This window comes from Entelurus aequoreus, linkage group LG02 (assembly GCF_033978785.1).
Source record: "Entelurus aequoreus isolate RoL-2023_Sb linkage group LG02, RoL_Eaeq_v1.1, whole genome shotgun sequence".
In the NCBI taxonomy this organism is placed as follows: domain Eukaryota; kingdom Metazoa; phylum Chordata; class Actinopteri; order Syngnathiformes; family Syngnathidae; genus Entelurus; species Entelurus aequoreus.
In genome coordinates, this window is record NC_084732.1 from 46,035,896 (window position 1) to 46,107,984 (window position 72,089).

General features: G+C 38.6%; 2 protein-coding genes across 3 annotated transcripts in view; both read left to right on the top strand.

Moving 5' to 3' along the window:
• Positions 1–17,301: 17,301 nt before the first annotated feature.
• Positions 17,302–37,594, top strand: aqp9b (aquaporin 9b). 2 transcript variants are annotated; one of them, XM_062027697.1, is made up of 6 exons: positions 17,302–17,420; positions 17,826–17,952; positions 23,427–23,564; positions 26,313–26,431; positions 31,345–31,562; positions 37,349–37,594. In XM_062027697.1, the coding sequence occupies exons 1-6, from the start codon at positions 17,319–17,321 to the stop codon at positions 37,509–37,511; spliced, it is 867 nt and encodes a 288-aa protein (XP_061883681.1). In that variant the 5' UTR covers positions 17,302–17,318; the 3' UTR covers positions 37,512–37,594. The 2 variants fall into 2 exon arrangements, with proteins under 2 accessions (XP_061883681.1, XP_061883692.1); XM_062027708.1 differs by lacking the exons at positions 17,302–17,420; positions 17,826–17,952 and adding an exon at positions 22,524–22,744.
• Positions 37,595–55,398: 17,804 nt separating this feature from the next.
• lipca (lipase, hepatic a) overlaps positions 55,399–72,089 on the top strand; it is a 31,536-nt gene continuing 14,845 nt past the window's right edge. Inside the window, 6 exon segments of the mRNA XM_062027749.1 lie at positions 55,399–55,702; positions 58,430–58,614; positions 68,226–68,405; positions 70,611–70,691; positions 70,694–70,727; positions 70,790–71,023. Of these exon segments, the coding sequence (XP_061883733.1) occupies positions 55,621–55,702; positions 58,430–58,614; positions 68,226–68,405; positions 70,611–70,691; positions 70,694–70,727; positions 70,790–71,023 (796 nt within the window). The 5' untranslated portion in view covers positions 55,399–55,620.

Genomic DNA, 72,089 nt, shown 5'->3' on the forward strand with positions numbered 1-72,089 from the left:
AGCCTTCGTGCTAAACCCAAGCGGGGGCAGGGCGGCGAAGAATAAAGCACAAGTCGGGAACATGTTCCTAAATGATGATTCTGCGTTACGAGTGGGACTATTAGGTAAAACGACAAACCTCAGTGGCCATAAGCTGCATTTTATCTGAGCGTTGATAGTGTATCAGCTTTATGCGGTGTATGTGTGTGTGTGTGTGTGTGTGTAGGGTCTCACACATGCGTTGTTTGTGCAATATCAAGGTGATGCAATGGCGCAAAATATTGTGAAAGAAAGTCAAAAGTTTCCCAGTCAGTGGGGTGGAGAACAGGACCATGGTGTGAGCAAGAGCGCCTGCGCTAGGGGTGCCCATAAATCAGGGCCCTTGTCCCCTGCGTCCCCCCCATGTGTCCCCCCATGTGTCCACCAAACGAACCGGGACTGCATGATCCAAATTCCTGGGGGTTAATTCACCAAGTCGCTGCTGCATTTCCCAAACACGACGGCGACAAGACAACATCCTCTTTGCGATGACCTTTGCACTTGTGACACGGAGGTATGTGTTCAGAGAACAATTATGGGATGGACTTACACTATCTATGGAAACTGCCCTTTAATCACGCATCATAAAAGAAAAACCTGCCAAAAGATCAGCACGGGAGCTGCAAGAGGCCTCCGCCATGTCCGCCATTTCCGCCATTTCCGCCATTTCCGCCACACACAAAATAGAAACGAGGCCTGTACAGCTGAGGTCAAAGGTCATGTGGAAATGGTCGCAGATTAAAACGGCTGAAATATACGAGATGCTTTCTGTTTCAAATAAAGTGTGTGACTCCTTTCTCCAGCTGTTTCTGCACCCCCCGCAGCAAAAACATTTGTGATATCGCCTTTGCTTGCTCTGACCAAGTTATATAATTATCGCATTTATCCAGATTTGTTATGACCATTAAGACGTGGACCACACATGCTAAATTAATAAAAACTTCACTGCACCCCCCCCCCTCCCCCCAACTGATGCTTAAAAGTGATTGACAGCAATCTTAGTTACAGTAAATGAACAACTTACAAGCCCACCACACACACACACACACACACGCACACACACACACACACACTCACACACACACACACACGCACTGCTGCGGTTAAAACACCATAATCAGTGTGGACTTAAGGCTTTTGTTGCTGCATGTGACGTTTAACGATGGCTTGTTATTGTTCAATTACAGCAACTAAAGTCTAATGTGTGCGTTTTTGAATAAATTATCTTCGACATCATCAAGTACATTAAACGTTGTCGCATCTGCACGCACGCTCCAATAATTTGGGCCTTTCAATAAAATAATCATATAGGTTTACAATATGTTTATTTTTGTGGTTGCATGCTCGGTGTGCTTTAAAAGCGCATTGTTGGACCCACAGCTGATTCTGTTTTGCTGAGTCAAATAAAGCAGCCCGAAATACTGAAAACAATTGTTAATAATAATAATTATACTTTATTTAATTTGTGTTACAGATTGAGCACAGGAAGTGCTATGCCACGGTAAAGCAGTATAGGATTGAAAAAGCTCTGCTTCTTCCTACTCCTTTTTGTAGTAATGAGAAATGGGAATTAGGTGTCGTATCATGCATATTGTAACTGTATGCATAGGCGAAATAAATAAAAAAAAGTTTTTTTAATAGATTTTTAATATGTGGTGTCATGCTCGTACCGATAAACGCATTTGATGCAGCTTATTGTTAAATCAATAATTCACATTATTAATGAAAAGTCACCTGTTTTTTGATCTTGCAAGAATGTGGTGTATACCTGTTTTTTTTGCCTTACATTACATATTTTTTATTCTAACTCATTTCAAATGATAGTCATTCAACTGCTTAAATGATCAGCTTTGCAGTGATCATTAAACTTGCAACATTTTTTAGACTTTTTTTTTTCCACTTCAAGACTAACTTTGGGGTTTTGAAGAAGAAGAAGAAGAAGAAGAAATGTGCAGTTTTGCTTGGAATGCATGAATGGATGTAAGTGTACTGACCTTAGTTGTACTTGATCTCAGGGTTGGGCACCGGCGAGGGCATCAGCTGGAGGGATGCCATGCGGGTCGGCGGGGTCGATCTTCACCTCCCCGGGATGTGGATCTCACGGAAGTCATCACGGAGCCTCTCTCTCTCTCTCTCTCTCTCTCTCTCTCTCTCTCTCTCTCTCTCTCTCTCTCTCTCTCTCTCTCTTCTCTCTCTCTCTCTCTCTCTCTTCTCTCTCTCTCTCTTCTCTCTCTCTCTCTCTCTAATCTCTCTCTCTCTCTCTCTCCTCTCTCTCTCACTCTCTCTTTGCGTGTCTTCGTCCCCCTACACGGCCGAGTTGTGAAGTGGACTTTGGGCTTCCTTTCTTGTGTTTATAGCCAGGTGTCAACCCAGGCGCGCTTCTCATTGGGCAACAGAAGGGCTGTCCTTTTTTTTTTTTTTTTTTTTTTTTTTTTTTGCAAAGTAACTCCACGCATTTACATAAAACCCACCCACAAACTTCCCAATTCTTTCCACTGTGAATCACTCTTCATCGATTCTTTTTTGTTTTAATAACACATTGTAAAGTTTATTTAGTGAGCATTTCTGTGCATTAAAAAAGTGCATGCAAATTGAATCCTGCAATTTCACGCACACTTCCTAACACCTTCATTGTGCAACTATTTCCTCAGTGGCACTGAGGTGCCAAACGACTCTATCAGCATGTAGCTTGTTTGGTACAAGAGCAGCTCATGCAAATGAGGACTACTTGCAGGTGATAATTCCTAATAAACATCCACGAATTAGCAGCATGTCTACTCAAATAAATAGCTTACATCTTATTTATCTATGGTCATGCCACTAGTGTTTGCAACACTTTTACGTTTGGCAACGGGACAGCACAAAGAAGTGATGATGGTGATGAAGAGGATCATTTGCAATCTCCCCCAGAGGATGCTTCTTGTCCATCAACACATCAGACCTCCTCCTTCTTCTTCTTGTTCCTCACACTCTGCAAGTGTGTGCCTGTGTACTTCAAAGTGACAAAGATGAATGGCTGTCGCCTCAACGCATACATACTGTAGATGTATGAATATGAATGTGTATGAATAATAGGGGGTGCAGGGTGACAAAGCCCAGCCGACGCTCCGAAATGTTTTCATGGAGCGCCCTCTGTCGGAGGAAATTGGAGAACTGCACCCTTAAAGCAGGGGTGCCCACACTTTTTCAGCAGGAGAGCTACTTTTCAAATGACCAAGTCGAGATGATCTACCTCAACTTCATTTATCCATCCATCCATTTTCTACCGCTTGTCCCTTTCGGGGTCGTGGGGGGTGCTGTAGCCTATCTCAGCTGCATTCGGGGGGAAGGCGGGGTACACCCTGGACAAGTCGTCAACTCACATCTTCATTTATATGATTAATTTATATGATATATATATATATATATATATATATATATATATATATATATATATATATATATATATATATATATATATATATATATATATATATATATATATATATATATATATACTGTCTATCTGTGTTGGCTCTGCGATGAGGTAGCGACTTGTCCAGGGTGTACCCCTCCTTCCGCCCGAATGCAGCTAGGATAGGCTCCAGCATATATATATATATATATATATATATATATATATATATATATATATATATATATATATATATATATATATATATATATATATATATATATATATATATATATATATATATATATATATATATATATATATATATATATATATATATATGTATATAGAGCATATATATAGTTGTGGTAAAAAGTTTACATACACTTGTAAAGAAAATAATGTCATGGCTGTCTTGAGTTTCCAATCATTTCTACAACTCTAATTTTTTTGTCATAGAGTGATTGGAGCACATACTTGTTGGTCACAAAAAACATTCATGAAGTTTGGTTCTTTTATGAATTTATTATGGGTCTACTGAAAATGTGACCAAATCTGCTGGGTCAAAAGTATATGTAAATATTTGGTTACATGTCCCTTGGCAAGTTTCACTGCAATAAGGCGCTTTTGGTAGCCATCCACAAGCTTCTGACAATGATAAATGGGTTATACTTGTTTAGCGCTTTTCTACCTTCAAGGTACTCAAAGCGCTTTGACAGTATTTCCACATTCACCCATTCACACACATTCACCCACTGATGACATGGACTTGTTTCTTCAGCATTCTTCAGCAGGACGGCGTGGCGAACTTGGTAGAGTGGCCGTGCCAGCAATCGGAGTGTTGCTGGTTTCTGGGGTTCAATCCCCACCTTCTACCATCCTAGTCATGTCTGTTGTGTCCTTGGGCAAGACACTTCACCCTTGCTCCTGATGGCTGCTGGTTAGCGCCTTGCATGTCAGCTCCCGCCATCAGTGTGTGAATGTGTGTGTGAATGGGTGAATGTGGAAATACTGTCAAAGCGCTTTGAGTACCTTGAAGGTAGAAAAGCGCTATACAAGTATAACCCATTTATCATTTATTATCATTGTCCACACGTTTAAGTCAGGACTTTGGGAAGGCCATTCTAAAACCTTAATTCCAGCCTGATTTAGCCATTCCTTTACCTTGTCCTGAAGAATTTGGAGGTAATCCTCCTTTTTCATTGTCCCATTTATTCTATGTAAAGCACCAGTTCCATTGGCAGCAATACAGGCCCAGAGCATAATACTACCACCACCATGCTTGACTGTAGGAATGGTGTTCCTGGGATTAAAGGCCTCAACTTTTCTCCTCCAAACATATTGCTGGGTATTGTGGCCTGACAACACATGGAATCCGCGTGGATGAGCGAGAATCCGCCATGGCAAGGCAAGGCAAGTGTATCTATAGAGTACAATTCATACACAAGGCAATTCAAATTGCTTTACAGAAAATTAAAAGAAAGCAAAAATAAAAGTATTTCAAATTAAAATCTTGAAAATACAATCATAAAAACAATCACAATTGATTGAAATTAAAATAAATCAAAGAGTGTAGATAAAATACTTTCAGCTGTCATAAGCACAATGAAATAAAAGTGTTTTCAGCCTGGATTTGAACATTGCCAACTTTGAGGCCTGTCTCACATCTTCAGTAAGACTATTCCACATTTTAAGAGCATAAAACTGAAACGCAGTTCCACCATGTTTGGTCCTGACTCTAGGCCAGTGGTTCTTAACTTTGTTGGAGGTACCGAACCCCACCAGCTTCATATGCGCATTCACCGAACCCTTCTTTAGTAAAAATTAAAATGTTTTTTTTTTCAAATTCAAGACAAAGTTATATGTTTTTTTTTACTGGTGCACAAAATGAACCATGCATGAGCATCACCTGGTTCAAAGAACAAAACCAATGTTCCCTCTAATTTTCCATCTGATTTGCAGGTGTGTAATTTGTTGTGAGTTCATGCACTGTGGTTAGAGGGAACATTGTTTGGGGGTATCCATAATACACCGATAGGGAGAAGTTTTTATTTTCACGATGAGTTTGGTTTGTTTTGATCTCTGCGGCAGAGGCTCCGCCGAACCCCTGAGGCTGACTCACCGAACCCCTAGGATTCGGTCGAACCCAGGTTAAGAACCACTGCTCTAGGCACCAGCAGGAGACCACTCCATGAAGTTCTCAGAGGCAGAGATGGTTCATATGGCTCTAACATGTCAGAGATGTACTTTGACACAAGACCATGAAAAGACTTATTAAGATTAAAGATTAAAGATACCACAACACAAGGAGAGCTGTTTTAAAGTATATTCTCTGAGCAACAGGAAGCCAGTGCAGTGACATAAGAACTGGACTAATATGGTCGTATTTCCTGGTTCTCATTAGGACTCGAGAAGCAGCAATTTGGATGTATTGCAGCTGCTTTACAGCTCGTTTAGAGAGCCCAGTGAGAAGGCCATTACAATAGTCTAACCTGCTGGAGACAAAGGCATGGATTTGTCTTTCTAAGGCTGATTTAGACATCATTCCTCTGATTTTGGCAATGTTTTTCAGGTGGTAAAAAGCTGCTGATGCTATTGACTTAATGTGGCTGTTAAAGGCCTACTGAAACTCACTACTACCGACCACGCAGTCTGATAGTTTATATATCAATGATGAAATCTTAACATTGCAACACATGCCAAAACTTATAAAGTGCAATTTTAAATTTCCCGCTAAACTTCCAGTTGAAAACGCCTTTGGATGATGACGTATGCGTGTGACGTAGCCAGTGAAACAGGAGTATCGGTAGCCCATTGAAGCAAATACAAAAAGCTCTGTTTTCATCTCAAAATTCCACAGTATTCTGGACATCTGTGTTGGTGAATCTTTTGCAATTTGTTTAATGAACAATGGAGACTGCAAAGAAGAAAGTTGTAGGTGGGATCGGTGTATTAGCGGCTGGCTGTAGCAACACAACAAGGAGGACTTACTTGGATAGCAGACGCGCTAGCCAACGCTAGCCGCCAACCGCATCTGTGATCGGGTGAAGTCCTTCGTCGCACCGTCGATCGCTGGAACGCAGGTGAGCACGGGGGTTGATGAGCAGATGAGGGCTGGCTGGCGTAGGTGGAGCACTAATGTTTTATTATAGCTCTGTGAGGTCCGGTTGCTAAGTTGCTAAGTTAGCTTCAGCGTCATTAGCAACAGCATTGTTAAGCTTTGCCAGGCTGAGAATTATTAACCGTGTAGTTACATGCACATGGTTTAATAGTATTGTTGATCTTCTGTCTATCCTTCCAGTCAGGGATTTATTTATTTTGTTTCTATCTGCATTTGAGCCAGATGCTATCACGTTAGCTCAGTAGCTAAAGAGCTTCGCCGATGTATTGTCGTGTAGATAAAAGTCACTGTGAATGTCCATTTCGCGTTCTCGACTCTCATTTTCAAGAGGATATAGTATCCGAGGTGGTTTAAAATACAAATCCGTGATCCACAATAGAAAAAGGAGAGAGTGTGGAATCCAATGAGCCAGCTTGTACCTAAATTACAGTCAGAGCGAAAAAAGATATGTTTTGCACTGCATTCTAGTCTGTCACTCTAACGTTCCTCATCCACGAATCTTTCATCCTCGCTCAAATTAATGAGGTAATCGTCGCTTTCTCGGTCCGAATCGCTCTAGCTGTGTTGAAAACAATAGGAAAATATGAGGAAGCGAACAACTGACTACGTCACGCTACGGCAAGGCTTTTTTTTATCAGAGACCAAAAGTTGCGAACTTTATCGTCGTTGTTGTATACTAAATCCTTTCAGCAAAAATATGGCAATATTGCGAAATGATCAAGTAAGACACATAGAATGGATCTGCTATCCCCGTTTAAATAAAAATTTAAAAATTCAGTAGGCCTTTAAAGTTCAAGTCTAGGTCCATTATTACTCCTAGATTTCTAACCTGATTATTAGGTTTCAGTGAGAGGGTCTCAGGGTGACTAATAATTGTTTCTCTTTGCTTCTATGGGCCAAAGACAATGACCGGTTACTGATTTGAGCAATATAAGAGTATTAGCCGACAACCTGTTCTGCACTGTTAGCTAGGAAAGAGAAGCATGCATTTGGTTCACATTGGTTCTTAGTGAACAACCAAGAACCAGCCTTGCTGCCCTATTCTGGACAATCTGGAGTTTACTGATCTCACCACTTACAGCAGACGCCCAGACTGTAGAACAATAGTCAATATGACACAAGACTAAACTCTTAACAATTTGACAAAGAAGAGGTGGATCAACAAAGGCAGCACATTTTCTGGAAATACCAACAGCCCTTCCCATCTTTGTAACTATATCACTGATATGATTTGACCAGGATAGAGTGCAGTCCAGCATCACTCCAAGGAGCTTGGCACTTCTGACCTGTTGAACTGTTGAAATACCTAGCCTCAAATCCAACTTTGGGTCACAAGATAACCCTTGCCTAGTCCCCAATATAATACTTTTTGTTTTTGAGGTGTTAAGGACAAGTCTGTTACATACTGTCCAGTCATGCACAGCTTTTAGTTCCTCACTCAATACTACATTAAGTACACTGCATGATGGTGCAGCATGATATAAGGTTGCATCATCAGCATAAAGAACCAATCTTGCACGCCCGGTAGCCCAAGGTAAATCATTGGTGAATATAGAAAAAAGTAAAGGTCCTAGGCAACTTCCCTGTGGAACACCACAATCCAAACTTCTACTATTAGACAGGCTCCCATTAAGATACACCTGTTGTGATCTTGAGGACAAATAACTCTGTATCCACATTAAACTTGAAGTATTAAAACCATAACATTTAAGTTTGTCAATTAAAAGAGAGTGGTCAATCACGTCAAATGCAGCACTAAAATCTAACAGCACAGCTCCAACCAACATAGAATTATCTATAGCATTAAGCCAATCGTTTGTAATAATCCTTTTTTTCAGTTTGTTTAACTTTGTGACCTGGTTTCTTAAGGAACAGTACTTATGCCTGTCATCAATTAAACCTGAGTTGACGGAGGCTTTTTTAGCCATGTCTCTTTCTGTCATTAAACTTCGAAGTCCATTATCAATCCATGGGGCAGACTTAGTTTTGACAGAAAACTTTTTCAAAGGGGCATGCTTGTCCACAACACTCATGTACATTAACATAAATAAGTCCAGTGCAGCCTCAGGGTCTTCCTCACTGCACACCTCGTTCCAATTTAAACAGGATATTTCATCAATAAAACATTCTTCATCAAATCTCTTATAAGACCTTGTAAAAATAATTTTCGCTTTAGGTTTAGGAACCCTTGTCTTTCTAGTGACAGCTATTATATTGTGGTCAGTAAAACCTACAGGAACCGAGACTGCTTTGGAGCATTGGTCCGGAACATTTGTATAAATATGATCAATGCATGTAGCTATAATAATACCATCACTATTACTACATATTCTCGTGGGAGGGGCAACAATTTGGGACAGATTTCAAGCATTTAAAATGGATAGTAACTTATTTTTGTTTGTACACCCCTGTCCCAGCCAGTCAACATTCATATCACCCAGTAAATAGATTTCTCTATTCTCATCTGATATCCTGTCAAACATCTCACATAACTCCTTCAGATACAGAGCATCAGCACTAGGAGGCCTATAGAAACAGCATACTATAATTCAGTGGCGTGCGGTGAGGTTAATGTCTGGTGAGGCACTGCATCATCACAGTCAGATTTACAAACATATGAACCCTAAATAGTATCTTATTCACCATGTGATTGGCAGCAGTTAACGGGTTATGTTTAAAAGCTCATACCAGCATTCTTTACACAACTGTAGCACACAAAAAAGCACATTTAATTAAAAAAAGCATTATTATGGTCTTACCTTTCTTGCTGGACATCCACACAGCCAGCCTTTGCGTGTGTACCACGCCGTTTGAAAAGAACGGGTCTTCTGTCCCGAAGTCAAAAGCAAACCTTTTAGCTCCGGCGTTGGTCTACCTTTAATTATTACCTCCTGCTTCGATTGAAAGTCCAGTTTAGAAAACTGTTTTATTTTACATATGTAATCCTACCCACCAGAAAATGAATCATCAAGGTGGGTCTCAAAAATGGGAAAGATATTAATAAAATTATTTTTGATAATACACTCTACTTCCTGATACTTATTACGCAGGCTGCATACATTCACGTGAGCTAATACCAGGCCCCTATGAAGGCCCAGCTTAGTGCAGGACATAACAGTACTGGAAGTAGTCATGACACAGGCCAAACCAAGATACTAAAAACACCCATGAATGCCCATTCTAAAAAAGCCAGGGGGTAACCTTTGGGTCCCGATACAGCTATCCATTTATGTACAGCCTATCCACTGTTAGTGCCACTCTCTTGTTCTGGGCTCGGTTCTCTCTCATGATCGGTGACAGTTTCTTTCTCCTATCGTTGATCTCAGCCGGAAAGTGGTCATTTAACCAGAAAGAGGTCCCTTTCAGCTCCTTTCCTCTGCTTTTCACCAACTCTTTGTGCTTAAAATGCTCAAAACGAGCTATTATGGGACGGACTTTATTGTCCACAGGTCTGCCCATTCTGTGCACTCTGGAAAAAGTTATGTCTCTTACCACCTCCGGGGAGAGCTTGAGCTTATCCGACATGAACTCTCTTACAGTTTTTTCCGGATCAGTGTTGCCCTCTCGGATCCCCGAGAAAATGAGATTGTCTCTCATGTCCCTGCACTGTACATCCAACAGCGTGTCTTTAATGCGCCTATAGTCCGCGGTAAGAAAGTCGGTAGATCTCTGCATGTCAGTCATCGCGCCTCTCAGAAAGACATTATCCTTTCTTAGATCCTCAATCTCCTTCTGACTGAATTCCAGGCTACTTCTCAAGTCACGGATGTCCTGCTGTAGTGCATCCAGAATATCCAGCTTGCTCAGTCTCGCGTTGATCGATTCCAATACGGATGCGTCCACCTCCATGCTACCACCCGGCTACCACCCGGCTCACCTCCTATTTAGTAGGTATATTTAGTGTACTCATGTAGTGTAGATTTGTGTTTTAATCTAAACTTTGAATTATTGAATACACATTTGATTCTTATAAAAATATCACGTTAATACGACAGAAAAAAGTTTTTATCCCCCCAAAAAAGTGCTATTATATTTTTATAGGTGACAGAGCAGAAATTATTTTACACGTACCTCTTTACAGATCACATAATACAATAGTACTAGTACTAGTACTACTGCTTTCATTACTATGGCTGATACTACTACAACTATCACCAACATCACTAAACCTACTGCTACTATTACTATATTATTACCAATACTACAAATACTACTTTAACTACCTAAAACAACTACTAATACAAGTACACATACACTCATTAGTTCTACTACTTTTACTACTACAATGACACCACTACCACATCTTCTACCACTACTACTGCTTACACTACTAAAACTACTTCTACTACCACTTTGACTACTATTACTAGTTTTATTGCTATGGCCAATACTTATACTACTAAAATGATCACCAACAACTACTACTACTACTACTACTACTACTACTAGTACTATAATCCACACTCCTTCTATTACTATCACCGCTGTCACCAACACTAGCACTACTTTCATTACTATGGCCAAAACGTATACTTATACTAGTACTACAACTAGTACTTTCATTAATACTACAACATTCATTGTTATGGCCAATACCTACACTGTAGTACTACAACTACTACTTAAATTACAAATACTAATACTTTTACTGTAGTATTACAACTAAACTTTCATTACTATGGACGATACTTATTCTATCGTACTACAACTACTACTTTTATTACTATGTCCAATACTTATACTGTAGTACTACAACTACTACTTTATTACTTTGGCTAATACTTATACAGTATTAATACATATACTATTTTCATTACCATGGCCGATACTTATACTGTAGTACTACAACTACTATTTTCATTACTATAGTCAATACTGATACTGTAGTACTACAACAACTATTTTCATTACTATGGTACTACAACTGCTACTTTCATTACTATGTTTAATACCTACACTGTAATATTAAAACTACTACTTTCATTACTATGGCCGATACTTACACTGTAGTACTACAACTACTACTTTCATTACTATGTCCGATATCTACACTGTAGTATTAAAACTACAACTTTCATTACAGTGGCCGATAATGTAGTATTACAATTACTACTTTCACTAATACTACGACTTTCATTAATGTGGCCGATACCTACACATTAGTACTACAGCTACTACCTTCAGTACTATGGCCGATACTTATACCATGTATTACAACCAGTGTTGGGTTAGTTACTGAAAACCAGTAACTAGTTACAGTTACTAGTTACTTTATTTCAAAAGTAACTCAGTTACTAACTCAGATACTTACACCAAAAAGTAATGCGTTACTGTGAAAAGTAACTATTTAGTTACTTATTTTTTTCATATTTTTTTTTTACGGCTCCCTTTAATGCCTTTTTAGCATTCATTTCAGTACTGTTATTGCACTGGAGAATAATACAATCTGTTGATCAACTTGGCATGCATTTGCATCACTGAACTCTGCTAAGCAATGTTGTCTACATACAACACACAAAAACAAAGATATGTTTCAAAGGGCCAATTTATTTCAGGCCAGAACAAATTGACAAAACTATTTTATATAGCTGCAATATAACATACATAAGTAACAAACAACATAATAACAACATAGCTGTAAACATGGCTTCACCCAAGGAAAGTACACATGACATACACAAAGCCTAACCAGGCATGTTTTTCTCTCAAGGAATTCGGAAATAAAATCATGTATTCAGGATATCAACACTGTACTGAAGCCCAGAACACTCTACACATTTCCCCAGTTTTAGTTTAGAGATAAGGAAAGATTGACCTGGCCCACTAGGATCCCTCTTTATGTTTGTGAACTTTATTGTCTATACATTTAGAGTGATGTGATAATCAAACACTCTAGAAATCTAGAATGAAAGAGTATATAAGAGAATTGACAGTGTGTGTACCTTCAGTCAGTGTTGAATGATGAGCAGAGGCAGAGTTTGGAGTGTCTTCTTTAGCTTGCTACTCACTGTCCACTGTGTCCAGTGACCTGAAATCGGGTGACTCCACTGTAGAAATAGCCTGCATGTCTTCTAGCACATACGCTGCAATGGCTCTATCAATGTTGTCCTGGCTAGCAGTCCCTCCGTTAAAATCCAGCCGCTGTTGGAGGTGGAGGTGAAGTGTCTCTCTTTACTAGCTTCGTCAAAGCATGTTGCTTTTGTAGCTGTTTCAGCAGATTTTAATTGCTGTTTTGGGCAGTAGATAGGATTTTTGATCCAAGACACAACTTACATTTGACGAAAATGTTCTTTACTTTGTGCTCGACAAAAGAAAAGTAGTGGGAATATCTTCATGTTAAGAAACTCGGCTTCTGGCTACGCCACGATGTTTTGTTAGTAAACACAGACACGCCCCCTACCCACACCCACCCACACACAGCGCCTCTTCTTTTCCTTGTCACACAGAAGGACGACACCGCAGCGCTCCAATAAAACACACTCAGATATTCTGTTTCTAACCGATACTACATAAAAAATAACGTAAAATAACCCAGTAACGTATCATGTAGTAACGGTAACTGAGTTACTAAATATAAAAAATTACGCGTTAGACTACTAGTACTAGTAAAATAACGGTGTTACAGTAGTGAAGTGAAGTGAAGTGAATTATATTTATATAGCGCTTTTCTCTAGTGACTCAAAGCGCTTTACATAGTGAAACCCAATATCTAAGTTACATTTAAATCAGTGTGGGTGGCACTGGGAGCAGGTGGGTAAAGTGTCTTGCCCAAGGACACAACGGCAGTGACTAGGATGGAAGAGGCTGGGATCGAACCTGGAACCCTGAAGTTGCTGGCACGGCCACTCTACCAACCGAGCTATACCGCCCCACGTTACTTTGTAACGCGTTAGTCCCAACACTGATTACAACTCCTACTTTCGTTACTATGGCCGATACTTATACCATGTATTACAACTACTACGTTTATTACTATGACAGATGCTTATATGCTTATACTGTAGTACTACAATTGCTATTTCATTAGTGTGGCCGGTACTATACAACTATCACCAACATAACTCAATCAATCAAATATTACTTACAGTATATAGCCCTAAATCACAAGTGTCTCAAAGGGCTGCACAAGCCACAACGACATCCTTGGCTCAGATCCCACAACAGGGCAAGAAAAAACTCAATCCAACAGGATGTCGATGAGAAACCTTGGAGGGGACCGCAGATGTAGGGACGTTGCAATGCAATGGACGTTGAGTGGATCTAGCATAATATTGTGAGAGTCTAGTCCATAGTGGATCTAGCATAATAGTGTGAAAGTCCAGTCCATAGTGGAGCCAGCAGGAGATCATCTTGAGTGGAGACATGTCATCAGCGCAGACACGTCCCCAACTGATGCACAGACGAGCGGTCCACCCCGGGTCCCGACTTTGGACAGCCAGCGCTTCATCCGTGGCCACCGAACCTGAGCCCGAAACGTAAATGCAACTTAATGGATGATTTGTGGAAAAGGTATCCGTGTTTTTGTCCTGGCCGTGACACATGGGAAGCAGAATGCACTGTGTGCAAAGCAGGAAGGTATATATCTGTGGCAAATAAAGATCTATATTGACACTACAAAGCACAAAACAGCTGTGCAGGGCGAGAGCTCGTCTGCTGTTTTTTGTTTGAATTTAAATAACTTGTTTTGAGGCATTATTTATGTTTACATTATATACAAGAGGTTATTTTGAATATTTCTACCTCTGCACTTTTTTCCAAAACTGTGAATGTTACAGTATATAAGTGTGACTTATTGATTGATTGATTGAAACTGTTATTAGTAGTTTGCACAGTGAAGTACATATTCCGTACAATTGACCACTAAATGGTAACACCCGAATAAGTTTTTCAACTTTGTGGGAAGGCGGGGCCGGAGGACCGACGGCGAGGCGTGCTGCGCCGAAGCCCGCTCCAAGATGGCGGCGAGGAGGCGGGGACGGCGAGCAAGCGGCGAGGCAATCGTGACCAGGTGTGGGGATCGCGCACCTGGTCACAATCAGCTGACGATCCCCTCATGGTGTTTAAGAAGGCGGCAGCCGAGGACGACGGGGTGAAAGGAGGTGGAGAGCCCGGAGTGCTGGAGGAGCAAGAGAGACGGAGCAAAAGACGCAAAAGACGCGGCCAGCTGAAAAGCTGAAGAGACGGCGGAACGAGCAGCAGAGGGAGGCAAGTGCTGAAAAGCACAAAAGACTTGATATTGAAAAATAAACAAAGTCACAACCCTGCTCGAAGCGAAGATGTCTCTATTTGATGGTCCATGGAACCCGCAAGACGGGACGAGTCTGTCACAAACTTGTTTAAGTCGGGGTCCATTTTGTTATACTGTTAAGCAGTGTTGGCGTTAACGCTCTTTTTGTGTCTTTTTAACGCATTGAAATCAGAAAGGACGCAGATTTTTTTTTTTTTTACCATTGGCCCACAGCTAATGTTTTAAAGGCCCACGGCACATTCTAAAAATACAATTAAAATAAAAAAAAACATAACAAAAGTGAAATAAAAAAGCTTAAAGGTTAAATGTAATTTAGAAAAAGTTGCAATATTGACTAATAAAACAAAGCTGTTTTTTTTTCTTTCAAACTGTCATTGCTCAAAACATAATATTGAATCAAAATCAACGTTATTATGAATTATTGACCTATCCAAGGTTCCGATTACTTCACATCAAATATTCCACTTAGAAAAATATTTTTGGTGGAAGATTTTGCATATTTTGTGTGTTTGCCATAAAAAAACATAGTTTTGTTTGGCAAAAAATGGCGGAAAACAAACAAACAAAAAAACAACAAAAAAAACTGAAACATTTTGAAATGAGGAATAGATCTGAAGTTGATGTAGACTCCAGAGATTTAAGCGTTAAATATAAAATGTATATATGCCCTGGCACACCATTATCATCATTTCATGACCGAAGCAAAACACTTTTTACACTTTTATACTGAAATAAGTACACCTACAACTTATTAAATAAAAACATAGAAAAAAACTACCAGAAGCGGTAAAGTTTAGATCCATGAAGGAAAGAAGAAAGTGAATGAATGTTTATAACTGAATACATTTACATTTGCATACAAATTTGTCGTTATAACGTTTATGACAACCTTTTTCCAAAACACAATATAGAGTGTGAGATATAACAGGATAATGCATACGTTTATCATTTGTTTTCAAAATGCTTACAAAAAAGTGGGTCCCCAAAAATGTACTGTGGGACCCCATTTTTATGACTTGATGGGGTCCCTGGGACCCCATTTTGAAAATTCCTAGCGCCAACACTGCTGTCAACAGAGGAGAAAAACTGCTTTATTTAAGTAAATATATTATTTATAAAGCAAGTTCGAGTATCATTGGTAAATTTTCACCTAGGCAAGGCAAGGCAACTTTATTTGTACAGCACTTTTCATACACAAGGCAGACTCAAAGTGCTTCACAGACAACAAAGTGAAATGAAAGAAAATAAAAGCAGACAATAAAAATAAAAACAGTGCGGACGTTAAAAGTTAAAAGATTAAAAGATTAAAAGATTTAGCTGAAAGCTAAGGTGAACATAAAAGTTTTCAGTCAAGTAGTCAGAGTTGGGGAAAGACTGACATCTTCAGGAAGTTTATTCCAGCTATTTGTTGCATTGTGACTGAATGATGCGCTCCCTTGATTTGAGTTTACTCTGGGAACCGCTAACAGATTGGTCTCAGAAGATCTTAGTGATCTAGAGGGCGTATATAGTGGGAGCATATCAGTGATATACTTCGGCCCTAGACCATGTAGTGATTTATATGTGAGCAGGAGGATTTTGAAATCAATTCTCTGATGTACAGGGAGCCAATGTAAGGATTTAAGAATTGGTGTAATGTGCTCACATTTTTTGGTCTTTGTTAGAACTCTAGCAGCAGCGTTCTGAACAAGCTGTAGCTGCCTGACAGTTTTTTTGGGGAAGACCTGCAAGGAGACCATTACAATAGTCTAGCCTACTGGTATAAAGGCATGCACACGTTTTTCTAAGTCTTGAGCTGACATGAGCCCTCTAAGTCTTGTTAAATTTTTGAGGTGATAGTAGGCCGAATTTGTTACTGATTTGATGTGACTGTCGAAATGTAAATCAGAATCTAAAATAACCCCAAGATTTCTGGCTTTATTTGAGGTTTTCAGGGACAGTGATTGAAGGTGTTGGATGACTTTAAACCTTTCTTTTTTAGCACCAAAAACAATTATCTCAGTTTTATCTATTTAGTTGTAGGAAATGTTGGCACATCCAGTGTTTGACTTTGCTCAATGCACTGGCACAGAAGATCTAGACCCGGCCTTGGCGTGCTGCCCGCCTTGGCACGCATATATGTGTCCTTTTTTTGCCATTTCAGAATGTGGTCAGCCTAGGATACACATTACTTCTACTATAGCTAAATCAACTAATACTAGGTTTCTTATTGCTCTACTACTACTCTCATAACTTCTACTAATAGTAATATTAGTATGGACAAAAAAAGACTCAGGTTATTATGAGCAAAAGTAACCTACCAGTACTGACTGCAGTTGACATGTTTCTTGTGGCATTTGGATGTGTTTCTGTCGAAGTGTGGGACCTATTATTACCCTGGGACGCGCGTACAGGCACAGTAAGGCCACTAGCGGTGACAAGCGGGAGTGCACGCAGCGAGTGGGAGGCGACCATCAGCGCTCGACTTCTTCTCTCCTTCTTCTTCTTGTTGTGTGTTTATTGTGAGGCGGCGGCACTAACCTGCAGCAGGGAGCAAGATGGACAGTGAGTGCCGCAGGAGGTGGAAGGCCAGGCTTGCCCTGAGGCGGGACATCTTCAAGGAGTTCCTGGCGGAGTTTGTGGGGATATTTGTCCTGATAGTGAGTACTGTCTCCCTGCACCTGTCATTCAGCTTAAACAGCCGCTTTAAGGCTAGTGCAGCTAATGACGTGTCTGCTGCTCCACTCACTCTTTAATGCAACACGCTGCTTCTCATATGTCTCTCCATCTCAGTTAGTTCTACATGTTTGTGGGTGTCTTTCACCTCCACCTGTCACCGCCTAAGTTCAATGACTGTGACCTTTTAGTGCAGCCTTCTTATTTGTGGATGACTGCTCTCGCTTTGTTTTTTCTCCAAACTAAGTGGGGGGATTCTTTATTTTTCTTGAGCTGCCTTTTGGACAAATTGTGCTTGGCAGTTGGACGCGGTTGTCAGAGAAGGGGGCGAGTGTTAAAGGTGCCTTTAATTGGACTTGTTGAAAAGCAGCGTGTTCTGTGTCTCGCAGCTCTTTGGATGCGGTTCAGTGGCCCAGGCCGTCCTCAGTAAGGGGGCACTGGGGGAGCCCCTGTCCATCCACCTCGGCTTCACTCTGGGACTCATGATGGCCGCCTACATTGCAGGAGGGGTGTCAGGTAAACGCACCATCACCTGGGAACACATTGTGCAGCATTATGTCTCATAAGCAGGGAGTTGTATAGCGTTTTTTCTGCCCATTATTGGTCTGAGTGATGTTATTGATGTGGTTATCAATAAAGATGCAATCAATGTGACTGGGAAAGGTTTTAAAGTTAAAGTTAAAGTACCAATGATTGTCACACACACACGAGGTGTGGTGAAATTACCCTCTGCATTTGACCCATTCCCTTGTTCACCCCCTGGGAGGTGAGGGGAGCAGTGAGCAGCAGCGGTGGTCACGCCCGGGAATCATTTTTGGTGATTTAAAGGCCTACTGAAACCCACTACTACCGACCACGCAGTCTGATAGTTTATACATCAATGATGAAATCTTAACATTGCAACACATGCCAATACGGCCGGGTTAACTTATAAAGTGCAATTTTAAATTTCCCGGGAAACTTCCGGCTGAAAACGTCTAGGTATGATGACGTTTGCGCGTGACGTCAAGGGTTGAAGCGGAAGTATTGGGACACCATTGTATCTCAATACAAACAGCTCTGTTTTCATCGCTAAATTCCACAGTATTCTGGACATCTGTGTTGGTGAATCTTTTGCAATGTGTTCAAATAACAATGGAGACTGCAAAGAAGAAAGCTGTAGGTGGGATCGGTTTATTAACGGCTGGCTACAGCAACACAACCAGGAGGACTTTGAGTTGGATATCAGACGCGCTACCGTGAGTACAGCTTTGGCTTCCAAACATTTGATCGCTTGCCCGTACGTGTGTGGCGCTATGTGCATGTCACGTACGTAACTTTGGGGAAATATATGTTTCTTGCCGACTCTGATGGCAGCCGGGGTGTCGTCGAAAGCTACAACGCCCGCCGCCGCGCCACTGTCCTCACCTTGACTTCCTCCGTCTCCGGGCCGCCGACCGCACCAATCATCGTGGTGAAGTCCTTCGTGGTGAAGTCCTTCATCGCGCCGTCGATCGCTGGAACGCAGGTGAGCACGGGTCGTGATGAGCAGATGAGAGCTGGCGTAGGTGCAGAGCTAATGTTTTTAGCATAGCTCTGTCGAGGTCCCGTAGCTAAGTTAGCTTCAATGGCGTCGTTAGCAACAGCATTGCTAGGCTTCGCCAGGCTGGAAAGCATTAACCGTGTGGTTACAGGTCCAGGTTTTGGTAGGAATGTTGATCTTCTGTCTATCCTTCCAATCAGGGGCTTATTTCTTCTGTTTATATATGCAGTTAAGCACGATGCTATCACGTTAGCTCCGTAGCTAAAGTGCTTCGCCGATGTATTGTCGTGGAGATAAAAGTCACTGTGAATGTCCATTTCGCGTTCTCGACTCTCATTTTCAAGAGGATATAGTATCCGAGGTGGTTTAAAATACAAATCCGTGATCCACAATAGAAAAAGGAGAGAGTGTGGAATCCGATGAGCCCTTGTACCTAAGTTACGGTCAGAGCGAAAAAAGATACGTCCTGCATTGCACTCTAATCCTTCACTCTCACGTTCCTCATCCACGAATCTTTCATCCTGGCTCAAATTAATGGGGTCATCGTCGCTTTCTCGGTCCGAATCGCTCTCGCTGCTGGTGTAAACAATGTGCAAATGTAAAGGGGGGCCTTCAACCTGTGACGTCACGCTACTTCCGGTACAGGCAAGGCTTTTTTATCAGCGACCAAAACTTTATCGTCGATGTTCTCTACTAAATCCTTTCAGCAAAAATATGGCAATATCACGAAATGATCAAGTATGACACATAGAATGGATCTGCTATCCCGGTTTAAATAAGAACATTTCATTTCAGTAGGCCTTTAACCCCCAATTCCAACCCTTGATGCTGAGTGCCAAGCAGAGAGGTAATGGGTCCCTTTTTTTTTTTGTAGTCTTTGTCAAGTCTATTTTTTTTATATCGCGCTTTTCTATTATTAGAAACTCAAAGCGCTCACATAGAAGTGGGAACCCATCATTCATTCACACCTGGTGGTGGTAAGCTACATTTGTAGCCACAGCTGCCCTGGGGTAGACTGACGGAAGCGAGGCTGCCAGTTTGCGCCTACGGCCCCTCCGACCACCACCTATCATTCATTCATCATTCATTCACCAGTGTGAGCGGCACCGGGGGCAAGGGTGAAGTGTCCTGCCCAAGGACACAACGGCAGCAATTTGGATGTCAAGATGTGGGGAGCGAACCAGCAACCCTCAGGTTTCTGCCACGGCCACTATACCCACTACGCCATACCGCAGTCATCCACAAGTCTTGGGGCGGTATAGCTCGGTTGGTAAAGTGGCCGTGCCAGCAACTTGAGGGTTAGAGGTTCGATCCCCGCTTCCGCCATCCTAGTCGCAAGACACTTTACCCACCTGCTCCCAGTGCCACCCACATTGGTTTAAATGTAACTTAGATATTGGGTTTCACTATGTAAAAAAGCTTTGAATCTCTAGAGAAAAGCACTATATAAATATAATTCAAATCAATTCAAAAGTAGTCTTTGGTATGACTCGGCCGGGGTTTGAACACACAACCTACCAGTCTCAGGGAGGACACTCTAACCGCAAGGCCACTGAGCAGGTGGTTTGGTTTGATCACTGCTTGTATTTAGGGGGGGGTCTCCATGCGATTGTTTTACTTCCAATACCAATATTGGAGCCTTGAGTGTTGGCGGGTACCGATATAAATCCGATACGATATCAGCACAAATCATACTACATATTTTTATTATTTTGTAGTGTGGAAGGTATTAGAAAAGGTTAAATCAAGTGAAATTACACTAACATAAACATTAACCTTATGACAGATTTATGCTTTAAAAGTGGAGTGCTAATTTGGGTTTTGGCGATATCTAGAGGTCATAATAATTAATTAAATTAAGGGCATGATGGAGTAAATTCAATGATGCGGACACGTTTTGTTACTGAATACTTTCTAATACGCCTCTGCCTTGGAGACTTTGTATATGTCAGTAATATACAACTATAATTATTTGAAACTTGTTTCTATTGACAAATGGCATGTTTTAGACCGCAATATTGTTCAATTAAGGACACTTATTTTGTACGTCTAGCTTGTGTGATATTGTGTGTTAAGCTGTTGTGTAGCTGCTAGCTGTAATAGCTTATCCGTGTTTACCATTTTTTTATATGACTTCACTAAAATACAAAAAAAAAAATCAACCCCGTGTGCTTGTTGTAGGAAATTCAGATGTTGACTGGCTGTCCATCTTTGCACAAGTACACATACTCATGCAGGACTGCTTGCATCAGAGATTTTAGATGCACGCCGATACCATCCGATTGTTTTTGCTGATATCCGACCGATATCTGATACCAATATCGGATCGAGACACCCCTACTTATAATTTCCTTTAGTGTAAAACATGATGGATACATTGTTATGGCTTTATTAAACTTATACTTAGACCTCCTTTTATTTTCATTCAAATTTGAACTTTACAGTACAGATAAGCACAACATTTTGTTGTATTAGCTCGTTGTAGTGCAGGATAAAAGAGCAATAAGGTGCAGATATAAATAAATAGATTACTGTACAATACGGATTCAAAGCCAACACACACAAATATTGAACGTGCTATACAAAAACTTTGACACATCTGCACAAAGATGATATTGGTTAAATGTAAATATGTTAAAAAAAAACATCCATGGGTGTTCTTAAGTGTCATGCATTATTGATGATTGATGATTATTAGGAATTGTTTGTCAATATAGTAGTGCAGTCGTGTACTTCACTGCAAACAAGAATGGTAATCATTCAATCAATCAAAGTTTACTTACATAGCCCTAAATCACGAGTGTCTCAAAGGGCTGCACGAGCCACAAAAATAATAATAAATAATAAACCTATGGATAGAAAATTACATAATATGAGAATGTTTGTTAAGGCAGGATGAATGATACATCTCATGTATTAATAATGCCATGAGATTATGCAGGTGTTCCTAAAAAAAAAAGCTTAGTTTTTTAGTATATTCTACAACATTTTTGCCTCTAATTAAGCCTTTTCAAGCATAAAAATTGCTAAATGAACCAAAAAGATTGATAGTACAATAGTATTAGCCACTAGATGAGTCCAAACCAATCACTGCGCACTGTTCAGTATTGTGGCCACTGATTGGCTCAGCCTCAGACAGCATTACTATTTTGGATTGAAAGAATGTAAAGGTGACTAAAGTTAAAGTTAAAGTTACACTGACAGTCACACACACACTAGGTGTGGTGAAATTACTCTCTGCATTTGACCCATACCCTTGTTCCACCCCCTGGGAGGTAAGGGGAGCAGTGAGCAGAAGCGGCCGCGCTCGGGAATAATTTTTGGTGATTTAACCCCCAATTCCAACCCTTGATGCTGAGTGCCAAGCAGGGAGGTAATGGGTCCCATTTTTATAGTCTTGGGTATGACTCGGCCGGGGTTTGAACTCACGATCTACCGATCTCAGGTCGGACACTCCAGGGTGTACACCGCCTTCCGCCCGAATGCAGCTGAGATAGGCTCCAGCACCCCCCGCGACTGCAAGCGGTAGAAAATGGATGGATGAATTTCTACTTTGCAGAAATTCATTTATTGCGGCCATGCCTGGAACCAATTAACAGCGATAAACGAGGGATTATTGTATCTAGTTGCTCTCTTTGCGGCTAACGAGAGGGCGATTGCAAGGCTTGAGAGGACAAGGAGGTTAATATATGGAGGGATTCTGCTGCATGACTGGGCCATTGGGCCGTGGGGTCCACAGCACAGTGGGAAGCTTGTATGGGACGACATCTCTGAAGATGATCATAGGTATTGGACTAATGAGCTTTACTGGGGCATGGGTCTCCAGAGAGGTAAGTAGTGGGGTGCGGGGGGTCAGGTGTGACGAGCCCGCCCTTTCAGGCTTCCCTGGCGGGGAGTTTCCCGGTCAAAGAAGAAAACACAATTGTCTTCCCTTTGTAGGCTCCCATTTTGGCCGACAGTGTAGCGCAAGTGTGACACATCCTGGTCACTCTAATGACCCGCGCTCTACGTGTGCCTTAAGCCGCTTCAGACAGATTATGTCAGATGCAATTGGGCCCGCTGCTTCTGGCTGGTTTGTGGCGCTAGGTGTTTGTGAACAGGATGGGGAGCGGAACAATGGCTGCATGCTTGATACCCCCCCCAGTGGTGTCACCACAGCGAGGTCAAAGCTGAGATCCCAGAGTGTTAAATAAATGAGCCCACACTGTCAGCACAGGATGGGAACTTCTGGGTGGAATTTACAAATATATATTTTTGGGGGAAAAACATGTTGAGCCGTCATTATGAATATTTGATCATTAGACTCAGACTTAGACTTAGACAAACTTCAATGATCCACAAGGGAAATTGTTCCACACAGTAGCTCAGTTACAATGATGGAAAGTGTAAGGATGGAAAGGACAATGCAGGTATCATTTTACCCACTTCAATGATTCTCTCCAAACACTTTGTTGTTGTGTTGCTGCAGGTGCACATGTAAACCCGGCAGTCTCTCTTGCCATGGTGTTGCTCGGCAAGATGTCCTGGAAGAAGTTTCCTGTGTACGTGGCCGCACAGTTTTTGGGAGCCTTTGTTGGAGCCTGTTGTGTCTATTTTTTAAATTATGGTGAGTTTAAAGACCCTCTACATCAGGGCTGTCCAAACTTTTTCCAGCGAGGACGACATACAGAAAAATCAAAGAATGTGAGCAGCCACTTCGATATTGCTTATATTAAAAAAAAAAAATTCTAAAAGGCAAAAAATACATGTGTAAACATACATACACATATATATACTTATATGAATATATATATATATATATATATATATATATATATATATATATATATATATATATATATATATATATATATATATATATATATATATATATATATATATATATATATATATATATATATATATATATATATGTATATATATATATATATGTATGTATGAATACATATATATATGTACGTATACATATACTTATATATACATATATATATATATATATATATATATATATATATATATATATATATATATATATATATATATATATATATATATACACGTATATATACATATATATATATATATATATATATATATATATATATATATATATATATATATATATATATATATATATATATATATATATATATATATATACATATATATATATATATATATATATATATATATATATATATATATATATATATATATATATATATATATATATATATATATATATATACGTATTTATACACTACCGTTCAAAAGTTTGGGGTCACCCAAACAATTTTGTGGAATAGCCTTCATTTGTAAGAACAAGAATAGACTGTCGAGTTTCAGATGAAAGTTCTCTTTTTCTGGCCATTTTGAGCGTTTAATTGACCCCACAAATGTGATGCTCCAGAAACTCAATCTGCTCAAAGGAAGGTCAGTTTTGTAGCTTCTGTAACGAGCTAAACTGTTTTCAGATGTGTGAACATGATTGCACAAGGGTTTTCTAATCATCAATTAGCCTTCTGAGCCAATGAGCAAACACATTGTACCATTAGAACACTGGAGTGATAGTTGCTGGAAATGGGCCTCGATACACCTATGTAGATATTGCACCAAAAACCAGACATTTGCAGCTAAAATAGTCATTTACCACATTAGCAATGTATAGAGTGTATTTCTTTAAAGTTAAGACTAGTTTAAAGTTATCTTCATTGAAAAGTACAGTGCTTTTCCTTCAAAAATAAGGACATTTCAATGTGACCCCAAACTTTTGAATGGTAGTATATATATATACATATATATATATATATATATATATATATATATATATATATATATATATATATATATATATATATATATATATATATATATATATATATATATATATATATATATATATATATATATATATACGTATTTATATTTATATATATATATACATACATATATATATATATATATATGTATATATATATATTAGGGCTGTCAAAGTAATGCGATAATGCCACGTAAACTATAATTTCCTTTAACGGTGCTTATTGTTTTGACGCGCAATTTGGTAACTGTTGAGCCACAAGCGCGGAAAATATAGCGTGCAGAAACGGACAAAGTAAAAGTAATTATGGAAGTCGTTCTCCCGACAACAAAGACTATTTTCATCCATGACATCATCAGTGGAGCGAATGCGTGCTGCATTGAGCGCTTGCATTCAGAGAGGTGGAGCTTCACTTCCGTGTTTAATGATAGTTTACTGCATTGATAACATAAATTGTAGATTGATACTGAAAATGGTTAAGTAAGATGGGATAAAAGCTCAGCAGAAAGGAAAGCCGGTAGGCAGGAAGTCTATCCATCCATCCATTTTCTACCGCTTGTCCCTTTTGGAGTCGCGGGGGGGTGCTGGAGCCTGTCTCAGCTGCACCCGGGCGGAAAGCGGGGTACACCCTGGACAAGTCGCCACCTCATCGCAGGGCCAGGCGGGAAGTCGAGAGGCACTTTTTCAATGTCTGTCATAGAGATGTCACAATATGAACATTTCTTATCACGGATATTGTGACCAAAATTATCATGGTTATCATTATTATCTCTGTATTTTTAAATGCTCTCAAAATTTTCAAAAAGTATTTAAACTGAAATCTTGGAACTAAGTTTTATAAAAAATTTAAAAAAACACATTAAAAATTATTTCCTTGTAGAAGAAACATTATTGGAGATAAAAACACAGTTTCATGGACCTCAAGTAGAAATTGAATGTGCATATGAAATCAACACAAGCATTATAAACAAAGTAATATGGCATAAAAATAAAAATAAATAGATAAAATAAATGTGAACATTGTGCAAGATAGCACTTTATGGACATATATATATATATTTATATATATATATATATATATTGGCAAAACACTAAATTGGCCCTAGTGTGTGAATGTGAGTGTGAATGTTGTCTGTCTATCTGTGTTGGTCCTGCGATGAGTTGGTGACTTGTCCAGGGTGTACCCTGCCTTCCGCTCTAATGCAGCTGAGATAGGCTCCAGCACCCCCCGCGACCCCGAAAGGGACAAGCGGTAGAAAAATTATATATATATATATATATATATATATATATATATATATATATATATATATATATACTGTATATGTATATATGTATCCATCCATCCATCCATTTTCTACCGCTTATTCCCTATATATGTATATATATATATTTATATATGTATATATATATATATATATATATATATATATATATATATATATATATATATATATATATATATATATATATATATATATATATATATATATATGGTAATATAACCTCATTTTTTTATGTGTTTTCTTCTGGCAGATGCTTTAATGGACTACAGTAAGGGAGAATTTCTCGTTACTGGAGACAACGCCACAGCTGGCATATTTGCATCTTACCCTGCTAAACATCTCTCCATCCTCAATGGATTTATGGACCAGGTAATAATAATAATATAATTATAATACACCTTACATGCCATACGCATCTACATGTCATATTATTGTTGTACAGTTTATTACACAAAAACTACTGAACTAGGTAGCACATTGCCACAAAATCTGTGTAGGAGAATTTGGCCAAAGTCTGAATGCTCATGTATTCCATATGATGTGGTGTGCAAACAACATTATGCAACAATGAGCGTACAGTGTGTAGAAACTACTAGAGCATGTGAGCATATACTGTAGTCTGTGCACTCAAGGGCACATGTGTAATGTTTGCTGATGAATGAACAATTGTGCACAATGATGAAAACAACTATTTGTCCTCGATTCGTACGTTAGAATCTGTGTTTTAAGACATTCAAAACCGTATAGGGCAGGGGTGTCAAACTCAAATACAGAGTAGGCTAAAATTTAAAACTGAACAAAGGGCGGGCCAAGGTTGAACAAATTAACCTTTTAATAGGGACCCAAACACGTTTTGCATTGAATATTGAACAAGCAAAGCTTATATGACTTTATAGTGACATGCAAAATCGAGTTTCAAATAATAATAATAATAATAAAAAAATATTAATGGCATATCAAATACAATTTAAATAAAAATTGAATGCCTCTTTTCTATTTGCAGCCTTCTGATGTAAATATCAACATAACTTTTTCCACAGCCTAATAAATTTGAAAATAAAATAACAATGAATAAACCAACCATTCAGGACTTTAAACTGGGGCGGTATAGCTCGGTTGTTAGAGTGGCCGTGCCAGCAACTTGAGGGTTCCAGGTTCGATTCCCGCTTCCGCCATCCTAGTCACTGCCGTTGTGTCCTTGGGCAAGACACTTTACCTACCTGCTCCCAGTGCCACCCACACTGGTTTAAATGTAACTTAGATATTGGGTTTCACTATGTAAAGTGCTTTGAGTCACTAGAGAAAAGCGCTATATAAATATAATTCACTTCACTTCACTAAACTGCTCAGTTTGCAACACACTGATCTAATCTGATGTGCCCAAGCCAGATGCCTGGCATCTTTTCTCGGATGCTAGTTCATTAATGTCAGGGCTCAGGCTTTGAGCTGAGGCAACCTTCATTATCGAACGAAGGTGTTCATCAGTCTTTATATCTCGTAGTCCACCCGGACCACAGTCTTGGGGGCGTGCCTTAAAGGCACTGCCTTTAACGTCCTCTACGAGCTGTCGTCACGTCCGCTGTTCATCCATTCTAACAACGTGCCAGCCCAGTCACAAGATATGTGCGGCTTCTGTACGCACACACACGTGAATGCAACGCATATTTGATCAAAAGCGATACAGGTTGCACTGAGGGTGATTTTGACATCCATGGTATAAGGGGAATTTTTTTAACCATTCTTTTTAGGAGATTGTGAGAATATGTGTTCACAAACTCCACTTTGGCAAGATATGGAACATCTGCACTTGCTTTGCATTCTCTCACACGTACAAATCAGCAGCAAAACATCTAATATTCTCAACACACGTTCTGTGCTTTTAGAACGTTGTACAAAGTATAAAGCCTTGTAATGTCAAATACACCAAACACGAAAAATGCTCTGTCATTTCTGGTCAATCAAATTGTAGCTAAGTACATCAAGTCAGACATCAAACTAAAGATTTCAATGAGGGCTTTCCAGATTATTTTGCCATTAAACTCTGATATGATGACAGTAGCCACAAATTCCCAAAGGGTGACCAATTTTCCATAAACAAACAACATGAACTCATTCTTAATACTATATTGACCCGAATAGAAGATGACCCTGAATATCAGTCGATCTCTCTTTTTCAAAACTCCTTTGGGTGGGAGCAGCTTCACTCTTTTGTTTACAAACTAACCCACCTTAAAGGAGACCTACAGTGAATTTTAAAGCTGAGCTCCACCCCTCTGCTACGGGCTATAAGGAAAAACAAAAAAGGTAGGATACAGTATTATTTTTAGCTAATCTTGGCATGGGAATAATAATCCTGACGTGCGACATGCAGCGACACAAATGCTGATAAAAATATCTTCTTTATGCAGAGTCTGAACCGATCCGAGAGTGTGCATGTGTAACTATTGTTGTGACCGGGTGAATCTATTTAATGTTAAGAAGTTTATTTTCGACTTTCTGGGAAAAAAAATAGTGGTGACAAATTCAAGCTATATATTTAAACAGTGTACAAACCCCCTTTCCATATGAGTTGGGAAATTGTGTTAGATGTAAATATAAACGGAATACAATGATTTGCAAATCCTTTTCAACCCATATTCAATTGAATGCACTACAAAGACAAGATATTTGATGTTCAAACTTTTTTTTTTTGCAAATAATAATTGCTGCCACACGTGCCAAAGTAGTTGGGAAAGGGCATGTTCACCACTGTGTTACATGGCCTTTCCTTTTAACAACACTCAGTAAACGTTTGGGAACTGAGGAGACACATTTTTTAAGCTTCTCAGGTGGAATTCTTTCCCATTCTTGCTTGATGTACAGCTTAAGTTGTTCAACAGTCCGGGGGTCTCCGTTGTGGTATTTTAGGCTTCATAATGCGCCACACATTTTCAATGGGAGACAGGTCTGGACTACAGGCAGGCCAGTCTAGTACCCGCACTCTTTTACTATGAAGCCACATTGATGTAACACGTGGCTTGGCATTGTCTTGCTGAAATAATAATAATAATAATAATGGATTAGATTTATATAGCGCTTTTTTAGACACTTAAAGCGCTTCACAGAGAAGTGAGAACCCATCATTCACTTTTACAACTCATTCATTCATCATTCATTCTCCGGTGTGAGCGGCACCGGGGGCAAGGGTGAAGTGTCCTGCCCAAGGACACAACGGCAGCGATTTTGGACGGTGAGAGGCGGGGAGCGAACCTGCAACCCTCAGGTTTCTGGCACGGCCGCTCTACCCACTACGCCATACCGCCCCAAAATAAGCAGTGGCATTCATGGTAACGTTGCTTGGATGGCAACATATGTTGCTCCAAAACCTGTATGTACCTTTCAGCATTAATGGTGCCTTCACAGATGTGTAAGTTACCCATGCCTTGGGCACTAATACACCCCCATACCATCACAGATGCTGGCTTTTCAACTTTGCGCCTATAACAATCCGGATGGTTCTTTTCCTCTTTGGTCCGGAGGACACGACGTCCACAGTTTCCAAAAACAATTTGAAATGTGGACTCGTCAGACCACAGAACACTTTTCCACTTTGTATCAGTCCATCTTAGATGAGCTCAGGCCCAGCAAAGCCGACGGCGTTTTTGGGTGTTGTTGATAAACGGTTTTCGCCTTGCATAGGAGAGTTTTAACTTGCACTTACAGATGTAGCGACCAACTGTAGTTACTGACAGTGGGTTTCTTAAGTGTTCCTGAGCCCATGTGGTGATATCCTTTACACACTGATGTCGCTTGTTGATGCAGTACAGCCTGAGGGATCGAAGGTCACGGGCTTAGCTGCTTACGTGCAGTGATTTCTCCAGATTCTCTGAACCCTTTGATGATATTACGGACCGTAGATGGTGAAATCCCTAAATTCTTTGCAATAGCTGTTTGAGAAAGGTTTTTCTTAAACTGTTCAACAATTTGCTCACGCATTTGTTGACAAAGTGGTGACCCTCGCCCCATCCTTGTTTGTGAATGACTGAGCATTTCATGGAATCTACTTTTATACCCAATCATGGCACCCACCTGTTCCCAATTAGCCTGTTCACCTGTGGGATGTTCCAAATAAGTGTTTGATGAGCATTCCTCAACTTTATCAGTATTTATTGCCACCTTTCCCAACTTCTTTGTCACGTGTTGCTGGCATCAAATTCTAAATGATTATTTGCAAAAAAAAAAAAAAAGTTTATCAGTTTGAACATCAAATATGTTGTCTTTGTAGCATATTCAACTGAATATGGGTTGAAAATGATTTGCAAATCATTGTATTCCGTTTATATTTACATCTAACACAATTTCCCAACTCATATGGAAACGGGGTTTGTACATTTTCAAGGGATAAACTATGATACTATCGGAGAGGGTGGGGCATTTTTTCATTTGCAATCTGTGAACCCCTCCACAAACAATCATCTTGCAGACAGGCTAAAAAAACAGGTTATAAATGTCACCGTGGAGCAAACTGTACACCCAAGCATATCCAATACATATAGGCCCCTTTTAAATACACTTTTAACTAAATGAATTTTTTGTGCTTATCCATGATTAAAAGTAGACATGCATGCTTTTTACCAAAAAGGTATACGTTGTTTGTAGCCCACAGCTAGTTTGGCTAATGTTAACAGCCTACTTAATGCTATATATGAAACAGAATAACAGGCTTTTATTCTAATTTACCAGTCTGAAAATGCTGTAAACACTTGCCGGGTGATGGTGTTAAAAGTGATATTTGGTCGTCTCTTTGTTAGCTCGCTAATCTGAGTTCCTTAGTTTTGCTTCTGTGCTGGAAATGAGAAAAATCTCAATTTTTTTTTCCTGAAGCAGTCATGTGAATGATTTTGGCAGTTACTGATGCAGCAGGTGTGTGCCATGTTATGAACTTGTGAAAGAAAACAACTATACTTAAGGACAGAGTCTTCCATTCAGCCATGTAAATAAGCTATACAGATGCCCATAAAACTCACAATGCATTGCGTTTACTACGCCACCCTTTCAAGCCCTATAGTATTCTGTGAGTCAGTATTCATTGTTCATATTGGGCCAGCATAGAGCAGCTGTGTTAGATAGCAGTAAATAATACGTTACATTTTTAGAACCATCTGGCGAGCGACAGATTGAAGGGGACTCTCTGTAATAATCTTACACAAAATAATATACGGCAAAGGTCAACAAAAACTGGGAATAAAAGTACTGTCAAGTTTGTACCGTTATTCATCTTTTGACTGTTTTTGTCCTGTCAGGTGGTGGGGGCTGCTGCGTTAATTCTCTGCATCCTCGCCATCACCGACTCCAAGAACATAGGCGCCCCCAAAGGCATGGAGCCCCTCTGCATCGGCCTGGTCATCATGGCCATCGCCGTGTCCATGGGCTTGAACTGTGGCTATCCCATCAACCCAGCCAGAGACTTAAGCCCACGACTGTTCACTGCGGTGGCTGGATGGGGCGTGGACGTGTTCAGGTACTCAATACTCAATCTCAATATTTTCACCCCCGCTAAACTCTTATGCAAATCCGTGAAAACTACAATATGCTTTGAAAATTAAGTGCATTATTCTAGTATCTAACAGTAATTCAGAAGAAGATTATTTCACAGAGTCCATTAGCCTCTACCTGGACTGATCATGAATGGGGTTATGTGAACCACTACACTACCAATAACCAGGAGCCTTACACAAGACTCCTAAAGGGCCCCCCATCCAACCCAACCCCACACACACACAAATACTTGGTATATTTACATGCACTACAAAACTAATTATTGCACAGATTTGTCAGGGGTGCGTCGTGTGAGACGACGAAGGTTGTGGTGATTTTAAGTGCAGACGAATGAGGACGCATCGTAGAATAAAAAAGGGTATTTAATGATTAAACGAACAAACAAAAAGCGAAAGCAACGGGGACAGACTATAAAGACCACAAAACGGAAGGCTGGAACACAGTAAAAACACTTACAAAGAATGTGGAGCAAACGGCGTCCACAAAGTACGTGCGTACTTGATCTCAGAATGGAAAGAATCATCAACGGTGGCCAGTGAATAATGTCCCAACAACCAAATGGTGTCTCTCGCTCCACTTAAATAGTGCTAATTAATAACAGAAAGCAAGGTGAGGGGAAAAGTGCTCAAAGGCAGGCGTAAAGTTGCTGTAGGAAAGGAGAAAACAGGAAGTGAAAAACCCCAAAATAAGAGCGCAAAACAGGAACTAAAACTACACAAAAAAATACCAAGAAACTCAAGATAAGGCATGATCTGATACAACAGATCATGACAGGATTTGGTTGAAAGCATCTTTTTTAATTACATGTAATTAACTTTTAAATATGGGATTAACATGTATAGATAACCCCGCCCCTGAAATAATTTGGTTTTGTTTTAAAAGAAAAGGTTAATAATTTTTTTTACAAAAAATAGCCGGCAAATTCAATATTAAGTGGCCAGAATATGAATTTAAATAATTATATAACCTGTCATTCACTTACATGATAATGATGAATCTGTTAAGTTTTCCTTTACTTCAGAGAGAAAAGTAGAGATAGGTTGATACATATGGTTATCAGGGCAGCCTTAACCTAAGAAGCAGGCCCCCCAAACCTGTAACACCCCCGGCCCGAAAACAGTTTTGAAAAAAAATTATGATTTTACTCAACAGAACAGCATCAATGCAAAAATATAATCCATTTTAAAAATAATTTAATTATTTCGTGATGGGCACATGCACGTCTGTGCAAGTATAACAGAAGCTAATCAACTTCAAGAATAGTGCTGGCGATCTGGGAGATTGTCTGTGCTTTTAGCTCAGGAGTCGCCTCTCACACCGGCCCTGATGATTATTATCAGTGGGTGATACAAATCATAATATTGCATTATCATTATCATGATTTTTTATTATTAGTGCATCTCCTGGGAGTTAAGTCTCTCCAAGTCTTTGAAAACAGTGATGCTTCTGTTTCTAACTTTAATCGAGGGCCTTTGAATGCACCACAGTTACAGGCATCCATTTTCTACCGCTTGTCCCGTTCAGGGTCGCGGGGGGTGCTGGAGCCTATCTCAGCTGCCTTCGGGCGGAAGGCAGGGTACACCCTGGACAAGTCGCCACCTCATCGCAGGGCCAACACAGATAGACAGACAACATTCACACTCACATTCACACACTAGGGACAATTAAGTGTTGCCAATCAACCTATCCCCAGGTGCATGTCTTTGGAGGTGGGAGGAAGCCGGAGTACCCGGAGGGAACCCACGCAGTCACGGGGAGAACATGCAAACTCCACACAGAACTATACCGAGCGCAGGACCAAACCCAGGACCTTCGTATTGTGAGGCAGACGCACTAACCACTCTCCCACCGTGCTGCCCCAGTTACAGGCAATGAAATGCAAAAGTGAAACTTGTCCATAACTTTCTCCAATGTTGCCAGATAGATTTATTGTATTTACATTTTGTCCATAAATGTTTTGCCACTATCCAGGTGGATCGAACCATTTTGTATTTTTGATTGGAGGTGTAGGAAATCTTAGACATTCTTAATTTGATTCAAGCAACTCTATTATTGAGCTTCCACAGCTTTATTAATTGTATAGTAACATTTATGACATCTTGTTTTTATATAAATCACTTATTTAAATGGCAGAAAAAAAAATGTTCAAATTTCTCAAAAACCCTGTGGCCCCCCTGTGCTTGGGGCCCCGGTACAACATCCACACTGCGACGTTTCTGCCAATAACACAAGTGTGTTCATCCAACACCAGATCACATCTAAACGTTGGTGTTGTGCAGGTTCCCTGCTTGAGGCCACTCCCACACGGAGGACACTACACACGGTGTTACGGCTCCCACTTGAAGCCAAGCATTCACAGCCCCATCTCTTCCTTTCTGACTATAGTTATTAATATTTCAAACGGCACTCGTGCCTTTTGAAAATGTACTGTGAGCTTGGGGAGAACAAGGCGCGAATATGAAATATTCACTGATGCGTCTCGGAAATGAGGCTCAAGTATTTGCCCTGCAGTCATACAGTATCTTGACAAATTGGAGCGAACACTACATGGTGCACAGATGCTTTACAGAGAGTTGTGCCACCATCATTTCCCTAAAATGGACAGTTAAGATGTATTACAAATTTAAAGGATAGGGAGCAGATACTACCAAAAAAAATTGGGCAATACATTCTTGTAATTGTTTGTGGAACTCTAACTCCTGAACACAAAACACAACACAAACGGGTGAAATTATGGCAAACACACCTTGTTTTATTTTTTTAAATTATTTTTATTACAGTCATTAAACCCCAAAGTTTGATTCCATAAGTCTGATAGACTTGAAATTTCTCTCGCAGCTCAATGCCTTCAAGGACCGCTGAACAGAGTAGGAAACAACACCTGCAACGAGTAATACATATTTATAATAGATGTTATTTTTTAAACACTTTTCACTTCAATAAGTCTTAAAGTGATACAATACAAACCACCATTTAAAACAAAAACAATTTAGCCATTAAAACAGATAAAATACTAAGACTAAAACACAATTAGAAAAGTATAGGAAACACAAGACATGCAAAATAGTGGCTTTCCTAACAGTGTGTCTATTTATTTTGGTTTGTTTTTTTTTAAATAACTTGGTCAAAAGATTTTATTATGTGTATGAATACTTTTTGAGGACATTCAACAATACCACGATAATAATGATAACCGTGATAACCTTGGTCATAATAATGCTCATATTGTTACATCCCTACTGTATTGTTAAACACCTCATTCAATATGTCTTCTACACCAAGAGGAAAGAGAAGACATATGTACACACTTCACCTTTGTTGCGGTAGACAAGGACACTTTGTAAACCCTGTGGCTCCATTTTTTTTTTTTTTGGAAAAATACAACCAACTTGAAGCATCGCCTGCAGACTTACCATCAAGCCCAAGCTAATATTTCGAAATGACTAATACTGTACTGAATTACTGTTACTGTTAAAGACAATAGAGCAGGAGCAAGACCGCTTACTCTACCACTACTTTTACACCATGGACGAGTTTGTCCGCCAATTTGATAAGCTAAGATACCCGTGCAATGCACTTAAATGGCACACTGTTCTGTTAATTGCACAACTTGACACCAAAATACCAGATTTGTCATTTTTCAAGCTACCACACAAAAAAAGACAGGTATGTGATATACTGTATGTATACATCCTAGTTTTATAACACTGGTTGTTGTATTTAAAGGGGACCGTGGCCAATTGTGCACGCTGTGTGTAGTTAGTTATACACATTACAGAATACAACAAGTTTGTTTCTTCATATGACCTTAATATAGTATTCAACATTTAAAAAAAGTAAACAGTAAGGTTAGTGTAAAATGTACACAGTGATTTTTTTCATAGAGTGCAGGTGCTGTTGTAAATTTTGTTTTTGAGATGCTACGCAATAATGAACTTCAGAGATGAATTATCTTTTGTACTTTATATTTTGGTCAACTAAATTGTCATAATTTTTATTGTTTAAAACTAAATCAATTCAGATGACTTAAATATGACTAAAACACATTTGCGTCAAAAAGTTATGACTAAAACTAAATAAAAAATTGCTGTCCGAATTAAAACTGGTGCACCATGATCCGTTTGGCAATTTCATTGTTTTGATGTGACAAGGCTAAATTTATTGGCGGCATGTGAAGCTTTTGAACCCGGAAAAATCCCTAAATTATCCGCAGCTTTGTATAAAGCGCAGGCTTCAAAGCGTTGGAAAAATGTAGCGGCTTATAGTCGGGAAATTACGATCTGTACAGTATGTTTTGTGTGTGTGTGCGTGTGTGTGTGTGTGTGTGTGTGTGTGTGTGTGTGTGTGTGTGTGTGTGTGTGTGTGTGTGTGTGTGTGTGTGTGTGTGTGTGTGTGTGTGTGTGTGTGTGTGTGTGTGTGTGTGTGTGTGTGTGTGTGTGTGTGTGTGTGTGTGTGTGTGTGTGTGTGTGTGTGTGTATTTTACGCCAAGGCAAATGTATTTCCTGTTTTTTAGAGTATTAATAAAGTTTCTAGATATATTGAAGTATTTTTTTGGATGGATAATTAATAGCTGGACTGGTGGATAATAGGAGAGCTAAAAATAATCAATTCACATCCGAATCGCAACTTTTTTTTATTCTGATTCGAAATAGATTGTTTGTTTTTTTTGTTTGTTTTTTTTTAAATACATTTTTAAAGACATGTTTATTAAGCCGTTTTACTAGCTGTGCGTATACGTCATATGTCAGCTTCCAAGCTGAGCTGTTTTGCACAGGTTTTTATTATAATTTCTATACCAAATAAAACATTGCAAGAATCATGTTGAATCAAGTATCGATTCTGAATTAAAATGTCATCCCTAAAATCGGAATGGAATCGTGAGTTGTTGTAAGATTGACATCCCTACAAGATAATATTAAAAAACAATGAAAAATTGTGAAAATAATACAGTATTCAATTTAATTAAATTATTCTACTTTGTAAATTAAATTTGCAAAGTTGATAAACTTGCAGTCCTTTGCATTGAACCAACAAAGTAAAAACATTTGAAATAGGTCATTTATTTAATATCTCATTTTTTTGAAACACTTTGATAATAAAAGTAAACTTCTGCGGTATCTCAAAGTGCAGTGCTGCTCTCTGATTCCCATAATAATAATAATAATCACCAGCTGACTTTAGATATAGTTTTATTTATTTCACATATTCTGTTAGCTCTTGCTTCTATTTCCCATTAGTACATTTAATCTTATAACTAATGAGTCCAATGCATATATGTAATGCAGACAAATCTCAGCTCAGGCATGGAATTTATATTCTTATTTGCTTCCCATGTGAGTGTGAAGTGTGTCGTCACGGCGACAAAGTGACCCAGTGGGTGTCTTCTGTCTCCTGGACAGATCACCTTAACTGAGGCCGCACATAAGTGGATAATCCAATGGCATCTTGCCTACAAAGTGTGTGCTTCCTGGGTGGCGCCCCCTGTGGCTTGTTGACGTTTAAACCTGTATGCGTCTGCTTTCACCTGCTGGGCCACAAGGCTGTAGCGACTCATCATGGTCAGCCAGAGTGACAGTGAGGACACACGCTGCACATACAGAGCTGCTTATTAAGACTTTATGCTAAGCTGGGATAAAAGGCCCTTTAACCCAGGAAATACTGACAACAACATTCCTGCACACTGCACAGGAAGCGTGCCTGATTGTTGTGCAACTGAGCACGGGTTGACATTATGTGCTTTCATTGCAGGGCTGGGGGATGCTGGTGGTGGATCCCTGTGTTTGGGCCCATGGTGGGCGGCGTGGTGGGAGCTGCTATTTATTTTTTCTTCATTGAGTTGCACCACATCGACGTCCCGGAACAGGAGGAAAACAACGTCCAGCAAAAGTATGACATTGTAACTTTGACTTAAATGGACCTATATGCTCACTTCAACTTCACACCTCATATAAAGCAGAAAAAGCATGTCGCTTCTCCCAACCAATCCACAAAGACAAACACTTATAATAATGTAAACGTTTACTAACATAAGTGTGTATATATATATATATATATATATATATATATATATATATATATATATATATATATATATATATATATATATATATATATATATATATATATATATATATATACACTACCGTTCAAAAGTTTGGGGTCACCCAAACAATTTTGTGGAATAGCCTTCATTTCTAAGAACAAGAATAGACTGTCGAGTTTCAGATGAAAGTTATCTTTTTCTGGCCATTTTGAGCGTTTAATTGACCCCACAAATGTGATGCTCCAGAAACTCAATCTGCTCAAAGGAAGGTCAGTTTTGTAGCTTCTGTAACGAGCTAAACTGTTTTCAGATGTGTGAACATGATTGCACAAGGGTTTTCTAATCATCAATTATCCTTCTGAGCCAATGAGCAAACACATTGTACCATTAGAACACTGGAGTGATAGTTGCTGGAAATGGGCCTCTATACACCTATGTAGATATTGCACCAAAAACCAGACATTTGCAGCTAGAATAGTCATTTACCACATTAGCAATGTATAGAGTGTATTTCTTCAAAGTTAAGACTAGTTTAAAGTTATCTTCATTGAAATGTACAGTGCTTTTCCTTCAAAAATAAGGACATTTCAATGTGACCCCAAACTTTTGAACGGTAGTGTATATATATATACTGTATTTGTTACCAAAGTTTAATGCACTATTGATTTTCTGTGGTTATTCCAATGATTGATTGGTCTATCAACAGTTATAATGAAATGTAGAACACAGACCTTCCATGCATTCACAATGGGAATTCTTTATTTTAAAAATCACATAAAATGTGGTAAATTTATATATTTTTTTAAGTTTCTGAAGATTTTTGTTGTTGTTGTTGTAGATTGAAGTTACAGGTATATGTTGGGACTATAAAAATTAATACAGTACATTCGGCTGGTGTTCTAGTCAGAATTTAGTAAGAGCAACAATTTTATTAAAGGCCTACTGAAATGAAATTTTCTTATTCAAACGGGGATAGCAGATCCATTCTATGTGTCATACTTGATCATTTCACAATATTGCCATATTTTTGCTGAAAGGATTTAGTAGAGAACATCGACGATAAAGTTTTGGTCGCTGATAAAAAAGCCTTGCCTGTACCGGAAGTAGCGTGACGTCACAGGTTGAAGGGCTCCTCACATTTGCACATTGTTTACACCAGCGCGATTCGGACCGAGAAAGCGACGATTACCCCATTAATTTGAGCGAGGATGAAAGATTCGTGGATGAGGAAAGTGAGAGTGAAGGATTAGAGTGCAGTGCAGGACGTATCTTTTTTCGCTCTGACCGTAACTTAGGTACAAGGGCTCATTGGATTCCACACTCTCTCCTTTTTCTATTGTGGATCACGGATTTGTATTTTAAACCACCTCGGATACTATATCCTCTTGAAAATGAGAGTCGAGAACACGAAATGGACATTCACAGTGACTTTTATCTCCACGACAATACATCGGCGAAGCACTTTAGCTACGGAGCTAACGTGATAGCATTGTGCTTAAATGCAGATAGAAACAAAATAAATAAGCCCCTGACTGGAAGGATAGACAGAAGATCAACAATACTACCAAACTCTGGACATGTAACCACACGGTTAATGCTGTACCGCTTGGCGAAGCCTAGCAATGCTGTTGCTAACGACGCCATTGAAGCTAACTTAGCTACGGGACCTCGACAGAGCTATGCTAAAAACATTAGTTCTCCACCTACGCCAGCTCTCATCTGCTCATCACGACCCGTGCTCACCTGCGTTCCAGCAATCGACGGCGCGACGAAGGACTTCACCACGATGATCGGTGCGGTCGGCGGCCCGGAGACGGAGGAAGTCAAGATGAGGACAGCGGCGCGGCGGCGGGCGTTGTAGCTTTCGACGACACCCCGGCCGCCATCAGAGTCGGCAAGAAACATATATTTCCCCAAAGTTACGTACGTGACATGCACATAGCGCCACGCACGTACGGGCAAGCGATCAAATGTTTGGAAGCCAAAGCTGTACTCACGGTAGCGCGTCTGCTATCCAACTCAAAGTCCTCTTTGTTGTGTTGCTGTAGCCAGCCGCTAATACACTGATCCCACTTACAGCTTTCTTCTTTGCAGTCTCCATTGTTAATTGAACAAATTGCAAAAGATTCACCAACACAGATGTCCAGAATACTGTGGAATTTTGCGATGAAAACAGAGCTGTTTGTATTGGGACACAATGGTGTCCCAATACTTCCGGTTCAACCATTGACGTCACGCGCAAACGTCATCATACATAGACGTTTTCAGCCGGAAGTTTCCCGGGAAATTTAAAATTGCACTTTATAAGTTAACCCGGCCGTATTGGCATGTGTTGCAATGTTAAGATTTCCTCATTGATATATAAACTATCAGACTGCGTGGTCGGTAGTAGTGGGTTTCAGTAGGCCTTTAAATCATGTAATAAAGGTTTATTATGTAACAATGTAACACATTTCCACCACATTGTTTAATAACACCGCATTTTTTTATAAAATTCTTAAATGCATTCTGTTTTAAACTTTGACGCATTTTGTAATAACTTATTACATATTGCAAAAGTTATTACAAAATGCAGGCGTTGTACTTTTTTTGAATGAAAGGTAATGCCCTAATTAGAAAAACTGTCAGAGCAACACAAAATATTTCATCTTCATCAGAATTAATTTGAAGAATCTATAGTGGTAAGATGTTTTACTGGTCAAACCAAAATCAAATGCAACTTTACTGATAATAATGAAGAACTTGTCCAGGGTGTACCCCGCCTTCCGCCCGATTGTAGCTGAGATAGGCTCCAGCGCCTCCCGCAACCCCGAAGGGAATAAGCGGTAGAAAATGGATGGATGGATGGTGATTGCAAGCCAGAGACAAATGTAACACTAATGAAGTATTCCAGACGTGAAAATGACATGTGCACTGAAATGTTGCAAGACATACACTCATGCAATATAAATTATGTTATGATAATACTATACTATGCATCAGGGGTCCTTAACCTTTTTGACCTTGGGCTCAAACTTTTCCACTACTGAGGGGCCCGGGCCCAATCAAATATTAACACTGAATTAGTAATCTCACCGGTACTCTTGATTTTAATCATATTAAATAATTATATTTAACTTACTTAAAGTTTACAACCTTGTCAAATGATATAAAAGCATGTGTTAATCACAAAGTTGATTATTCATTAAAAACATAAACCTTAGGCTTATGTCAGACTTATTAGAACAATAAGTACTAACAAATATACTGCATAAGAAGGAACTCAGTCATACTGTAAATAACTACCAAAAAATAAATGTGCAAAAAATTATGCTGTGCTAAAATACATAAACTAAATTAATAATACATTTTTCCTGACTAAACTGTCAAAAAATGAAAATGCAAATGAAAATACAGCTTCACCACTTTAGTCATAATTATTGCGCTTAAGAATCTTCTCTATGACTTTAGTTCCTGACTTCTTCTGTTTGTTTTATATTGTCTCTACTGCCACAAGTGGCAGAAAAGTGTATTACAACTTAGTACCACTGCGGCCCTTAGGAACAGATCATTTTTGCCAGCCCTCGAGCCGAGTCGGCCCTATGGTTAAGAAACACTGCTAAGCACGAAACTAAAAATAAAACACTAACACAGAAATGCAGATCTATAAAAAATACATCTATTACATTAATGACCAATTGCATGTTGCTGCGCTTCCAAAATGTTGTGATAGAAATCTAAATATTTCATGCATTGTGCACAACATCAATTTCAACGGTTTTGATGAAATGCACCAAATTATTACCTTTTATTTTTTTGAAAGCGCAGCACCCTCATTCTATAATAACTTTCGCAATATATAACAAGTTATTACAAAACGTGTCGAAATTTATCACAAATGCGTTGAAGAATTTTATTACAAAATGAATGCCGATCATTACAAAATGTGGCGTTATTACATAATGTGTTGTTACAAGGCTGGATTTTAGTTATACACCCTAAATTGTATTTTAGGAATCACACCTTTATATATCTGCCAAGTTTATTGTACAGTATTATGACTGCTGTAGCGAGCATGGGCTACACCACTTAAATATGTAGTAGTTGTGGTCGTCTGATGTTGTAGTAATGATGTTGTCAGTTTACTATTTTTTCATGTGTTCCGTCGGTTAAATCTAGTTGGAGTTTTGTTTTTGTTAGAAAAACTCCAGCCTTAAAGTATATATATATATATATATATATATATATATATATATATATATATATATATATATATATATATATATATATATATATATATATATATGTGTGTGTATATATATATATATATATTTATATATATATTTATATATATATATATATATATATATATATATATATATATATATATATATATATATATATATATATATATATATATATATATATATATATATATATATATACATATATATATTTATTTATTTATTTTATTTTATTTTTTTATTATATATTTTTTTTATTAAATTTTTTTTATTTTTTGTTTTTTGTTTTTGTTTTTTGTACCTGTCCTGTTCAGCCATGTGGGCAAATAATATTGTTGCCTACGTCTGCTGCACATATTTACTGTACAAAAAAAGAGAAGTGTGGGATACTTCTCCTGTTGCATTATTTGTGTTTATCTTCATTAAATGATTGGACATACTGTATTTGGTGATTTGCGCAACCAAACCGGGTCACGAGGGGATAGAAAGAAAAAAGGAGGGTATTGTGGTGACAAGACAGAGAAAGACAACAACAGAACTCATCAGATACAGTAAATATAAATAACACATTCGGTGAAATAAACAGTAATAATGCAGTACTGACAGTTATCATTACTACACTGTACTTATGTTAATATTAATACAGTCGTCCCTCCTATATCACTGTTAATTGATTCCGGACATGACCGCGATAAACACATTTCCGCAAAGTAGTTATCAATCATCAAATATGTTCATAATTAGAGCATAACAAACTGTTTACAACCTTCTAAATATGTTTAATATTATGAGAACCCTCTAGACATGAAATAACATCCTTTAGTCACCTTTACACTTTTTTAATCCAATACGGTAATACTTCCAGGGTCTGAGCCAATCAGTGGCCACGATACTGAACAGCGTGCTCTGATTGGTTTGGTGTCCTCTGGTGGCCACTACTATTGCAGTATTAATAATTTGACTTTATTTAGAACACTGGTTCTTAACCTGGGTTCGATCGAACCCTAGGGGTTCGGTGAGTCGGCCTCACCGAACCCAGTACGTACGTAGAGCCTCCGCGGCGGAGGTCAAGACACACCCGACTCGTCGTGTAAATAAAAACTTCTCCCTATCGGCGTATTATGGATACCCCCAAACAATGTTCCCTCTAAATTTCCATATGCGTGAGCAAACGCAAAAACTCCTTGAGCATTCAGTGGAGCACATGTGTGTGAGCGACGTCAGACGTGCACATGCACTGTGGCCAAACCTGTCCCAAACCTGACTAAATAACAAGTTAAATGTTTTATTATTATAATCAAATGACAGCAGTCATTTCCATATTTTGTAATATAAGTATTTTGGCCCACTCACAATGACAATAACAAAAAAAAATATTGTTTTTCATGAGCTGTGTACTAGTATTGTATGTCTGGGTGGGGGTCCTGCTTTGGAAATAATGTGTACCCCTTTCAGATATCGCATTTAGTTCCCACTAAAACATCCACATGTTGCACAATGAGATGTAAACATGGGATCATGTGTACATTCCTGTAACTTTCTGTTTGTAAAAAAATATATTGATTAGTATTTATTTAATATAATAACATCATTTCATGATTCATATTTATAAATTAGGATTAAATTAAGAAGAAGAAAAAAAGTTTTTCTCTAAAGAAGAGTTTGGGGAATGTGCATATGAAACTGGTGGGGTTCGGTACCCCCAACAAGGTTAAGAACCACTGATATAGACATTATGTTATAGAATATGCTTTAAAAAATGTTTTAAACCTGTGATGTGGTGAAGCCGTAATATTTGATATTCAAAGAAGCGAGGGACGACTTTACAATAAACAATATTAACAAAGAGTCTAAAATTACCATGTCTGTCACCTTAAAAGTACCAATAAAAGTATCTTCGATACATTTGTAAATTGTGAGAGAAGTATTATATCTGTGTCCCGTTTTTTACTAATGGATTCCTAAGCTACAAAGTCATAAAAATTGACACATTGATGTTTGATAAATTTGACTCCTTTGTTATTAAAAATCCATACATTAAAAACACATACTGTATATGGAATCACTTATTATTTGCATGTCTGATGCAAAATACCCACATGTTTTGATTTGCTTTGGAGAGGGACCATTAAGTGTGTACGCCTTCCATTAATTGACAATACAAAAGCAAAAAGTAACTACTGTACTGTGAAAACAGAGCAAGTTTCCATTAAAGCTTTTATGTGATCCCTGCAGACATATAATAGTCCAAAAGTGAGCTGCAACAACTTCCTCAATGCCTCTCAGTGGCGGAAGAGCAACATTATTTATAATCTCATTCACTCAACAGACTTTTAAATAGAAAATCAAAAGGATTTTTTTTTATATTAAATCAATATCACACAGTAATGGTGGTTGAAAGCGTGTTTGGGATAAGTGTCTTAATATTGTGTGGAGTCACTTTCATTTTCTCTTCTAATTTGAGTAAACAAATGTATGCTAGTATTTCAGGCCAGGGGTCATTGAAATCTGTCATTCTGAAAGCACCCTAGGTAATACCAACTAGGGTTGCAAAATTCCGGGAATATTCAAAGTTGGAAACTTTCCATGGGAATTAACAGAAATACATGGTAATTAACGGGAATTAGTGGGAATAAACATTGAATGCAAAATGCTAGATCTTGCAGCATGATTATTTGCTAAAAAAACCCGATTTAATGCAAATTCAGTAGAATTTCAACCCTGCACAGTGCATTCCTCCATCACATGTGCAGTGCATTCTTCCATCACATGCACAGATAATTCCCAGCATGCTACACACTACAGAAGAGCTATTGAGGCCACACTAGTATTTGAGCCCAAGGACTTCATCCAGTCAGGTAAGTGTTGATGATATTACCGGGGTAAATATATTTGCTCTATGGTATTTAAGTTTAATAGAGGTGTAATTGCTTGTTACTGTATGACTGTAGACTACTCCAGCAGACTTCCACTCTAGCTAGGTAGCTGTTCCTGTACTTGTTAAATGATTTTGGGGCCAATATCTCTAGCTAGCTAGGTTTATGCACCACCACAGTCTCATAATGAACCGAAAATATTTCACCGTTAGGCGTGATGCTAATTTTCTCTATGTTAAATCCCATTCATTTATGCTAACAACGTTAGCAATCTGAATTTACCTTTTTTGTGATCTGTAAAGTTCAACTGGCAAATACTAAATCAAAACGTGTAGTTTCCTCTACTTTCTGTTCTTCTAGCCATTCTGTTGTCATACAAGAATGTACGTTATAGTTTGCTTTAGCATGCTGATTGAGTGTTCATTTATTCATCTAGCCTGTTTCTATTCATTTGTGCATCAGTAAAATATTTTTAAAGACTACTCCAATTGTTTAGCTGACTATTTATATCTGTGTGTGGCATTGCATTAGTGTTTTACAAGAATAAATAAATCCAAACAGAATAATGCCACATACACCATCTGATGTGTGGAGACATTTCACCCCAACCAATGTAGGCGGAAAGGCTGTGTACATTTGCAAATACTGTGCAAAGAGCTACGTCAAAAATGCCACAAAGATGCAGCAGCATATAGACAAGTGCCCAATAATATATAAATATTGTAATTCCCCATTAATTCCCATATATTCCCATTAATTCCCATGGACTGTGTCCAACTTTGAATAATAACAAAATGGTCAATATTTCCAAACTTCCCGAGCTTAACTTCCCGTGGTAAATTTCCGGAAATTTAACGGAAACTTTCCACCCCTTTGCAACTCTAATACCAACCAAAAAAATCAATAATGCCGTTGTTCTGCATAATTAGGAATGAGATCAAAACACAGAACGCATGCTGTGCGTAGGGCCCCGTGATCCATAGGGGCCCCGTTTTGCGTGAAGAAGTGCATGTAAAATGTCAATTATTAATGACAGGGCGCGTCATATGAAATGTTACCCCAAATTTATTTCTAGCCATTTCTTGCTGATAAAAACATAAGGGGAGATTTCCCTTTACTGCCTCAGTGGCAGTGCAATAGTGCTTGTCTTGTTAGGCAGAAGGTTTAAATCCCAGTCAGAGTTGTCGTTGGCAGATTTTTTAATTTATGTTTTAATGTTGAAACATTTAAATTTTCCACCCAAAACATTTTTTAACAATATATTTCCCATGTATTTGTTTTTGTACGAAACATGCATCAAATTGAATTCCAAGTTAGATTTTTTAAAAAGTACAAAAATCGTTAAATTAAAAAGTGTGAAATACTGTAATTTTGTAATAAAGAGTGGGAGACCACTGAAAAAATTCTGCCCTGTGCTCCAATTTAGCCTGGAAAGGAATATTGGGGCCACACTGAAAAGAACAGAAATAACTGAACATGTTTATTTATTTATTTATTTTTTGTCCTGTCCAGCTTCTCAGGCAAATCATATAGTTGATGTCGATGCCCATATCGGCTGTTCAGATTTACTTTACAAAAGAGAAGTGTGAGATACTTCTCTTGTTGCCTTATTGGTATTTGACTTTATTAAATGGATTTATATTATCATTTGGTGCAGCCGGGCCGGAGCAGGAGGGGATGGAAAGAGAAAAAAAGGAAGACAGAGGGGGAATTGTGGGGACAAGAGGGGGATTAGACAGAGAGACGACAACAACAACAACAGCAAACACAACAATAACAACAATAACAATAGAAAAACATCAGCAAATAGGATATGTACAAATATGATGGTAAAAGTGATAGCAAAGAAGCAGTTAGTGAAATAAATAATACAGAAATGACAATGAACATGTTTATTTTAAGATCATTTACACTAATATTAATACCTGGTGGTGTAATGGACCATGTGTCTGCATCTCAGTCCGAGGGCATGGGTTCGATTCCTGGCCAGGGTTGCACCAGAAGAGGACATCCGGTGTAAAAAACTGAGCCAAAACCATTTATGAGATTGACTCGTTGTGGCTGCCCATGCCAGGGAAAAGACAAAAGTAGACACATTTTTTTACCCCCCAAAAATTTGCATTTTACAAAAATGATTTCATATTACTTGAAAAGATGTGGTATTTCACAATAATAACATTTCTTGACCGGGTAACAACAAAACTGTGTACTGAACAATAGTACATTACCAGAAAGAAAAATGTTAGTCTATTGTAATAAAATTGTAACATGACGAAAATTAAAGTATACATACTATATTTTTAGATGAGGACTGGTGAGAAACTTGTCAAGTTTGCCAATCAGCACATCATCATTTAATATCTCTTATTACAAGAATCTTTAAGAAATAACTTTGATACATCCCCTCACAAATGTTACAAATGTGTATGCATATTTCTCCCATGTACATGCTGTAAAGTGTCAGCCAGTTGTGTTGATGTACAATGCATCTGGAAAGTAATCACAGCGCTCCACTTGTTCCACATTGTGTTATGTTACAGCCTTATGCCAAAATGGAACAAATCCACCTTTGTCCTCAAAATTCTACACACAATACCCATTATGACAATGTGAAGTTTTTTATTTTGCAAATTTACTAAAAATACAAATTCACATGTACAGCCTTTGCTTAATACTCTGTTGATGCACCTTCTTTTTGACTATGATGCCACAAGCTTGGCACACCTATCTGTGGGCAGTTTCGCCCATTCCTCTCTACAGGACCCCTCAAGCTCCATCTGGTTGGATGGGAAGTGTTGGTTTTCATCTAGGATGTCTCTGTACATTGCTGCATTGAGCTTGTGGACAAATTAAAGCGCTGTAAATACTTTGTGGATGCACTGTATGCATTAAACCGCAGTGGTCCGAGGAAGGCGTAAAATTAAACAGAGAGTTTGAAATGTGTCAGCCAAGATGGAATACAATTTGGCACCAATTGGATTAAAAAAAAGAGAAGAAGTTGACTTTTTGACAGTTTGAACTTTAGGATGCACTTACAGTAATAATAAAGGCTTTCAAAGTCATTCATTTCATGCATTATAAACATCGCTGAGCAGATGCACATTCGATTCTTATATAAAACTTATATAAGATCATGGAGAATGTATGAAGAGTGCGCCTCAGTGGTTTTGAGCACAGCCTCAGCTCATCTAAAAATAACACGTTTACATTTTAAAAGGACATGCCAGCTATTGTGGATGGGCGCCTTCCTTCTTCACTATTCCTTCTTGCTGTGTTTCTCCTCCACCTACAGAAAAAAAATGTTTACATTTTACAACAGATTTACTGTACATCAGGGTTATTCAACTAGCAGCCTTTTGGACGGTGCTTTTGTAACTCTGACAAAAGAAACAGACCAAAATTTAAATGTCCACTGCCTCAACAGTGGACACTGAATGTAATATTCCTGCTTCTTAAGGAATATACAAAAGATGAATAATACACTGTAAAAAACAAACAAAAACAAAACTGGCAGTTCAGTTGACAATAATTTATGTTTTTACATTAAATTAAGTAAGTACAAAAAAAATCACAGTGTAACAGGGGTTAGTGTGTGGGCCTCACAATAAGAAGGTCCTGGGTTCGATCTCAGGGCTCGGGGGTCTTTCTGTGTGGAGTCTGCATGTTCTCCCGTGACTGCGTGGGTTCCCTCCGGGTACTCCGGCTTCCTCCCACCTCCAAAAACATGCACCTGGGGATAGGTTGATTAGCAACACTAAATGGTCCCTAGTGTGTGAATGTGAGTGTGAATGTTGTCTGTCTATCTGTGTTGGTCCTGTGATGAGGTGGCGACTTGTCCAGGGTGTACCCCGCCATCCGCCCAAATGCAGCTGAGATAGGCTCCAGCACCCCCCGCGACCCCAAAAGGGACAAGCGGTAAAAAATGGATGGATAAAAAAATCTACCATTGTTATTTTTATAGTGAAACTCTGGCATTTGAGTTGCCATTTTTACTGTAAAATCTGCGATTGTTGTTTTTTTTACAGTACATTCCTGTAAATGGAAAAATGGTACCATTTTTTTTTTACATTGCAATGTTGGTGACTAAGTTGCCAGTTTTTTAACCATAAAATTTGTTATCGTTTTTACAGTTCATTACTATAAATGGAGAAACTGTACCACTGTTGTTTTTATGGTAAAATTATGGCGACTGAGTTGCCAGTTGTTGTAAAATCTAAATTCAGTCGTTTTTACAGTTCATTACTGTAAATGAAAAAATGGTGCCACTGTTATTTTTATGATAAAATTCTGGCGCATGATTGCCGTTTTTTTTCTGTAAAATCTAGTCGTTTTTAAAGATCATTACTGTAAATGAAAAAAACTGTGCTACTTTTATTTTTACAGAAAATTCAGACAGCGGAGTTACCAGATTTCCCCCCCGTAGAATCTGCAATCAGTGTTTTACAGTGCATTACTATAAACTGAAAAATTTTACCTTTTTTGTTTACTGAATTGCCAGTATTTTACTGCAAAATCCAGTTGTTTTTACAGTGTTTTACTCTAAATGGGAATTAGTACCACAGTTATTGTTATGTTAAAATTTTAGTGACTGAGCAGGTTTTTTACCATAAAACCTGCGATTGTTATTTTTACAGTGTATTACTGTACATGGAATAATGGTGCCACTTTTTTTTAACGGGAAAAATCTGGCGACTGAGTTGCCAGTTTGTTGTACTGTAAAATCGGGTGCGAGGGGTTACAGTGTACTACTGTGAATGGAAAAATGGTGTAGCTTTTTTTACAGTAAAATTCTGGCGACTGAGTTGCCAGTTGTTTTTACTGTAGAATCTACTCATTTTTAATTTGTATTACTGTAAATGAATATAATTTGTTTTTTTTCAGTAAAATTCTGGCAACTGAGTTGCCAGATTTTACCATAAAATCTGCAATTGTTTTTACAGTACATTACTGTAAATGTAAAAACGGTACCACTGTTATTTTTATGGTGTCATGACGTGGATCTTTACGCAGCTTGCTGCGTGATTTGTTCTCCCAGGATGCAAACGGACTTGACCGGACAAGGCTTGCAGGTAAAAACATGATTTAATCTTTCTATAACTACAAAGGGGTACAAACAAAAGGCGCTCACAAGGCGGAGGCACAAACTTGGCGCAGGAAACAAAAACTAACACTTAGGGTAAACTATGGACATGGCAAAACAAAAGGTCGCTAACTGTGACATGAATAGACAAAAACTTACTTGACAAGGCATGAACCATGAAACGAACAATAGCAAGAATTCCAGCATGAAAAGATCATCAATAGAGCAAATCCAGAGTAATGTCGCCAGACCGACTAACTGGCAACGACAGGCTTAAATAGTAGGGCTGCGAATCTTTGGGTGTCCCACGATTCGATTCAATATCGATTCTTGGGGTCACGATTCGATTATGAATCGATTTTTTCGATTCAACGCGATTCTCGATTCAAAAACGATTTTTTTCCGATTCAAAACAGTTCTCTATTCATTCAATACATAGGATTTCAGCAGGATCTACCCCAGTCTGCTGACATGCAAGCAGAGTAGTAGATTTTTGTAAAAAGCTTTTATAATTGTAAAGGACAATGTTTTATCAACTGATTGCAATAATGTAAATTTGTTTTAACTATTAAATGAACCAAAAATATGACTTATTTTATCTTTGTGAAAATATTGGACACAGTGTGTTGTCAAGCTTATGAGATGCGATACAAATGTAAGCCACTGTGACATTATTGATCTTTTTTTTTTTATAAATGTCTAATGATAATGTCAATGAGGGAATTTTAATCACTGCTATGTTGAAATTGTTACTAATATTGATACTGTTGCTGATAATATTCATTTTTGTTTCACTTCTTTTGGTTTGTTCTGTGTCGTGTTTGTGTCTCCTCTCAATTGCTCTGTTCATTGCAGTTCTGAGTGTTGCTGGGTCAGGTTTGGTTTTGGAACTGGATTGCATTGTTATGGTATTTCTGTGTATTGTTTTGTTGGATTGATTAATAAAAATAAATAAATCAATAAAAAAAATAAAAAAGAATTCGAATCGATTTTTTCCCACACCCCTATTAAATAGTCTCTCCTGATTAAAGCAAGTGCGTGTCCAGAACAAATGAGGCAGGTGAAAACTAATGAGTCGCCATGGTGACCAAACGAGGGAGCGCAAAAACAGAAACTATTAAAGTTAAAGTACCAATGATTGTCACACACACACTAGGTGTGGTGAAATTTGTCCTCTGCATTTGACCCATCCCCTTGTTCACTCCCTGGGAGGTGAGGGGAGCAGTGAGCAGCAGCGGTGCCACGCCCAGGAATAATTTTTGGTGATTTAAACCCCAATTCCAAACCTTGATGCAGAGTGCCAAGCAGGGAGGTAATGGGTCCCATTTTTATAGTCTTTGGTATGACTCGGCCGGGGTTTGAACTCACAACCTACCGATCTTAGGGCGGACACTCTAACCACTATCGAAGTCTCAAACAAACAGAACATGACTAAACAAAACACGATCTAGACCACAGATCATGACATATGGTAAAATTCTGGCAAATGAGTTGCCAGTTGTTATTGTGAAATATAAATGTAGTCGTTTTTACAGTGCATTACTGTAAATGGAAAAATGTTACCACAGTTATTTTTACGGTAAAATTTTGGCAACTGTGTTGCCAATTTTCTACTGTAAAATATAGTCGTTTTTACAGTGCATTACTGTCAATGACAAATTCAGACAACTGAGTTACGAGATTTTTCCCCTGTAAAATCTGTGATCAGTAAGTTTACAGTGCATTACCATAAATGAAAAAAATGTTACCTTTTTCTTACCGCAAAATTTTGGCGACTGAGTTGCCGGTATTTTACCGAAAAATCTAGTTGTTCTTACTGTAAAAGGAAAATTGGTACAAGTGTTGTTTTTACGGTAAAATTCTAGTGACTTAGTTGCAAGTTTTTTACCATTAAATCTGCTATCGTTGTTTTTACCATTCATTACTGTAACTAGAATAATGGTACCGCTTTTTTTCCACATGGGATTTTTTTTTAACATAGTGTAAAATCCAGTTGATTTTACAGTGTATTACTGTACTGTATTAGTTTTTGAACGGAAAACAGTACCACTTTCATTTTACAGTAAGATTCTTGCGATTAAATTCCCTGTTTTTTACCGTAAAATCTGTGGTTGTTTTTAAAGTGCATTACTGTTAAGTACTGTTATTGTTACGGTAAAATCCTGACGACTGAGATCCAACTGTTTTTTGTTTTGTTTTTTAATATAAAATCTGCGATCGTTTTTACAGTGCATTACTGTAAATGGAATAATGGTACCGGGTTTTTTTTAACTGTAAAATTCTGGTGATCGAGTTGCCAGTTTTTGTTGTTTTTGTTTTTTTTACTGTAAATTCTAGTTGTTTTTACAGTGCATTACTGTAAATGGAAAATGTTTATTTCTGCTCCTCTACATCGAGAGGAGCCAGATGAGGTGGTTCAGAAATCTGGTCAGAATGCCCCCCAGACACCTCACTGGGGAGGTGTTTAGGGCAAGTCCAACCGGTAGGAAGTCACAGGGAACACTTTGGGATCCCCAGAAAGAGCTGGACAAAGTGGCTGGAAATGGAAGTCTGGGCTTCTCTGCTTAGACTGCTGCCCATGCGACCCGACCTCGGATAAGCGGAAGAAGATGGTTAGATGGATGGATGGATGGTATTGCTTTTTTTTTTTACAGTTAGATTCTGGTGTTTGAGTTGCCAGTTTTTTACAGTAAATTATTGTCTTTAAATGTAAAAACAGTAACACTTTCATTTTTACAGTAAAATTCTGAATTCCCAGGTTTTAACCGTAAAGTCGTTTTAACAGTGCAGTACTGTTAATGGAAAAATGGTATCACTGTTATTGTTACGATCAAATTCTGGCAACTGAGTTGCCAATTTTTTACTGTAAAATCTGTAGTCGTCTTCACAGGACATTACCGTAAATGACAAAATTATACCACTTTTTTTCCAACTGTAAAATTCAGCCGACTGAGCTGCCAGTGTTTTACTGTGAAATATACTGTCTTTTTTTGACAGCGTAGTGAAAGGAGAAGTCTGGCCTTCCAGTCCTTAGCTTTCTGGGAATACGGCCGCACACGTACACACGCATGCACACACACACACAAAGCAAAGGTTGATAACATTTTCTGGAACCAACCTGCTGGTGTGACATCACATGTTCAGCATACAGTACATTAACTCTTTCGCTCCTGATAAATGTGATACATAAACACCGCAATTGACCTTTTCAAAACATTTGTTCAGAGTTACACTAACAAAAGGAGCAGGAGGATCAAATAGTCATTTGGTTTGTTTAATTTAAATTGGACTTTCACAATATTATGTCAGACCCACTCGACATCCATTGCTTTCGGTCTCCCCTAGAGGGGGGTGGGGGGGGTTACCCACATATGCGGTCCTCTCCAAGGTTTCTCATAGTCATTCACATTGACGTCCCACTGGGGTGAGTTTTCCTTGCCCGTATGTGGGCTCTGTACCGAGGATGTCCTTTGAGACACTTGTGATTTAGGGCTATATAAATAAACATTGATTGATTGAATTTGGGTCATCGGTCCTTGGGGAAAAAAATGCGGGCATTGCAGTTGCACAAAAAGATAATTTAGTGACATAACTTGGCAATAATCCAGTGAAAAGGTCGCATGAACTTGCTGCCTCAACAAAACACTATGCGGGCATTACACCGCAGAGCACAGCTTCCATAGGAGTGAGGTCAGGGTTCTACCCTAAACTGATCCCACACATTTGAATTCATCCAAAATGTAGTTTTAAGATACTAATTGAGTTTATGAAGTGAATAAAGATTCTATCTAGATAACTTATTGATTTATTCAAGAGTTATGTCCAATGACTTTTGACCATATGAGAGGTTGCAGGGGATGTCCAAATTCATGTCGAGGGACCGTTTATTGCCTACAACTTGATTTTTGCTTATTTTATTGTTTTGTTTTTTTAGCGACCCAGGCATATTTGAAAAATGTAATTTGCTCGGCCCGTATCAGAACATATAAAAGAAGAATCAGGACATGTACTGACTGAACAGGAAAAGGAAACAGGAGGAAACACTAACACTGTTAGAGGAAACAGTTTGAAGAGGATGTATGATTATTTTGATCTATACATTTAAAACACTTCCTTGTGGTCGAGATCAGTGGTTCTCAAACTCACCAAATAGCACCTCAGAAAACACTTGGCTCTCCAAGTATCACCATAATGACCAACATTAAAATACAGTAGTGTAATAGATCTAAGTATTCATTACAACAAGGCAAGGGTTTTATTTAACAAGTACACTACCGTTCAAAAGTTTGGGTTCACCCAAACAATTTTGTGGAATAGCCTTCATTTCTAAGAACAAGAATAGACTGTCGAGTTTCAGATGAAAGTTCTCTTTTTCTGGCCATTTTGAGCGTTTAATTGACCCCACAAATGTGATGCTCCAGAAACTCAATCTGCTCAAAGGAAGGTCAGATTTGTAGCTTCTGTAACGAGCTAAACTGTTTTCAGATGTGTGAACATGATTGCACAAGGGTTTTCTAATCGTCAATTAGCCTTCTGAGCCAATGAGCAAACACATTGTACCATTAGAACACTGGAGTGATAGTTGCTGGAAATGGGCCTCTATACACCTATGTAGATATTGCACCAAAAACCAGACATTTGCAGCTAGAACAGTCATTTACCACATTAGCAATGTATAGAGTGTATTTCTTTAAAGTTAAGACCAGTTTAAAGTTATCTTCATTGAAAAGTACAGTGCTTTTCCTTCAAAAATAAGGACATTTCAATGTAACCCCAAACTTTTGAACGGTAGTGTATATTTAACATTTTGGCCACTGAAACATTACACACTGTTTGAACAGTAACACTGTGTTTGAATATAGGAAAATAAAACAATGTACTTTAATCACGTGATTCTTTGGCGTACGACGGAGCCGACGTACCACAGTTGAAGAATTACTGGTCTAGTGTGTGAATGTTGTCTGTCTATCTGTGTTGGCCCTGTGATGAGGTGGTGACTTGTCCAGGGTGTACTGAACAGATGCTTATTGGGATAAGGTAAACATCTGTTCAGTACTTTAACATAAAAGTGTTTGATTGTGAGGCATTAAAAGCCACAAAATGCAACTGGTCCATCAGACCCACAAACGCTGGCTGAGTAACAACAATATGAACAGTACACAAGGGTTAAATAGTTCAATATATTAATTATTAGATTTAGAATTTAAAAAAGACAAAAGTTTGTTTCTTTAGAGAGAGTTTCAACAGGCAAATGGAACCAATTGTGTAGAATGTCCCATAAGTAAAGAATACATGCAATTTAACCCTACTTGGATGGATGGTTTAGTTTAAAGTCACCTACTATATAAACCAGCAGATTACTACAAGATGAAAGTCAATATTGTAATATTTTATGTGAGATGAAAGATCAAAATCAAGGACATTTCCTCTTTAAAAAAACTAGTGTTGTGTATGTACGTAGATAGCAGGTGGGTCATTGGTTCCCTTGTACGTTGCACCAAATGCCCTCCCCACTGTTCACGCCGCTGCTATTGCACAACACGTTCGATCTCCATGTGCTGGCCCTTAGCCAATCAGCACAGGCCCAGTCCTGCGTACCTTATTGACAAGTAGTTACCTGTTGTCCTCTTGCTGTTTTGTACGGTAAAGTACAGTGTGCTCTAAGTCGACGTGACCCTGGATTCCAGACTAGATTGAACCATTAGAAGTGGACATCATTGCAACAAGGAGTGTCGCATTGAGGGCCTTCTTTTATTGTGAGAGTGTGTGTGTGTGTGTGCGAGTGTGTGTGTGACGCCATGGCTGTACTCAAAGTGCTGTGCTGCCTGCTGTTAACGTGTCACATGGCACAGGGAAGAAAAGCTAAAGGAAATAGAGCAGGTGAGTGGAACAATGTGAATCATGTTTATGGCACAAAAGTAATAAACAGTATCTAATACATTATCAGTTTATTTTAGTCTTTCATTTATTGTTATAGCAGTTTGCACTGTATCATATGGAGAGATGCTTCTAATATGCAATCCCTCCTGTGTAAGCTAAGTAAAGTAACTAAAATATTGTAAATTATTTATACTCATATTTCCACAATAATAAATGTTCACCTATTTTGTACATGGTTTTTAAACATGTTTACTTCACATCATGACAATCAAAAATGAGAAAATCTGTGTTGTGGTTTTTATATTAGATTGTTACATTAAATTACTTAAGATTTTGTCAGTGTACCTAATTTTGTGTTTTTTAAGGCACACACAATTTTAGCAGCACAATCACATATCAAATGTTACTTTTTTTACACAAAAAATATAAATAAAAAATACAAACAAAGAAAATAATTAAAAACATCAGTACTAATGTTGTGTTCTTAAATAAAAAATAGTGTTTAGACACTGACTCAGAAAATATATTTTAACTTTTGTGGCTGTGCAGCATTGCAAAGTTAAGTTCTTAAAAAAAAAAAAAAAAACATTAAAACCTCAGGATTTGTGTTTTAGATGTTTTGACATTATTTACTGATGCAAAAAAAAAAAAAGATCTGACATTCTGCGTTCCTGTTTATACTTCACATCTGAAAATGTATCAAGCCATTAATGTAATCCACATTGTGCTGCCTGTGCTGAAAGGAAAATAAATATCTCTGGTCAGCTTAAAACAATAATAAGTCATCATTTTTTATTTTCTTTATTTTACAACTGTGTTCCAATTTTAATAACACAATTGGTGTGGATTATAACTTCATGTCTGTAAAAGAAACAGTTATCATCTTAATGTGCAGTAAAGTTTGTACAAACATAATGTAACCCATTGGTGGTAGTGCTAGGACAATTGAAAGTGTCCTGGCTGGTCTACAGGCTCCTGAGACCCAGGGTAGGAAAAGTGTTGTAATTTGGATTAATTTATATGTTTATATGAATTTATGAATTTATATATAAAGTCATATGAAAGTCACTACCCTGGAATCCTCCCATATTTATAAACAAAAGTATACATCCCATTTTTAGCTGAAAAAGAGACGTTTTTCTATTACCGTGACAATTAGAAATATTCTGTAAAATGTCAATGGATTCCATTGACAGCAATTTGCCACAGGCTAAGCCAATTGATGCCAGAGTGTGGGATTGCACACCTGTGAAACTCATTGCTGACTGGCATCTTTATTTACCGTATTTGCTTTGTCTTGGTGGTCACTCTGCTACAGCTTGGCGGCAGTTAGTCAGCTAGCTGGCTAACTTGAGTTATTCACCAAGTTTCTGGTCTTCCTACTCCAAATGTGACATTATACAGCATAGTGACATTTTGTCTTTCAAAAGAAGGAGCAACGCGTTCAGTTCAGAGTGACAGCCGTCCCTCGCCACGTTGTTCTTCAAATATTGCGGATTTAGAATTTTAAAAAAATTCAAAGCATATCCTAAAACATTTCTGGTCTAAATTAAGCATTTTCAGGCATAAATATGGCTAAATGAACTAAAAAATATCAAATTACAGTAGTATTGGCCACTGGAGGAGACCAAACCAATCAGACTGTACTGTTCAGTATTGTGGCCACTGATTGGTTCAGCCTTGGCAGCTTGTGGCATCGTATGAAATACTTATGTACATATAATTTCTATGTTTTTATTTTTTTTTAATACATTTGCAAATTTAAAAAAAAAGAAACAACTTCTCACATTGTCATTATGGGGTATTGTCTGTAGAATTTTGAGGACAAAAAATAATTTATTCCATTTTGGAATAAGGCTTTAATTCTAACAAAATGTGGAAAATGTGAAGCACTGTAAATACTTTCCAGATGCACTCTAGCAGCTGTGGTGGTAATGCTAGCTCACTATTTATTTAAGAAATGTTCTACTAACTTCGTCTTATTATAATTAGGTCTTTTCCTAAAAACGATTGTATTGTTGTTTAAAGTTTAGGTTGTTTAATGAACATATAGGCAAGTATTTATAGATTTTGTACGAAAGTGCTTCAATTACAAGAAGGCAGCTGAAATCATATGCAAAAAATAAAATCATTAATTAATCAAACTAAAAGCCAATAGTGTACATAAAATATGTTCGGTTGTCATATGCACAGCTAACAAAGGCCTGTCACATTTTCTGGAAGACTGTGAGGGGCCAAGTTTGCAGTGGTGTATTTAAAAACGTTGTGATAATAAACTGTAGCATTATGTAGAACAACGTAAGTTCACACTGCAATCCTCACAAGCATTACATTGCTCACTTGATGAATCAAAACAATAAAAAGGAAACATTTTGCTGGAGGTGGATCTTTAAGATGTGGGATTTCATGGGGGAAATCATTTGTATGAGAAATTAAGAGCCTGGCAGAGTAATACTTTTTAGTTAAGTCAAATGTGATTTCCGCTGGAAAAAGAGGTCCTCATGACCTGGAAACACAACAGAGCGCTCCTAAAGAGGCCTTCGCCAGCACAGTCCCAATGGACTTTTGGAATTGTTGTGATTCCTACAGCAATATTTACTCACGCATAATTGCATCAATGTGTACTCAGTTATATATTTTCAGGAACTTTTCACCTGAGCGCCAACAGTCGCATGCGCCAGTGTGGTACTTACAGATAAAGTCTTTCTCTGCTGTCTGATCCCTGAGATGTGGCAGTCCCAGACAAGAGGGGCCCCCTAAAGGTGAAAGAGCCTCATGTCAGCAGTTCAGTCTTCAGGCTGATTGTGGAGGGGGAGGACACCTGCACACTGGACCCTCTGCAGCTGCACAGCCTCTCTTCCTGTGGCTTCAACACCACTAATCCCCTCATCATCATCACTCACGGGTGGTCGGTAAGGTCATTTCACCAGCAGCTATAGGAAGCATGGGAGCAAAAGAGTTACTGTGGCTACACCTGCACGACTTAATGAGTTGTCAAATATTCTTCCAATGGTGTGGTCGTATGTTGCAGTGGTGTACAACTGGACTGCGTCATACAGAGCGCTACTTCTAAATACTGTCCAAGGTGCAATGCAGTTCTACACCACTGCAAACTACGACCACAATGTGCTACTAATTAAACGAGTACTACAATCAGGAATACATTGCATGAGGATTTAATGGGGACATACTGTTTGGAAGTGTGTACAGTACATGCGCAAATAAACTGTAAACTCAGAAACCAGTAACACAAATGAACATCCCAGCTCAATAAAGTAATTGAACATTTATTAATGATGACGTTAAACGGGCATAATAATAGCTTTTTTTCCCGCCCGCATATGTAGTAAGTACTGTATATCCTACCATGTTGGTGCAATTTCTTTAGGAAATAAAATGTCTAAATGCACACAAAATTAACTGTAAAATAGTTTGGGGGTTTTTTTCAGTAAAGTGTCCTGTGCATTGATCTGACTCCATATTTAACAAACACAGTAGTACCTAAACTTACAAGCTTAATTAGGTCTGTGACGGAGCTCTTAACTCAAAACACTTTTATTACACTTTATTTTGAGTCAATGTCTCCGATTGAAATTAATTCAATTAATTGGTGCTTGTCCCCATCAAGACAATTTTACCATTTAACATGCCTGGAAACACTAAGTTTTATATATATATATATATATATATATATACATATATATATATATATATATATATATATATATATATATATATATATATATATATATATATATATATATATATATACACACACACACATACATACAGTATATATATACTGTATATATAAAATATATACATATATGCTTATATATACATATACATGCATATAAATATGTATACATATAAATATATATATATATATATATATATATATATATATATATATATATATATATATATATATATATATATATATATATATATATATATATATATATATATATATATATATATATATATATATATATATATATATATACAAAACCCAAAACCAGTGAAGTTGGCACGTTGTTTAATTCGTAAATAAAAACAGAATACAATGATTTGCAAATCCTTTTCAACTTATATTCAGTTGAATAGACTGCAAAGACAAGATACTGTATTTAATGTTGGAACTGAGAAACTTCCTTTTTTTTTGCAAATAATCATTAACTTAGAATTTAATGGAAGCAACACATTGCAAAAAAGTTGGCACAGGGGCATTTTTACCACTGTGTTACATGGCCTTTCCTTTTAACAACACTCAGTAAACGTTTGGGAACTGAGGAGACACATTTTTTAAGCTTTTCAGGTGGAATTCTTTCCCATTCTTGCTTGATGTACAGCTTAAGTTGTTCAACAGTCCGGGGGTCTCCGTTGTGGTATTTTAGGCTTCATAATGCGCCACACATTTTCAATGGGAGACAGGTCTGGACTACAGGCAGGCCAGTTTAGTACCCGCACTCTTTTACTATGAAGCGACGCTGTTGTAAAATGTGGCTTGGCATTGTCTTGCTGAAATAAGCAGGGGCGTCCATGATAACGTTGCTTGGATGGCAACATATGTTGCTGTATGTACTTTTCAGCATTAATGGCGCCTTCACAGGTGTGTAAGTTACCCATGTATTGGGCACTAATACACCTCCATACATCACAGATGCTGGCTTTTCAACTTTGCACCTATAACAATCCGGATGGTTCTTTTCCTCTTTGTTCCGGAGGACACGACGTCTACAGTTTCCAAAAACTGTCATTATCTGGTGGGTCAAAAGTATACAAACAGCAATGTTAATATTTGGTTACATGTCCCTTGGCAAGTTTCACTGCAATAAGGCGCTTTTGGTAGCCATCCACAAGCTTCTGGTTGAATTTTTGACCACTCCTCTTGACAAAATTGGTGCAGTTCAGCTAAATTTGTTGGTTTTCTGACATGGACTTGTTTCTTCAGCATTGTCTACATGTTTTCAATGGGTTTAAGTCAGGACTTTGGGAAGGCCATTCCAAAACCTTAATTGTAGCCTGATTTAGCCATTCCTTTACCACTTTTGACGTGTGTTTAAGGTCATTGTCCTGTTGGAACACCCAACTGCGGCCAAGACCCAACCTCCGAACTGATGATTTTGGTTGTCCTGAAGAATTTGGAGGTAATCCTCCTTTTTCATTGTCCCATTTACTCTCTGTAAAGCACCAGTTCCATTGGCAGCAAAACAGGCCCAGAGCATTAAGGTTTTAGAATGGCCTTCCCAAAGTCTTGACTTAAACGTGTGGACAATGCTGAAGAAACAAGTCTATGTCAGAAAACCAACAAATTTAGCTGAACTCCACCAATTTTGTCAAGAGGAGTGGTCAAAAATTAACTAGAAGCTTGCCAGAAGCTTGTGGATGGCTATCAAAAGCACCTTATTGCAGTGAAACTTGCCAAGGGACATGTAACCAAATATTAACATTGCTGTATGTATACTTTTGACCCAGCAGAATTGGTCACAATTTCAGTAGACATAATAAATTCATAAAATAACCAAGCTTCATGAATGTTTTTTGTGACAAACAAGTATGTGCTCCAATCACTTTACCACGAAAAATAAGAGTTGTAGAAATGATTGGAAACTCAAGACAGCCATGACATTATGTTCTTTACCAGTGTATGTAAACTTTTGACCACGACTGTATATACACGTATAAATATATATATATATCCATCCATCCATCTTCTTCCGCTTATCCGAGGTCGGGTCGCTGGGGCAGCAGCCTAAGCAGGGAAACCCAGACTTCCCTCTCCCCAGCCACTTCGTCCAGTTAGGTTATTATAATATGGGCTTTTTAAACATAAGATCATTATCTTCCAAAACGTTATTAGTTAATGAGGTCATTAGAGACAACAAACTTGACGTCGTTGGTCTCGCCGAGACCTGGCTCAAACCAGACAATTTTTTTGCGCTAAATGAGGCATCTCCTCCTAACTATACCAATGCACATGTTGCCCGTCCTCTTAAAAGGGGAGGGGGTGTCGCACTAATATACAATGAAAACTATAATTTTACACCTAACCTAAATAATAAATATAACTCGTTTGAGGTGCTCACTTTGAGGTTTGTCACACCGCTGCCTCTCCACCTGGCTGTTATCTACCGCCCCCCTGGGCCCTATCACATCAGTGAATTCTCAGAGTTTGTTGCTGATCTAGTGACGCACGCCGACAATATAATCATAATGGGGGACTTTAATATCCATATGAATACCCCATCGGACCCTCCATGCGTGGCGCTCAAGACTATAATTGATAGCTGTGGTCTTACACAAATAATAAATGAACCCACGCATCGCAACGGTAATACGATAGATCTAGGGCTTGTCAGGGGTGTCACCACCTCTAAAGTTACGATACTCCCGTACACTAAAGTAATGTCCGATCATTACCTTGTAAAATTCGAAGTTCTGACTCATTGTCAACAAACTAATAATAATAATAATAACTACTATAGCAGCCGCAACATTAATGCTGCCACAACGACGACTCTTACTGACCTACTGCCTTCGGTAATGGCACCATTCCCAAATTATGTGGGCTCTATTGATAACCTCACTAACAACTTTAACGACGCCCTGCCCGACACCATTGATAGTGTAGCACCGCTAAAGCTAAAAAGGGCCCCTAAAAGGCGTACCCCATGGTTTACAGAAGAAACTAAAGCCCAGAAATTATCATGTAGAAAGCTGGAACGCAAATGGCGTGCGACTAAACTTGAGGTTTTCCATCAAGCATGGTGTGATAGTTTAATAACTTATAAACGCATGCTTACCTCAGCTAAAGCTAAATATTACTCAAATCTCATCCACCTCAACAAAAATTATCCTAAATTTTTGTTTAGTACAGTAGCATCGCTAACCCAACAAGGGACTCCTCCCAGTAGCTCCACCCACTCAGCAGATGACTTTATGAATTTCTTTAATAAGAAAATTGAAGTCATTAGAAAAGAGATTAAAGACAATGCATCTCAGCTACAACTGGGTTCTATTAACACAAATACGACTGTATATACGACGGATAACGCCCTCCAAAATAGTTTCTCTCTCTTTGATGAAATAACATTGGAGGAATTGTCAAAATGTGTAAATGGGACAAAACAAACAACATGTTTACTTGACCCAATTCCTGGGAAACTTATCAAGGAGCTTTTCGTATTATTAGGTCCATCAGTGTTAAATATTATAAACTTATCACTTTCCTCTGGCACTGTTCCCCTAGCATTCAAAAAAGCGGTTATTCATCCTCTACTCAAAAGACCTAACCTCGATCCTGATCTCTTGGTAAACTACCGGCCGGTGTCCCACCTTCCGTTTATCTTGAAAATCCTCGAAAAAATTGTCGCACAGCAGCTAAATGAACACTTAGCGTCTAACAATCTCTGTGAACCTTTTCAATCCGGTTTCAGGACAAATCACTCTACGGAGACAGCCCTCGCAAAAATGACTAATGAGCTATTGCTAACGATGGATTCTGATGCTTCATCTATGTTGCTGCTTCTTGATCTTAGCGCCGCTTTCGATACTGTTGATCATAATATTCTATTAGAGCGTATCAAAACGCGTATTGGGATGTCAGACTTAGCCTTGTCTTGGTTTAACTCTTATCTTACTGACAGGATGCAGTGTGTCTCCCATAACAATGTGACCTCGGACTATGTTAAGGTAACGTGCGGAGTTCCCCAGGGTTCGGTTCTTGGCCCTGCACTCTTTAGTATTTACATGCTGCCGCTAGGTGACATCATACGCAAATACGGTGTTAGCTTTCACTGTAATGCTGATGACACTCAACTCTACATGCCCCTAAAGCTGACCAACACGCCGGATTGTAGTCAGCTGGAGGCGTGTCTTAATGAAATTAAACAATGGATGTCCGCTAACTTTTTGCAACTCAACGCTAAGAAAACGGAAATGCTGATTATCGGTCCTGCTCAACACCGACATCTATTTAATAATACCACCTTAACATTTGACAACCAAACAATTAAACAAGGCGACTCGGTAAAGAATCTGGGTATTATCTTCGACCCAACTCTCTCGTTTGAGTCACACATTAAGAGTGTTACTAAAACGGCCTTCTTTCATCTCCGTAATATCGCTAAAATTTGTTCCATTTTGTCCACAAGCGATGCTGAGATCATTATCCATGCGTTCGTTACATCTCGTCTCGATTACTGTAACGTTTTATTTTCGGGCCTCCCTATGTCTAGCATTAAAAGATTACAGATGGTACAAAATGCGGCTGCTAGACTTTTGACAAAAACAAGAAAGTTTGATCATATTACGCCTATACTGGCTCACTTTCACTGGCTTCCTGTGCACCTAAGATGCGACTTTAAGGTTTTACTACTTACGTATAAAATACTACACGGTCAAGCTCCTGCCTATCTTGCCGATTGTATTGTACCATATGTCCCGGCAAGAAATCTGCGTTCAAAGAACTCCGGCTTATTAGTGATTCCCAGAGCCCAAAAAAAGTCTGCGGGCTATAGAGCGTTTTCTATTCGGGCTCCAATACTATGGAATGCCCTCCCGGTAAAAGTTAGAGATGCTACCTCAGTAGAAGCATTTAAGTCTCATCTTAAAACTCATTTGTATACTCTAGCCTTTAAATAGACTCCCTTTTTAGACCAGTTGATCTGCCGTTTCTTTTCTTTTCTTTTCTACTCTGCTCCCAACCCGGGGTGGACCGCTAGCCTGTCCATCGGATGGGGACATCTCTACGCTGCTGACCCGTCTCCACTCGGGATGGTTCCTGCTGGCCCCACTATGGACTGGACTTTCGCTGATGTGTTGGACTTTCACAATATTATGTCAGACCCACTCGACATCCATTGCTTTCGGTCTCCCCTAGAGGGGGGGGGGGGGGGGGGTTACCCACATATGCGGTCCTCTCCAAGGTTTCTCATAGTCATTCACATTGACGTCCCACTGAGGTGAGTTTTCCTTGCCCGTATGTGGGTTCTGTACCGAGGATGTCGTTGTGGCTTGTACAGCCCTTTGAGACACTTGTGATTTAGGGCTATATAAATAAACATTGATTGATTGATTGATTGATATATAACCCCCCCCCCTCTAGGGGAGACCGAAAGCAATGGATGTCGAGTGGGTCTGACATAATATTGTGACCGTGTAGTAAAACCTTAAAGTCGCATCTTAGGTGCACAGGAAGCCAGTGCAAGTGAGCCAGTATAGGCGTAATATGATCAAACTTTCTTGTTTTTGTCAAAAGTCTAGCAGCCGCATTTTGTACCATCTGTAATCTTTTAATGCTAGACATAGGGAGGCCCGAAAATAAAACGTTACAGTAATCGAGACGAGATGTAACGAACGCATGGATAATGATCTCAGCATCGCTTGTGGACAAAATGGGACAAATTTTAGCGATATTACGGAGATGAAAGAAGGCCGTTTTAGTAAGACTCTTAATGTGCGACTCAAACGAGAGAGTTGGGTCGAAGATAATACCCAGATTCTTTACCGAGTCGCCTTGTTTAATTGTTTGGTTGTCAAATGTTAAGGTGGTATTATTAAATAGATGTCGGTGTTGAGCAGGACCGATAATCAGCATTTCCGTTTTCTTAGCGTTGAGTTGCAAAAAGTTAGCGGACATCCATTGTTTAATTTCATTAAGACACGCCTCCAGCTGACTACAATCCGGCGTGTTGGTCAGCTTTAGGGGCATGTAGAGTTGGGTGTCATCAGCATAACAGTGAAAGCTAACACCGTATTTGCGTATGATGTCACCTAGCGGCAGCATGTAAATTTATCTTCATCCGTGCCCATGTCACTAGCTCATCCAGCCTCTTCAGACACCTTCTCGTGCATGGGGCTGTTTGCAGCACCACAGTGACATCGTCCATGTAGCTTCAGAGTGGTGGAAGCCTCTGCCCTGTCTGCAGCCTCATTCCTCCTACAGTCTGACGGGCTCAGCGGAGGATGATTTCAAAAGCTGTAACAAAGAGGACTGGGGAGATGGAACACCCCATGACGATGCCTATATTTATATATACATACTGTATATACTGTATACATACAGTATAAATATATACATGTATACATATACATGTATACATATAAATATATATATGTATATATATGTATACACACACACATGTATACATATATACACATATACAAACCCCGTTTCCATATGAGTTGGGAAATTGTGTTAGATGTAAATATAAACGGAATACAATGATTTGCAAATCCTTTTCAACCCATGTTCAATTGAATGCACTACAAAGACAAGATATTTGATGTTCAAACTCATAAACTTAATTCTTTTTTTGCAAATAATAATTAACTTAGAATTTCATGGCTGTAACACGTGCCAAAGTAGTTGGGAAAGGGCATGTTCACCACTGTGTCACATGGCCTTTCCTTTTAACAACACTCAGTAAACGTTTGGGAACTGAGGAGACACATTTTTTAAGCTTCTCAGGTGGAATTCTTTCCCATTGGGCTTACGTTGTTCAACAGTCCGGGGGTCTCCGTTGTGGTATTTTAGGCTTCATAATGCGCCACACATTTTCAATGGGAGACAGGTCTGGACTACAGGCAGGCCAGTCTAGTACCCGCACTCTTTTACTATGAAGCCACGTTGATGTAACACGTGGCTTGGCATTGTCTTGCTGAAATAAGCAGGGGCGTCCATGGTAACGTTGCTTGGATGGCAACATATGTTGCTCCAAAACCTGCATGTACCTTTCAGCATTACTGGCGCCTTCACAGATGTGTAAGTTACCCATGTCTTGGGCACTAATACACCCCCATACCATCACAGATGCTGGCTTTTCAACTTTGCGCCTATAACAATCCGGATGGTTATTTACCTCTTTGGTCCGGAGGACACGACATCCAGTTTCCAAAAACAATTTGAAATGTGGACTCGTCAGACCACAGAACACTTTTCCACTTTGTATCAGTCCATCTTAGATGAGCCCAGGCCCAGCGAAGCCAACTGTGTTTCTGGGTGTTGTTGATAAACGGTTTTCGCCTCGCATAGATAAGTTTTAACTTGCACTTACAGATGTAGCGACCAACTGTAGTTACTGACAGTGGGTTTCTGAAGTGTTCCTGAGCCCATGTGGTGATATCCTTTACACACTGATGTCGCTTGTTGATGCAGTACCGCCTGAGGGATCGAAGGTCACGGGCTTAGCTGCTTACGTGCAGTGATTTCTCCAGATTCTCTGAACCCTTTGATGATATTACGGACCGTAGATGGTGAAATCCCTAAATTCCTTGCAATAGCTGGTTGAGAAAGGTTTTTCTTAAACTGTTCAACAATTTGCTCACGCATTTGTTGACAAAGTGGTGACCCTCGCCCCATCCTTGTTTGTGAATGACTGAGCATTTCATGGAATCTACTTTTATACCCAATCATGGCACCCACCTGTTCCCAATTTGCCTGTTCACCTGTGGGATGTTCCAAATAAGTGTTTGATAAGCATTCCTCAACTTTATCAGTATTTATTGCCACCTTTCCCAACTTCTTTGTCACATGTTGCTGGCATCAAATTCTAAAGTTGATGATTATTTGCACAAAAAAAAAGTTTATCAGTTTGAACATCAAATATGTTGTCTTTGTAGCATATTCAACTCAATATGGGTTGAAAATGATTTGCAAATCATTGTATTCCATTTATATTTACATCTAAGACAATTTCCTAACTCATATGGAAACGGGGTTTGTATATACAAACCTAATGGAGGCATTCGGATGTGTTTTTTAGGAGATCTATGGGCAGAATTGAATGGCTCCCATAGGCTCCATTGTAAGCAGACTTGATCAAAAGTATTTAATATTTAGAATGCTTTTTTTTTTAATCCATCCATTATGTCTTTCATAATGATTGTGAATGATAAAGCAAAATTGCAAAAAAAAAGTACAGTTCCCCTTTAAGGGGTTCCGTATGCTACATTGCACACTCTTGGGGTATGCTGTTAAAGAGAGTAATAAACTATTACATTACAACTGTAAAGTTACAGCTTATGGTTGTCATTTTATTGTAATTTGCTATCAAATTACAATTGTGATGTCACAGCATATAGTTGTAATGTTTTTGTATTTAACTAATAAATTGCAATTGTGAAGTACAGCATTTAGTTGTAACTTTATTGTAATTAACTGTAAAACCCCAGCTGTGGAGTAAGAGTAAATTAAGATATTTCACAGTAAATTACTGTATATGTTACTGTAAATTTTGTTACTGTTATTTTGAGAGAGTTACAATGATCAAATGGCCCCGATTTGGTGGAATGGCCCATATACCACATGTATTCTACATACATCTGTTACATGGTGGTAGTTAGACAGTATGATCCAGTACTTTTCTACAAACTACAACCACAATAATAAACGTATTGTTAAATGAATACCTTCAAAGCTGTGCATGATTACAACCTTTGCTAAGGTAGAATTTCTGATTTAATTAGAATGTGTGATATGTATTTTTGCAGCACTTTGTTTTTTTGCACGTTTCTTCAGGTGGATGGCATGATGGAGAGCTGGGTGCACAAGTTATCCTCCATCCTGAAGACTCATCTTACGGATGTCAACGTTGTGATCACTGACTGGCTGTCACTGGCTCATCAGCACTACCCTACTGCAGCACATAGCACACGTACTGTGGGAAAAGACATCGCTCATCTGCTGTCCTCACTCAAGGTACCAAACAAAATATACTAAAGTGGAACCTTGATTTACAAACTTAAGTGGTTCTTGAACAGGGTACGCAAATAGAGTTTGTACATTAAAGTAATTTCTCCAAAGGAAACAATGTAAACATGAATAATGGGTTCCAGACACAACAAAAGTCCATATTTGAGTAAAAGTTGGTGCACTTTGAACATAATATAAATCTCTACACAGCATTGTATATAAAACTAACATAACATGAGGGTGATGGATCAACTTTCTGTTTAATAACAAAATCAAAACAACAACAACTAGCTGAATTGTCCTAATTTGCAGCTGCCCTTCCTACACGCACACACACTGTCACTAGCCCTGTGGTGCACTCACAGTTTGAAATCACAATACTCCTTAACTTCAACAGCCAGGTCGCTACAATGATTAGGAATAAACATGTTATCAAATTTTATCTTGAAATTAAACTTCTTGGCATGCAGCAGAAGGGGGGTGGAGGAGGCAGTGTCGACAACGCTGTGGATACTTCCTGAATGTGTCAAACCACACACCGCTTGTCCGTTGCTTTTTTTGATTTCATAATGAGCTAGCAAAACTAGAAAATGCTGTAACAAGGATAAAAAAAAACACTTTAAAAGCACACAAAGTAGCAATTAGCACAGTAGTTGCTGCAGCAGTCAGCTACAACAGCAGTCCCACAATGGCTCTGCTGCAGACACACAATGAGTGAATGAACCATTTGTTTCAAGCATTTTTCTATCGAGTCTGAGGTTGTAAATACAAGTTTGTACAATCATAGGTTCATAAATGAACATTCCACTGTACTTGTACAAAAGTCTTAGGACACACCTCCATCCGGTTAATAAATGTTAATGTGCACAGGGGTTAGTGCTTGTGCCTCACAATAAGAAGGTCCTGGGTTCGATCCCCAGGCTCGGGGTCTTTCTGTGTGGAGTTTGCATGTTCTCCCTGTGACTGCGTGGGTTCCCTCCGGGTACTCATTTACTTCCTTAACGTAAATGACCGCCATAACCACAACACCAGGGGGAGCTCCACTAACCACGTTAAACCCAGATTCCGAACTAACAAAGGTCTTAACTCATTCTCTTTCTATGCCACATCAATGTGGAATGAGCTCCCATCAGGTATAAAAGAAAGGGCATCTCTATCGTCCTTCAAAACCGCAATAAAAGTTCACCTCCAGGCAGCTACAACCCTAAACTAACACCCTCCCCGGATTGTTAATAATCAAATGTAAACAATCAAATGCAGATACTTTTTCTTATGCCTTCTGATCTCTCTCTCTCTCTCTCTCTCTCTCTCTCTCTCTCTCTCTCTCCTCTCTCTCTCTCTCTCTCTCTCTCTCTCTCTCTCTCTCTCTCTCTCTCTCTCTCTCTCTCTCTCTCTCTCTCTCTCTCTCTCTCTCTCTATGTCCACTACTTGCTGTACATATCCTACCAAGTCAGACCTACACTGTTCCAATATCCATTTCTCTGTTCTCAATTGTTGATGACTGATGATAAAAATCAAACCTAATCCCCCCCCCCCCCCCTTCCACACCCTGGATTGTAAATAATGTAAATAATTCAATTTCATTATCTTATGACATGACTGTATTATGATGATAGTATACATTGATAGTATATATCTGTATCATGATTTAATTTAAGTGGACCCCGACTTAAACAAGTTGAAAAACTTATTCGGGTGTTACCATTTAGTGGTCAATTGTACGGAATATGTACTTCACTGCGCAACCTACTAATAAAAGTCTCAATCAATCAAAAACTCCGGCTTCCTCCCACCTCCAAAGACATGCACCTGGGGATAGGTTGATTGGCAACACTAAATTGGCCCTAGTGTGTGAATGTGAGTGTGAATGTTGTCTGTCTATCTGTATTGGCCCTGTGATGAGGTGGTGACTAGTCCAGGGTCTACCCTGCTTTCTGCCCGAATGCAGCTGGGATAGGCTCCAGCACCCCCGCAACCCCAAAAAGGAAAATGGATGGATGGGTGGTGACCAGATCAGTGTTTCCGTTTAGTTTGGAACATGCTTTTTTTTTAGGGTTTTTTCCTGGTTTCTGTATGGGTTTGCACTTAAGTGCAATGACAATAAAGTCCATCCATGAAGGGCACCCCACTCACATCTACAGTACATCTCCACCACATGTATAACAAACCACGTAATCACATTTAAGCTATATAAATGTCAAACTCTCACAGGAGCACCATGGATATTCATTTGGGAAAGTCCATCTGATTGGTTATAGCCTTGGAGCTCACATATCTGGATTTGCGGAAGCTATGTTAACGGCCCGGAACAAATCGGAAGAATTACCGGTGAGTTATTACATGGTTAATAATTCCAAAGCACATCTTGACTCTAGCTCACGTTTATCCAGGTCTTGATCCTGCGGGGCCCTTGTTTGAAGGAATGTCGCCCACAGACAGACTGTCCCCTGATGACGCCCAGTTTGTAGATGCCATCCACACGTTCACGCACGAACGTTTGGGTCTCAGTGTGGGCATCAAGCAGGCTGTGGCACATTACGACTTTTATCCTAATGGAGGAGACTTCCAACCAGGATGTGACCTGCAAAACATTTACGAGCACATAGCTGAGTATGGCCTTCTTGGTAAGAAACTACACTTTGGACGCAACAATGCCATTTACTGTACAATCACCGCAGAAAACATGAAGTACAGTACACCTGCACAATCTAATGACATCCAATCAATGACAAATTCTGCCTCTCTAAAGACACATAATGCACAGGGGTAGTGTAGAATGCACCATGTGGAGATGTTTGTAATATTTTGATATCTGAAAGGGATAATATAACAGCGTGTTATGTTAGTAAGTACAGTTCCACACCACTGTATATATAATACTAAGTGGGGCCCTATGATTTCCACATTAACAGATAGCGTACAGAATCACGGAGTTGGCCAATAAAGAGTTTGAAGCGATCAGCTCGGCTCAAAAAAAAAAAAAAACGTAACTCATTTCACTTTCTTTTACCTAAATGTACGATGTAAACTTACAGCTTTTATTGGTACATTGTTGTTACAAAATGATTATGCTTTAAATTGAAATACTGTGTAAAATTCTACAATGATGTATTGTATCAATAAATGCAAGGATTTTTTGCCTTTACTGTAATTAACAGACATTCTATACAGTGACAGAAAAAAGCTCTATATTAGAAAAGTAAGTGCAAATCAGGGTTGTCCAAAATGCAACCGGGGGGCCATTTTAGCCCCACGGCCACAGCTAAATGTTTTTGGGCTCTTGACATGTTCTAAAAATGTAATTACAATAAAATAAATACATTTTTGAAAATAGCAACAAAATGTAAAAATTAAAAATACAATTACAAACCCCGTTTCCATATGAGTTGGGAAATTGTGTTAGATGTGAATATAAACGGAATACAATGATTTGCAAATAATTTTCAACCCATATTCAGTTTAATATGCTACAAAGACAACATATTTGATGTTCAAACTGATAAACTTTTTTTTTTTGCAAATAATCATTAACTTTAGAATTTGATGCCAGCAACACGTGACAAAGAAGTTGGGAAGGTGGCAATAAATACTGATAAAGTTGAGGAATGCTCATCAAACACTTATTTGGAGCATCCCACAGATGAACAGGCTAATTGGGAACAGGTGGTGCCATGATTGGGTATAAAAGTA

Excerpts from the sequence above, each read along its gene's own strand:
- aqp9b (XM_062027697.1), top strand. The coding sequence starts at position 17,319 with ATGGACAGTGAGTGCCGCAGGAGGTGGAAGGCCAGGCTTGCCCTGAGG. Across the intron at positions 17,953-23,426 it reads CATTGCAGGAGGGGTGTCAG|GTGCACATGTAAACCCGGCA; the intron begins GTAAACGCACCA and ends GTGTTGCTGCAG. Across the intron at positions 26,432-31,344 it reads TCAATGGATTTATGGACCAG|GTGGTGGGGGCTGCTGCGTT; the intron begins GTAATAATAATA and ends TTGTCCTGTCAG.